At 43.0% G+C, this 72,089-nt stretch overlaps 1 protein-coding gene across 9 annotated transcripts; it reads right to left on the bottom strand.

Moving 5' to 3' along the window:
• Positions 1 to 13,143: 13,143 nt before the first annotated feature.
• RHOH (ras homolog family member H) lies at positions 13,144 to 67,181 on the bottom strand. Of its 9 annotated transcripts, XM_033214049.1 has the most exons (4): positions 60,952 to 61,505; positions 17,594 to 17,811; positions 14,875 to 14,996; positions 13,144 to 14,554 (listed from the first exon to the last, which is right to left on the bottom strand). In XM_033214049.1, exon 4 carries the CDS (start codon positions 14,343 to 14,345, stop codon positions 13,770 to 13,772), a length of 576 nt encoding a protein of 191 aa, XP_033069940.1. In that variant the 5' UTR covers positions 14,346 to 14,554; positions 14,875 to 14,996; positions 17,594 to 17,811; positions 60,952 to 61,505; the 3' UTR covers positions 13,144 to 13,769. The 9 variants fall into 9 exon arrangements, with proteins under 9 accessions (XP_033069940.1, XP_033069942.1, XP_033069939.1 ...); XM_033214051.1 differs by lacking the exons at positions 17,594 to 17,811; positions 60,952 to 61,505 and adding an exon at positions 66,859 to 67,181; XM_033214048.1 differs by lacking the exons at positions 17,594 to 17,811; positions 60,952 to 61,505 and adding an exon at positions 65,045 to 65,203.
• Between the last annotated feature and the right edge of the window lie 4,908 nt (positions 67,182 to 72,089).

Here is a 72,089-nt window from a genome sequence, read left to right as displayed (position 1 = left end):
GCCAGGCTTTGGTATCAGGATGATGTTGGCCTCATAAAAAGAGTTGGGGAGGATTCCTCTTTTTCTATTGATTGAAATAGTTTCAGAAGGAATGGTACCAGCTCCTCCTTGTACCTCTGGTAGAATTCAGCTGTGAATCCATCTGGTCCTGGACTTTTTTTGGTGGGTAGGCTATTAATTGTTGCCTCAATTTCAGAGCCTGCTATTGGTCTATTCAGGGATCAACTTCTTCCTGGTTTAGTCTGGGAGAGTGTAAGTGTCCAGGAAATATCCATTTCTTCTAGATTTTCTAGTTGATTTGCGTAGAGGCATTTATAGTATTCTCTGATGGTTGTTTGTATTTCTGTGGGGTCGGTGGTGATATCCCCTTTATCATTTTTTATTGCGACTATTTGATTCCTCTCTCTTTTCTTCTTTATTAGTCTTGCTAGCGGTCTGTCAATTTTGTTGATCTTTTCAAAAAACCAACTCCTGGATTCATTGATTTTTTGGAGGGTTTTTTGTGTCTCTATCTCCTTCAGTTCTGCTCTGATCTTAGTTATTTCTTGCCTTCTGCTAGCTTTTGAATGTGTTTGCTCTTGCCTCTCTAGTTCTTTTAATTGTGATGTTAGAGTGTCCATTTTAGATCTCTCCTGCTTTCTCTTGTGGGCATTTAGTGCTATAAATTTCCCTCTACACACTGCTTTAAATGTGTCCCAGAGATTCTGGTATGTTGTATCTTTGTTCTCATTGGTTTCGAAGAACATCTTTATTTCTGCTTTCATTTCGTTATGTACCCAGTAGTCATTCAGGAGCAGGTTGTTCAGTTTCCATGTAGTTGAGCGGTTTTGATTGAGTTTCTTAGTCCTGAGTTCCAGTTTGATTGCACTGTGGTCTGAGAGACAGTTTGTTATAATTTCTGTTCTTGTACATTTGCTGAGGAGTGCTTTACTTCCAATTATGTGGTCAATTTTGGAATAAGTGCGATGTGGTGCTGAGAAGAATGTATATTCTGTTGATTTGGGGTGGAGAGTTCTATGATGTCTATTAGGTCCGCTTGGTGCAGAGATGAGTTCAATTCCTGGATATCCTTGTTAACTTTCTGTCTCGTTGATCTGTCTAATATTGACAGTGGAGTGTTGAAGTCTCCCATTATTGTATGGGAGTCTAAGTCTCTTTGTAGGTCTCTAAGGACTTGCTTTATGAATCTGGGTGCTCCTGTATTGGGTGCATAGATATTTAGGAGAGTTAGCTCTTCCTGTTGAATTGATCCCTTTACCATTATGTAATGGCCTTCTTTGTCTCTTTTGATCTTTGATGGTTTAAAGTCTGTTTTATCAGAGACTAGGATTGCAACTCCTGCTTTTTTTGTTCTCCATTGCTTGGTAGATCTTCCTCCATCCCTTTATTTTGAGCCTATGTATGTCTCTGCATGTGAGATGGGTCTCCTGAATACAGCAGACTGATGGGTCTTGACTCTTTATCCAGTTTGCCAGTCTGTGTCTTTTAATTGGAGCATTTAGTCCATTTACATTTAAGGTTAATATTGTTATGTGTGAACTTGATCCTGTCATTATGATATTAACTGGTATTTTGCTCGTTAGTTGATGCAATTCTTCCTAGCCTCGATGTTCTTTACATTTTGGCATGTTTTTGCAATGGCTGGTACCGGTTGTTCCTTTCCATGTTTAGGGCTTCTTCAGGGTCTCTTGTAAGGCAGGCCTGGTGGTGACAAAATCTCTAAGCATTTGCTTATCTGTAAAGGATTTTATTTCTCCTTCACTGATGAAGCTTAGTTTGGCTGGATATGAAATTCTGGGTTGAAAATTCTTTTCTTTAAGAACGTTGAATATTGGCCCCCACTCTCTTCTGGCTTGTAGAGTTTCTGCTGAGAGGTCTGCTGTTATTCTGATGGGCTTCCCTTTGTGGGTAACCCGACCTTTCTCTCTGGCTGCCCTTAAGATTTTTTCCTTCATTTCAACTTTGGTGAATCTGGCAATTATGTGTCTTGGAGTTGCTCTTCTGGAGGAGTATCTTTGTGGCGTTCTCTGTATTTCCTGAATTTGAATGTTGGCCTGCCCTACTAGGTTGGGGAAGTTCTCCGGATGATATCCTGAAGAGTGTTTTCCAACTTGGTTCCATTTTCCCCCTCATTTTCAGGCACCCCAATCAGACGTAGATTTGGTCTTTTTACATAATCCCATACTTCTTGCAGGCTTTGTTCATTCTTTTCTTCTTTTTTCTTTTGGTTTTCTCTTCTCGCTTCATTTCATTCATTTGATCCTCAATCGCTGATACTCTTTCTTCCAGTTGATCGAGTCGGTTACTGAAGCTTGTGCATTGTCACGTATTTCTCGTGTCATGGTTTTCATCTCTGTCATTTCGTTTATGATCTTCTCTGCATTAATTAGTCTAGCTGTCAATTCTTCCACTTTTTTTTCAAGATTTTTAGTTTCTTTGCGCTGGGTACGTAATTCCTCCTTTAGCTCTGAGAGGTTTGATGGACTGAAGCCGTCTTCTCTCATCTCGTCAAAGTCATTCTCTGACCAGCTTTGATCCGTTGCTGGCGATGGGCTGCGCTCCTTTGCAGGAGGAGATGCGCTCTTATTTTTTGAATTTCCAGCTTTTCTGCCCTGCTTCTTCCCCGTCTTTGTGGTTTTATCTGTCTCTGGTCTTTGATGATGGTGACGTACTGATGGGGTTTTGGTATAGGTGTCCTTCCTGTTTGATAGTTTTCCTTCTGACAGTCAGAAGGACTGTCTGTTGGTCTGTTGGAGATTGCTTGAGGTCCACTCCAGACCCTGTTTGCCTGGGTGTCAGCAGCAGAGGTTGCCGAAGATAGAATATTGCTGAACAGCGAGTGTACCTGTCTGATTCTTTCTTTGGAAGTTTCCTCTCAGGGGTGACTCCACCCTGTGAGGTGTGGGGTGTCAGACTGCCCCTAGTGGGGGATGTCTCCCAGCTAGGCTACTCAGGGGTCAGGGACCCACCTGAGCAGGCAGTCTGTCCGTTCTCAGATCTCAACCTCCGCGTTAGGAGATCCTCGGCTCTCCCCAAAGCTGTCAGACAGAGTCGTTCGCGTCTGCCACGGCCCCGCTCTTTCCCCTAATGGACTGCAGCTGTGCGCTGTCCGCAGAGGTAGAGTCTACAGAAACAGGCAGGCTTCCTTGAGCTGCTGTGAGCTCCACCCAGTTCGAGCTTCCCAGCGTCTTTGTTTACCTACTTAAGCCTCAGCAATGGCGGGCGCCCCTCCCCCAGCCTCGCTGCTGCCTTGCGGATAGATCGCCGCAGACGGCTGTGTTAGCAGTGAGGGAGGCTCCGTGGGCGTGGGACCCTCCCGGCCAGGTATGGGATATATTCTCCTGGTGTGCCTGTTTCCTTAAAGCGCAGTATTGGGGTGGGAGTTACCCGATTTTCCAGGTGTTGTGTGTCTCAGTTCCCCTCGCTAGGAAAAGGGATTTCCTTCCCCCTTGCGCTTCCAGGTGAGGCGATGCCTCGCCCTGCTTCAGCTCACGCTGGTCAGGCTGCAGCAGCTGACCAGCACCGATTGTCGGCACTCCCTAGAGAGATGACCCCAGTACCTCAGTTAAAAATGCAGAAATCACCGGTCTTCTGTGTCGCTCGCGCTGGGAGTTGAAGACTGGAGCTGTTCCTATTCGGCCATCTTGCTCCGCCCCCCCTAATTTATTTTCTTCACAGCACCCATCATCCATCTACATTGTTCATTGCTCTTTTTTTTTTTTTTTTTTTTTTTTGAGACAGAGTCTTGCTCTGTGGCCCAGGCTGGAGTACAGTGGCATGATCTCGGCTCACTGCAATCTCCACTTCCCGGGTTCAAGCAATTTTCCTGCCTCAGCCTCCTGAGTGGCTGGGACTACAGGCACCTGCCACCATGCCCAGCTAATTTTTTGTATTTTAGTAGAGACAGGTTTTCACCATGTAAGCCAGGATGATCTCGATCTCCTGACTTCATGATCTGCCCACCTTGGCCTACCAGAGTGCTGGGATTACAGGCGTAAGCCACCGCACCCAGCTACATTGATCTTATCTATTTATTTTATAACTACTGTTTGAACCCCTATCCCTAATAAAATCCTTAAACTCCATGAAAGCGGGAACTTTGGCTATTGCACAGCTTGACACTAAGGCCAAGGTGCAATGATAGAAATACAAGTAAATAGTTAGGAAACAATGCAGCAAGTCCAGCTATGGAGAGATGCTCTGTTAGTCATTGAGTCCTCCACTTTCCCCGAATCAACCCCGTAAAGAACCTAAAGAACTCAGTACATTCTGAATGAATAAACTGGTGAATGGAGATGTCTTCACATACAATAAGGGATTGAGCCTCCGTTGATCCCTTTTGTGAGATACTCAAAGGTGCCTATTTGTGCTAAACAATACTAGAAATAATTCAAGTACAGCAAACATGGATTGAAAGGCAAATATATGAAAAGTGAACAAGTAAAAACCCCAGGTTCCTCTCTTCTTAGGAAGTTTACAGAAAAGAAAAGCAAAGAGTAGGAAGAGTGAGGTGGTCTGGGTCTGCCACAAATTTGTGAGCTTAGGCAGGTCAGGTAATGGTCTCAATACCTGTGTCTTCATCCATAAACAGCAGAATCCTGCCAGCTCTGAGGTGTAAAACAATGGAATGGCATAGCTGCCATTTATTGTACTAGACATAGTGTAGCCTTTACCCACATTAGCTCCTTTAATGCTCACTGTATTATTTTCTCCATTTTACAGATGAGGAAACTGACACACAGAGAGGCTAGTTAACTTACACAAGGCTGCAGAGCTTGTGTAAGAGGTTAGTTAACTGATAGAAGGTGGCAGAGCTGAGATTCAAGTTCAGACAATTTTGCTTTAGAACTTGAACTTTAAATTTTTTTAAATTAATTATATCATGCACACAAAAGAATACATAAAATATATCTGGATATTTTGAAGAATAAATAATAGAAAAAAATTAATGAACACTCAAGTACCCGTGTCCCAAACTTAAAAATAGAACATTACCAATACCTGTGACACCCTTGTGGGCCCCTGATCACCTTTCTCCCCAGAAGAAGTAATCACTTACTTGAATGATGTGTTATGATTTCTGTACTTTTTTTTTTTTTTTTTGAGATGAAGTCTTGCTCTATCACCAGGCTGGAGTGCAGTGCCACCATCTCAGCTCACTGCAACCTCCCCCTCCCCAGTTCAAGCAATTCTTCTGCCTCAGCCTCCTGAGGAGCTGGGACTACAGGTGCATGCCATCATGCCCAGCAAATTTTTGTGTTTTTAGTAGAGACAGGGTTTTACCATGTTGGCCAGGATAGTCTCGATCTCTTGACTTAGTGATCTGCTCCCCTCAGCCTCCCAAAGTGCTGGGTTTACAGGCGTGAGCCACCACACTCGGAGGAAAACAATTTTTAACCCTAATACTATTATGTTTTGCTTGCATTTGATCTTCATAGAACTGAAATCATGCTCCATATATTATTTTACTACTTGCTTTTTTCCTTCGACATTGTCTATGTTCATTCGTATTGATATGTATATCTAAAATTTATTCTTTTTTTATTGCTGCATAGTATTCCGTGTGTGAATACACCATTTTTTAGCCATTCTCTATTGATGCCATTGGGTCATTTCTAGTTTTTGCTATTACCTACAATGCTACTAATAACATTTTCATATATGTCTCCCAGAAAATCTATGCCAACATATCCCTAGAGCATGACATTTCTGGGTTAAGAGTATAGGATATTCAACACTACTGGGTAATGCCAAAATTTTATACCAATTTACACTCCCGCAAGCAGCATCTGAGTTCCTATTGTTTCATTTCCTTATTAATGCTCAATAGTGTCATGCCTTTCCCCTTCCTTTTTTTTTTTTTTTTTGAGACAGTCTTGCTCTGTTGCCCAGGATGGAGTGCAATGATGTGGTCTTAGCTCACTGCAATCTCTGCCTCCCAGGTTCAAGTGACTCTTCTGCCTCAGCCTCCGCAGTAGCTAGGACTACGGGCACATGCCACCACACTGGCTATTTTTTTTTTTTGAGACAGAGTCTTGCTCTGTAACCCAGGCTGGAGGGTAGTGGTGCAGTCTCGGCTCACTGCAACCTCTGCCTCCCAGGTTCAAGCAATTCTCCTACCTCAGCCTCTCGAGTAGCTGGGATTACACGCATGCATGCGCCACCATGCCAGGCTAATTTTGTATTTTTAGTAGAGATGGGGTTTCACCATGTTGGGCAGTCTCAGCTTCCCAAAGTGCTGGGATTATAGGCATGAGCCACCATGCCCAGCCAATGTCATATTTTTTAATTCTCTTTCCAATATGGTGGTTTGAAAATGATATTTTATGGGTGGGTTTTGTTTTCATTCCCCTGAGTACATGTGAAATGAAGCATCTTTTCTAGTGTTTATTGGTCATGTATATTTTTTCTTCTGGGAAGTATCTGGCTTAAAACTGGGCTGTTTTTCTTATTGATTTGTGGTTATTCTTTATATATTATGGATAATAGCAGAGCTTCTTGAATATAAATATATTGTTAGAACATCCACAATTTTTGAATGCTGCTATCCCAGAACTATTCTTTTGTTCATTCAAATTAGAATTAACCAACCTCCTCCTTTCTCTTCCAAGCAAATAGATACTGAGTTGTATTTCCTAGGTTTTGAGGCTCAGGAAAAGGCAATTGCCCAGACCTCCAACTCATATCTTTCAGTAGGGATTTGAGTAATCATTTAATGACAGACTATGTAGATAACTAATGAGTGCATCACTCAGAGTTCTACAGGAAATGAAATTTATTCCAGGTAGTTCGAATGAAGAGACTTGAATGAAATCACTACTTAGGTCAGGGTCAAGGGACCACATCAAGGATGCTGCTGCATCCAAAGACGAGGACCAGCAGGAAGCCATTACCCCGCGTAGGGCTGAAGGCGAGGAGAGGAAGTACCGCCCTAGGGCCCAGTGGAAGCTGGAGCCATGGAAGAGAAGCTTCCCAGTAGGAGCTGGAGCCACGGAGGGACTCATGACTATTGCCAAATAAGTAGCACCAAAGCCGGAAATGTATAGTGATAAAACACCCAGCTGTTCTCCCCTACTACCCTCTGATTTCCTGCCAGTGTCCTACTGGTTGAACTCAAGTGGAAGACAGGCAGGAAGAGATCCAGGTGATTCAGTCCACAGGCTTAGCCTCCCAGGCCCAGAGGAGGGCAGGGAAAAGTGGAAGATGGAAATGGGGAAGTGGGGGCAGCAAGCAGAGAGCAGCCAGGACAGTGGGATGTGAATTACCTGAGACTTTATTATGGGAAGAATGACAAAAGGAAGCTCCTGTAGGAAGACTGCCAAGCTCGCATCATCACCGTTTCCCCACAGTGTGTAACAAGGATCGTTGTCACCATCTTAAATTAGCAAGTGTAATGAACACTTAATATAATTATAGATATAATTTTTAGCTGGTCAAGTTTAATTATGCCAAAATTACATGGTAAAACTGGAACATTTTGTGTTTTGTTTTGTTTTGTTTTGTTTTTTGTTTTCGAGACATAGTCTTGCTCTATCCCCTAGGTTGGAGTGCAGTGTGCAATCTTGGCTCACTGCAATCTCTGCCTCCCGGGTTTAAGTGATTCTCCTGCCTTGGCCTCCAGAGTAGCTGGGTTTACAGACATCTGAAATCACACCTGGCTAACTTTTGTATTTTTAGTAGAGACAGGATTTTGCCATGTTGGTCAAGCTTGTCTCAAACTCCTGGCCAAAACTGGGGCATTTTGAAAAGTAACTGTAAAGGGGAAATATCTCTATATATCTGTCTCTCTCTCTCTCTCTCTCTCTCTTTTTTTTTCTTTTTTTTGAGACAGTTTTGCTCTTGTCACCTAGGCTGGAATGCAATGGCACGATCTCAGCTCACTGCAGTCTCTGCCTCCCAGGTTCAAGTGATTCTCCTACTTCAGCCTCCTGAGTAGTTGGGATAACAGGTGCCCACCACCATGGCTGGCTAATTTTGTTTGTTTGTTTGTTTGTTTTGAGACGTAGTCTTGCTCTGTCGCCAGGCTAGAGTGCAGTGGCACAATCTTGGCTCACTGCAACCTCCACCTCCTCGGTTCAAGTGATTCTCCTGCCTCAGCCTCCCAAGTAACCAGGACTACAGGCGCCCGCCAGCTCGCCCGGCTAATTTTTGTATTTTTACAGAGATGGAGTTTCACCATGTTGGCCAGGATGGTCTCTATCTCTTGACCTCGTGATCCACCCGCCTCAGCCTCCCAAAATCCCGGGATTACAGCTGTGAGCCACTGCACCCAGCCCAATTTTTGTATTTTTAATAGAAATGGGGTTTCACCATGTTATCCAGGCTGGTCCTGAACTCCTGGCCTCAAGTGATCCACCTGCCTCGGCCTCCCAACGTGCTGGGATTACAGGTGTGAGCCACCGAGCCTGGTCCACAATCATTATTGTACCAATATTTATAGAGTATCCTAGGAATTCGTATCTCTGCTTTAAGAGAGGGACACTAAGGCTGAAAGACACATAAGGCTGAAAACCCGGATTTTCTGACCCCAAAATACATCACAATTGTATGGTCTCTCCACTCCCTCACCATGGCTTTCTATCCACCATTAATATTGAGTTCTAGGTCAGGATGCATTTTAGAATCTATCAAAAAGTTAATGTAGAGACTTTAGGTTTAATCAATAACTTTTTATGAACTTACAGCACAAATAATTTTTGAGCTTATCATTTCCTGTGAAAACCTGCTTGACATCTTTGCCATTGATTATGTTTCTTTGCTTTATCCAGACAGATACAGTCTCAGGAAAAGTAGGTTCCTACTATTGAGTTGTACTGATCCCACTCACCTTGTAAGCATTGCTTTCTCGCACTGGGGCTGAGCACTCACAGAGCCCCGTCCCCTCTGTCATGTCACTCTACAGATGTGCCAAAGTGAGTCCTTCCATCACATCTCATTCTGGGTAAAGGGCCCCTCCTAAGTACCAAATCCTTGAAAGAAAAGAGACAGACTCTCCTCTCCCCTGTCACTCCTTTATTCAAAGGAAATACCTGAAACCTGAGGGGTGGAAAAGTGAGATAAGAAAAAGAGAACATTGGCCAGGCACGGTGGCTCATGCCTGTAATCTCAACACTTTGGGAGGCCGAGGTGGGTGGATCACCTGAGGTCAGGAGTTCAAGACCAGCCTGGCCAACATGGTGAAACTCCGTTTCTACTAAAAATACAAAATTAGCCAGGCATGGTGGAACATGCCTGTAATCTCAGCTACTTGGGAAGCTGAGGCAGAAGAATCACTTGAACCCAGGAGGCAGAGGTTGCAGTGAGTCGAGATTGCACCATTGCACTCCAGCCTGGGCAAAAAGAGCAAAACTCCACCTCAAAAAAACAAAAACACCAACCAACCAACCAACCAACAAAAAAACGAAGAGAAAGAGAATACTGGCTGGGCACAGTGGCTCACACCTGTAATCTTAGCACTCTGGGAGGCCAAGTTGAGAAGATCGCTTGAGCCCAGGAGTTCAAGACCAGTCTGGGCAACATAGCAAGACCCCGTCTCTACAATAAATTTTAAAATTAGCCAAGTGTGGTGGCGTGCACCCATGGTCCCAGTTGCTTGGGAGGCTGAGGTGGGAGGATCGCTTGAGCTCTAGAAGTTGAGGCTGCAGTGAGCCATGATCACACCACTACACTCCATTGTGGGTGTCAGAGCAAAACCCAATCTCAAAAAAAGTTTTTTAATAAAAAAAGAGAAAGAGAATATTTCCCAAGCTTTTTATAACATTAAATCGTAGTGTATTTCATCTCTGCCAATTTACATCCAATCAGCCTTTGGAATCATGCTTTAAATACCAAGGGTTGGAATGGAGACCTTTGCAAATGATGGTGTTGTGTGATATAGGTGGGTCCCATTCTCATTGCCAGAAAGAAAAGGGGAGGACAAAGGTCAGACTTGGAATATTTTATTTAAAAATATATTTTTTAAAATACAGGCTACTTGACTGACGGGGGCGGGGCCGCAAGCTACATGAGGTCGGATGTGGCGAAGCCATTCAGTCAAGCTGCTGTGGGAGGAAGTGGGGCAGGTGGTTTTGAGCAGAGCTACTTGAGTCACACAGACCTACTTGAGACTCCTGGGGCAGCCACTCACCTGCTGCATGGGCTCGGTCTTGTCACATCAACATGCTGAGCCTCAGTTTCCTCATGTAAGATGGGACTCAGTATAATGTGGGCCTACACACATGTAGCAAAAGAGTGCTTCACACAGTGGCTGGCACAGCACATCTGAAGCACTGAACAAACTTAATCAGGATGCTTCTAGATTTCTTGTTACCACACTGGATTCTGCTGCTCAGTTAACTAGTCAGTGTAAAGTTAGACAGAATAGAATTGCTATGGATGGAATGTTTGTGTCCCCACAAATCTCGAAATGTTGAGGCCTAATCCCCAGTGTGATGGCATTTGAAGGTGAGGACTTTGGGAAGTATTAGTTCATGAGGGTTGAGCCCTCATGAATGGGATTAGTGTCCTTAGAAGATGAAACACCAGAAAGATGATCTCTTGCTCTACCATGTGAGAACACAGCAAGAAGACAGCCATTGCAAACCCGGCAGAGGGATCTCACCAGAACCCAACCATGCTGTCCCTGGCCTTGGACTCCCCAGCCTCCAGAACTGTGAGAGAGAAATTTCTGTTGTTGAAGCCCCCTAGTCTATGGTTTTCCACTATAGCAGCCCAGACTGACAGAGGCAAGAATGAATTACCCGACCATGAAAATTAACTCTTTAATGTCATCAAGAACATATTTAATGTTGCTACTTGGAATAGTTAAGAATCGATATGCAATAGTTTACAGAAAGGTACCACAAATTTTGAAGTATAAGAAACCTGTGTGTGCATCTAGGCAGGCAAAAGTAAGTATGTGCTCATGTAGAACACACAACACATGGATTCTACCCAGATGACCTGTTTTTCTTCTTACCCCTGCAAGGCTAGTGAGGGTCTGCTTCCTTTCGATAACCACTGTGCGGCACAGAAGCCCAATTACTGTCTTTCTTTCCAGTTTAGTTCAACACAACTTTAGCTCCATTGCCTTCCCTGTGCTGAGCCCTGGGGACACTGAGGACACCAGGAGCCAGTGCTGCCTTCAAGAACAGCAGTCTAGCAGGAAGAAAGACACTTATTGGCTCCATTTCTGCCAGCTTCCGCCACTGGAAAGGGTTTACACATAGATTCCTGGTCTCAGGTGTGAGGCTTCCCAGAGGGAGCTGTTAAGTTTGGCTCCTGCCAACAGGTGGAGGTCTCACCTGTGTGTCCTTGGCCAGGTGACAGCAAAGCCATTTGACTGTGCCGTCTCTGGTCTTCACTTCCTGCTGTGCTGCCACCGTGGAACCACCTCCTTTTCCCTTACTTAGGATCATGTATGGTGGCCCTTCCCACTTTCAGATACCCACCCCTGTCTCTCTTCAACAAGAGAGAAAGAAAAGCCTTGGGGACAGCCCACTGCAGTGAATAGAAATTCCTTCCCACTGACATGTTAAATACCTCTCACCACAAAGGCTGGCCCTGAACACCTGCATTTCGTGATTTAAGACTGTGTGTTGAGAGAGAAGAAGAGAATCCCAGGGATATCAGAGGATATGAGATCCCTTCCCCTCCCCTGCTCAGTCATCTTTCAAGCTCCCGCCCCGTCATCTTTCAAGCCCCCCCTCCCCACCCTGGGCTGAGAACTAGAGACAGGGCTCTTGAATCAAGGGAGGCAGGTGACTCAGAGGTGAGTACAAGCCTGGAGTGCTGAGAAGTCTGGGTGAAGGCAACTGTGTCAGCCCCAGGGAACCGAGGCAATCCTCCCACCGGAGATTAAGACCCCAGTCCCAGGCCTTTTACTGGCTGTGGATAGGAGGAGAGAGAGAAGGAGAAAGCAATGTGTGAATGAGCACACATTTGGTTTTTGATACTGATTATAGCTGTAAGGAATTGACCACACAAGGGAACAGAGAAACTGGTTTGGCTATGTCAACATAACTCTAATCAAAGTCATTTATGCCAGCCACCTTACCTTTTGTGTGTAATAGTCACATTAACCCATAACAATGATGTACCTTCATAAAGGTGGTTCAGAGTGTTTCTAAGTTTTGATTAGAGCGGTAATTGATTGATCTATCTAGGCGCCAGCCTTTGCAATTTCTTTCTTTCTTTCTTTCTTTTTTTTCTTTGAGATGGAGTCTCCCTCTGTTGCCCAGGCTGGAGTGTAGTGGCACAATCTTGGCTCACTGCAACCTCCTCCTCCGGGTTCAGGCAATTCTTCTGCCTCAGTCTCCCAGGTAGCTAGAACTACAAGCATGTGCCACCACACCCAGCTAATTTTTGTATATTTAGTAGAGACGGAGTTTCACCATGCTGGCCAGGCTGGTCTCGAACTCCTGACCTCATGATCCACCCACCTCAGCCTCCCAAAGTGCTGGGATTATAGGCATGAGCCACCGCACCCAGCCCAGCCTTTGCAATTTCTACCTTAAGTTATGTAGTCCTCTATTCTCAACTTTAACAGATGAGCAACACCATTGCTTTGAAACTATTCGATAGAATGGGGTTTGAGTTGTGTGTGTGAGAGCAGGTTGCGTGTGAGTATGTGTGTATCTATTTATTCAGTATTTCCCCTGATAACTTCCTGTTATCTGAGCAGTTGCTATCGAGCTTTCTTTTTCCTGGGTTTGGAATTTGATTTTTCTTTTTTGAAGGCTGTCAATTCTACCTTTTCCCTTACATACACATATATATGTAGATACCGTCCCAATAATCCTAACTAGATCCTACAATTCATAAATTATGTTGCCACAACAGCTCAGTTTAGACAAATTTATAAGAAATTTGTCAAGTTAACAGAACTTTGAGCCCACTGTCTTTCACAGGACCTGCAATCACCTGGGAACCACCCTACCAGACTTGAAAATGACACTCTCTCGCTTCTGTTTCAAGTTCTGTTGTTATTGCTTGGAGCAGTCTGATTCTCTACCTGAAAGATGGTGTTTCAATCAGTCATGGTGAATGAGAGGAGAATATTTAGTGCATAACTGGAGCTGAGTGAAAGACAATATTGTAAATAAATGAATGATGTTTTATCATTTCAGGAAAATACAGTGATAACTTTAAAATTATTAGGCAGTATTAGGATATCCTATGGAACTGTATTTTATATCCAACTCTGAATAACAGGTAGGTAGAAAACAAATTGCAAAGATTCATTTATGGTCATTTTTAAATTTGATTACCCATTTAAATCCAGCAGCCAAGTGGCTTCAACAGACTTTCTACTTGAGGTGAAAATAATAACACCACAAACATATGGCAGAGCTCCGTACAGGTATTTCACTCACACAGGAGGTTATGTTTTCGAGGATGTAGGAGAAGATTTTCCGAGTGTGAAAACTAAATATATACAAAAGCAATCCATTTTGTTATTAAATAAAATGTGTCTTTAAATATGGAATTCTTTGAAAAACTCACTTCATCGTCCAAAATTATGGAGACTATTTCACTATTTTAATCAAAAATGGAATAGTCATTACAGTTCCCCAAGGGATTTTCTGACCGGCCCAGGCAAGGAGTTCACTTGTAGAGTGTAGTTAGTGAAAACATCCAGTGGCCAAGCCTCATCAATAACTGTATCCAAAAGGAGACACTGCTTGGGGAGTACCCAGAGAAAACACCAAGCTTTCCTGGCTTCCCAGCCCTCCCTCTCCCCATTAGTCTTTGGGGTGCATACATAAGTGTTGTGTGAAGTCTCTTGGGGTTTAGAAGATCTTGCACTCATTGATGGAGAAGAGTCTCCTTCTGTTTCGTCTCCTGGCCTGGTTGACGGCAGTTCGGACTGCGCACTCGAACACCTGCTGTACCCCCCGGTTGCTAAGGGCTGAGCACTCCAGGTAACCCTTGGCTCTGACATCCTGGGCCAGTTTCTTCCCTTCCATGGCATTGATGCAGGAGGCCCTGTGGGGCCCCATCTCCCGCTGGTCAGTCTGGGTGGCCACCACCAGCACAGGGGTACAGGGCAAGTTGCTCCTGATTTCACCAATCCACTTGTTCTTCAAGTTCAGGAATGAGTTATGGTTGGCCACAGAGTAGCACATCAGCACCACGTCTGCCTGCTGGTAGGACAGGGGCCGGATGCTTCTGAAGGCGTCATTGCCGGCTGTGTCCCAGAGGCCCAGGCTGATCTGGATGCCATCCATGAAGACGTCCACCCCCGTGTTCTCGTACACTGTGGGCTTGTAGGCCTCCGGGAAGGTCTCAGAGGTGAAGCGCACCAACAGAGAGGTTTTCCCCACAGCAGAGTCGCCCACCAACACGCACTTGATGGAACTCAGCATCTTCCCAGCCTGCTGTCCTACTCGCAAGTCCAGAATCCCAGGGAAAAGAGCCCTCAGTGGGCGGCTGCAGCACACGCCATTCAGCAAGGGGAAGGCAAGCCAGGTAGGTCTGTGTCCTCAGGACCTCTGACGGCGATTTGCAGAATGTTACTTCTCCCTGCCCATCCAAGCACTGTCTACTTTGAAAACCTCCAAAGCCCAGTCTTCAACTGGAACAGAAAGAGAAGGGGGAAAATGAAGTCTTTCTTTCTTGCCTTTTTTGAAGATAAGGGGCTTCCTCATTGGCAAACAGATTAAATGTGGGGCAATCTCTGTATAGCCAACCAACCCCACTTGTGCAATCTACTCTTCCCCTCTCAGGGAGAGCTTAGATCTGTCTTCGCCCAACACACACACACACACACACACACACACACACAACGCCTCCCGGTCAAGAAGCAGAAGCTGACTTTATCTCTAAAATCATTCAAGCCCTAAAAAACACAAGCAACTGTTCTGATTGCAACATGAAAAAGACCTCGGTAGCAACCTGGTGTGTGAAGGAGACGTTTCCAAACAGGTCTCTGTCGGCTTCTACTCCAAGAAGTGGCAAAGGCCCCTGAGAGCGTTCTCCGCGGCTTCAGTTTCTGATGGATCTAGCCACCTTGGAAACTGCAAGAAACAAGAATGTTATGAGTGACAGATACTTTATGCATTTCTTTTTGTTTATTGACTAATCACACAGTCCTTGGTTTATGGGAATACGTGTTGTAATAGGGGAAAAGAAATTACTAGAACTCTAAAAATTTGCTGTGGTTTTTCCCTTGAGGTTTTTCCAAAAACTGGTAAGAGATGCAGCAGACTGGCCTTAGAGTTATCTGCATCTGAAATCAGGTACTGTCACCTACACATGGCTTTGAGCACACTGCTTGAACTCCACGCCTCAGCTTACACATCTGCAAGATTGTGATAAATTTAGGAACCACTTAGAGATGCTGTGAGGATCAAGTTATTTCTTTCTTTTAACATTTTTGGATGGCCATCTGTGTATCCCGAACTCTGCTAGGCCCCTAGTCAAACAAAATAACTTGCCTGAAAGCAGCCATATTCAGTGCATGTCACTTAAACAGGACTGCATAAATGGAACAATCTGAATTTCGTGAAAGGCCAAATAAATTCTCGTTCAGTGCAGTGGGAAAACTCCAGGCAATGAGCTCTGCCTTGGAGACACTGTCAGGTCTGCTGCGGCACGATATCACAAAGCCAGCCCAGCTCCAGACGAAGGAAAAGTCTTTCAGACCAAAATTCAGAGTAAAGGTTATTACTGCGATCTGGGCTTATAAACTCCCCTCCTTGTTGATCTTCCTGACATGTGTCATGTAAGACAATACAAAGCAAACCTACAAGTCTGATGTAAGACATAATTTTTAAGTCACTTCTCTAAATCCTGGCATTCCTTTCCAAAACATTTTTTTTTCCTTTTCTTTTTCTTTTTTCGGAGACAGGATCTCACTCTGTCGCCCAGGCTGGAGTGCAGTGGTGTCATCACGGCTCACTGCAGCCTGGACCTCCTGGGCCCAGGTGATCCTCCCACCTTAGCCTCCCAAGTAGCTGGGACTACATGTGTGTGCCACCACACCTGGCTAATTTCTTGCTTTCTTTGTAGAGATACAGTCTCACTATGTTGCTCAGGCTGGTCGTGAACTCCTGGCCTCAAAGATCCTCCTGTCAGCCTCCCAAAGTGTTGGGATTACAGGCGTGAGCTACTACGCCCGGCAGCCAAGACATTTTTATCCTTGTCAACCCACGGTCTCTGTTGTTTAATTATACCTAATAGCCTTTGCAAATGAGTTAGCCAAATAAATAATTCACATGATATTCACATATTCATGTTTTTAATGAATATGTGAATATATTCATTAAAATATATTTTAAATATATTTTATTTAAACATTCACATGTAAGCCAAATGACGTTGGCCAAATTACTTAACTTCTCTGAACCTTGATTTTGTCATAGAAATGAAAATAAGAAAAGGACTTTCTTCATGTGATCATTGTAAGGATTCAGAATGTGAAGAGTCTGATTTAGCACAAAGCCTGGCATCTGGGAATTACAGGAAGCCATCGAGTTATCCACTTCACTACTATCTGAAACACCAAATACTGAATGTCCATAGTGGAGGGACCACTTTGCCAAATGTTTACCTGGACTCTTTCTCCAGGCTGACACCAGGTTACTGTCACACACCATGGTCATGGACCCCATTTGAGACTAGACCTTTGAGGAAGGACTCCTTGAGGGCTCCATAGGCTTTAGTTAGACATTAGATCCTTAGACCAAGTGGCAACTTAAATATATGCATTTGTGACTTAGTCCAGAGCCAAGAACTCTTAAGATATTTTTACGTTTTTTTAATTTAATTTAATTATCTTATTTTTTATAAATGGAGTTGGGAGTCTCATTATATTGCTCAGGCTAGTCTCAAACTCCGGAGTTCAAGTGATCCTCCCACCTCAGCCTCCCAAAGTGCTGGGATTACAGGCATGAGCCACCACGCCTGGCCTTAAGTTTTTTGGGTTTTTTTGGAGCACAATTATTGCATTGTGTGTTTTAATATTTCATTTTTGAGAATTTAAACGAGCATTTAAATATCAAATATTGTGCTATTATTTATTATTATTATTATTGCCTATTTCCTCCATATTTTATTTATTTATTTATTTATTTGGCCTTAAGTTTTATTTGACCCCAGTGTAGCAGGGCCAGAATTAGGAAAAATGTACACACTTCAGGCCTTTATTTATTTATTTATCTTAATTTTATTTTTTTGAAATGGAGTTTTGCTCTGTTGCCCAGGCTAGAGTGCCATGGCTCGATCTCAGTTCACTGCAACCCCCGCCTCTCAGGTTCAAGCAATTCTTATGCCTCAGTCTCCTGAGTAGCTGGGACTATAGGCATGCACCATCACACCCAGCTAATTTTTGTATTTTTAGTACAGATGGGGTTTTACCATGTTGCCAAGGTTGGTCTTGAACTCCTGACCTCAAATGATCCACCCGCCTAGGCCTCCCAAAGTGCTGGGATTACAGGCGTGAGTCACCGCACCCAACCACTGGCCACCTTTATTTATTTTTTGAGACAGAGTCTTGCTCTATCTCCCATGCTGGAGACAGAGTACGATGGTGGCTCACTGCAGCCTCCACCTCCCAGGCTCAAGTGATCTTCCCAGCTCAGCCTCCCAAGTAGCTGGGACTACGAGCACTCACCACTGTGATCGGCTACGTTTGTTTAGTTTGTATAGAGACAAGGTCTCACTATGTTGCTGAGGCTAGTCCCGAACTCCTGGGCTCAAGTGATCCTCTCGCCTCAGCCTCCCAAAGTGTTGGAATTATAGGCATGAATCACCACACCCAGTCCTTTCAGTTATTTAAATAAACTCTCCAATAAACTGACTGAGCTAAAGCCAAATTTTCTGAGTGAATATCTGCAAAAGGAAATTAATAAGGCATAATTGTTAAGGTCATGGGCTTTAAAGTCAGGTAAACCTGGCATTGAATCCGAGCTGCCCAACCGACTACCTATGTGACGAACTTGGAAGATTTTCTAACCTCCTTAAGCCTCAGTTTCCTCCTCTGTAAAATCAGTGTAATAATATTATATCTGCATCACAGGTTGTTGAGAGTATTTAAGTGTGCTTAAAGCTTAAAGCTTAGAGCACAAAATTCTTTCTTTTTTTTTTTTTTTTGAGACTTGAGTCTCGCTCTGTCGCTCAGGCTGGCGTGCAGTGGTGTGATCTCGGCTCACTGCAACCTCTGCCTCCCAGGTTCAAGTGATTCTGCTGCCTCAACCTCCTGAGTAGCTGTGATTACAGGCGCCCACTACCATGCCTGGCTAATTTTTGTATTTTTAGTGGAGACGGGGTTTCACCATGTTGGCCAGGCTGCTCTCAAACTCCTGGGCTCAAGTGATCTGCCTGCCTCAGCCTCCCAAAGTGCTGGGATTACAGGCATGAGCCACTGCGCCTGGCCTAGAGTGCAAAATTCTTAGCAGGTGCGTAATATAAACATACTGTATGTACATAGTAAACATACAGTAAGTAGTCCCTATTAATAATATTCTGAAATAACAATTACTAAATATAATGATAAACAGTTATTAACGCTAAGTAGGGAATTTAAAGTAGCACAAAAGAGGTTTCTCCAACAAAGGGTGTTCTGTGTGTATCACACCCAGACATGGCTACAAAAAGAGAGAAAGAGAAAGAGAGAGACTCCTGTCTAAGCTTTGCTACCCAGCGAGTCAGAAAGATGAAAACATCTCTGTTCTATCAAGTGACCCTCATGTGCCAGCCAGTTCTGACCCCAAGTGGCTCATCAAGTCAGCTTTCAGGGCCTCAGTTTCATAAACTGTAAAGTAGTTCTTGACAGTTTTATTAAAACTGAAGCCAAAGTACCTGCTGCTGTGAATACAAAACATAAACCACTGCATTACCGTGTGGCAGTAAAGATGGATGATAAGCCTTGAGGACAGGAGGAGCCTTGGAAGATGCCTAAATATGGAGCTGGGAGAGGAGGGGAAGTAGGGGAGGAGCTGCGGTCCGAGGCAGAGCCATACCCTATATGGACATGACAGATAATCTTCAGAATGGGTCACATGTGTCCAGGAGTGAGCTGCCTCAAGTTACATCATCAGCATGTGAGTCTGATGGGCTTGATTTCAGCGAATTTCTCCTAAAGAAATTCTCCCTAGAAGGGCTTCTGGGTGAAAAAAGTGAGTCTTCCATGGTATTTCCCAAGTGGCTAACTGGCAAGAGTGGTCCAAGTATGTCTCTTCGTACGGAAGAGTTACGAGAGCGTCATGGGTGACGACACTGAGTGGCTCTCCAGGCTGTTCTTCTCAGGCCTTGAATCAGATAGAATCAATGAGCCTTTACCTCCAGAGCCTCCGGGGTCTCTGTAATTTGATGCTCTTGCCCTTTTTCTCTTTCTACCATTTTCACAGAAAAGGGTCCCTCAACAGGCCTCCAGGGTTCACACACACAGAGACAGAGGAGGGAAGGGAGGCTTCATGTTGCAAAAGCAACAGGGTTGGGCCTTTCTGCCCACTCTGGCAAAGAGACCAAGATACACACAAGTGAGGGATTAGGGGAAGAGACATCCTAACCCATTTCCTCCTCCGGAGAGCTGAGGGCTGTCCAGTAGGAAATCCTGGTTTCCTTTTGGACTCAATTCTAACGGCCGTGCTAACAGACACTCATTCTCCACCTGACGCCCTCCACAGGCTCGCTCCGTGCCATCCTACTGGCTGGAAAGACCTGCTCTTCACTCAGCCCCCAACTCCCACTCCTTCTGGAAAGCCTTCCTTGACCACCAGCGCTCCCCAGCCCCTGCCAGATCAGATGCCCCCTGCTGTGTTCCCAAAATACCTCTACGTACATCTGACACAGAAACTACCACTCTGCCGAAATGGCTCATCTTCTCAGTTGAAAAATGGAATGAGATCTGCCCTGCCTTCTTCACTGGGAGCTCATAAGGATTAGGTGGAAATGGTAACAATACGGAAATAATTTCGGTTTGTACTTTTACAATACTTTGTATGTTTGGAAATGTTCTCTTGTTGGTTTTGCGAGAAAGTCTTTTTATAACAATACAGCATAATATAGAGCTAAAGTGAAATTATGACTACTATTAACGGATTGTTATTATTGCAGGTTTGAAGTTAGCTGGGCTTTGGTGGAGGTAGCTCACTTCAAAATGCTGATGGAATCCTCAGCTGTCTTTTTAAAAAATATGAGTCCATCACCAGTTGGGGGTGACCTATCAATTACAGACAATATATCTAAATGTCATCCTCCTCAAGGAGCTTTGGACAAAGGACCTGTGCTGGTAGCAGCCGATTCGTTCATTAAGGAAATGGATTCCACTATGAATCTAACACAATTAAATGGCCAGGAAGTCACCACGCTCCTCAGCAACCTCTAGCAATCTCTAGCCAGCACCTTCAATAGCCCCTTCCTAGCCTAGCAGGGACATCACAGCAAAAGCCAGCCTTTCTCAGGATGGGTGAGCCCATGCAGGGGGCTCCCCAACTGGGAAGTGGGGCTGAGTGCTTTATTCCTTTACGGAGTCTCACTGTGTCCCCCAGGCTTGTATGCAGTGGCATGATATTGGCTCACTGCCGCCTCCGCCTCCTGGGTTCAAGTGATTCTCCTGCCTCAGTCTCTTGAGTAGCTGAGATTACAGGCATCCATCACCATGCGCAGCTAGTTTTTTGTATTTGTAGTAGAGAAGGGGTTTCGCCATGTTGGCCAGGCTGGTCTCAAACGCCTGACCTCAGGTGATCCACCCACCTCGGCCTCCCAAAGTGCTGGGATTACAGGCGTGAGGCACCATGCCCAGCCAGTGCTTTGTTCTTGTGGGGGAAGGGAAGCAATTCCAAAAATCTTAAGCAACTTTAGAAAAAAGCAGTGTAACCATCTCTAAACTTTTTCACTCCAAAATCTTACCGGTTTTCACTATCTAACAAATAGACACTTGTATGTATCTTCTAAATAGTTTTCAGATTTAAGCTTTTTTAAATTTCAACATTGTCTACACACTTGCTAGATTTCAGCTAAATAGATTTCCACTGTTTCAACAATTCCTAACTGCATAGCTATTCCTCATTGTCTTTGGGTTAGTTCCGTATTTCACCATAATTAGCTACATATATGTACATATGTGTATGTGTAGAGATATAACTTTATATATGTAAGGTATAGGTAAGTAACTTTTTTTTTTTTTGAGATGGAGTCTCACTCTGTCATCAGACTGGAGTGCAGCGGCGCGATCTCGGCTCACTGCAACCTCCACCTCCCGGGTTCAAGCAATTCTGCCTCAGCCTCCCAAGTAGCTGGAACTACAGGCGCCCACCACCACGCCTGGCTAATTTTTTGTATTTTCAGTAGAGACAGGGTTTCACTGTTAGCCAGGATGGTCTCGATCTCCTGACCTCGTGATCCACCTGCCTCAGCCTCCCAAAGTGCTGGGATTACAGGCATGAGCCACCGCTCCAAGTTGTAACCAGCTCTTCAGATCAGGTCTCCACTCCTCTTCCTACAAATAAACCAGTTCTTGATTTTTTTTTTCTTTTTTTTTTTTTGAGATGAAGTTGCACTTTTTTTGCCCAGGCTGGAATGCAATGGCGCGATCTCAGCTCACTGCAACTTCACCTCCCGGATTCAAGCGATTCTCCTGCCTCAGCCTCCCGAGTAGCTGAGATTACAAGGTGCATGCCACCAAGCCCATCTAATTTTGTATTTTTAGTAGAGACAGGGTTTCATCATGTTGGTCAGGCTGGTCTCAAACTCCTGACCTCAGGTGACTCGCCCACCTTGGCCTCCCAAAGTCCTCGGATTACAGGTGTGAGCCACCATGCCCGGCTCAGTGCTTTATGTTTTAAAGGACATCTGTTGCTTCCTGATCTGGATGCTGGTTTCACAAGTGTGTGCAGTTTGTGAAAATCCACCAAGCTGTATACCCATGAGGTGTTCACTTAGACAAAACTTCAATTAAAAAACATTTTTAAAAATAAGGTTACCACCTTTGCGGTGAACATCTTCTCAAGTGGTATTTTATAAGTTCTACTTGCAAGAGTTTATTTCACTAATCTGAATCCCATCTGAATAATTCCCCCTACTGTGTTGCTAATTGCTACAAATAATCACTAAATTTTCTCTCAAAATCACAAAAAGAAATCATTTTTAAGTCAGTGTATTTTCATACATAGATCATCTCTGTTTGAAACAGATTTTGTTCTGAAAGTTTGTTTGCAAGATGCTGGTTTGCTTGGCCAGGCACAGTGTCTCACGCTTGTAATCCCAGTGCTTTGGGAGGCTGATGTAGAAGGATCACTTGAGGCCAGGAATTCAATACCAGCCCAGGCAACATAGCAAGACCCTGTTTCTATTAAAAAAAAAAAAAAAAAAAAAATGCTGGTTTGCAACTTTTAACATAAGTTCACCAGAATAAAAAATGTTAAGCAGTATTTATATTCCTAAGCCTGAAGCATATTAAACCCCTTTATAGTTGAATTCAAACAAAACATTGCCAAGTCCTGAAGCCTTTTATTAGTTCAACATATTAAACTCTGAGACCTCTCTGAGCCGTGTGTCCTGCCCTCTGACTCCCAACCACGCCAGGACCGTGGTCCCCTTCCCCTCCTCTGGTCCAGCAACTCTGCCCTGACTGGTCTCTTCCACTCCAGGAGCACGATCAAGGAATCATTGCCTGAGGTCTAGAGTTCTTAGCCTGGTTCAATTTCAGAGTCAAATACAAGACTAGCCAGCTAGACAACTGCCCAGAGCACCCTTACAACCTCATCTCAAAACTAAAGTGATGGGGAAATGCATTTCCTACTACTTTTCTCAAAATAATTGGAATACCCTGAAAAACTGCTTGGAGTTGAGGGTGCAACCCCAGGAGGTACGCTCAGGGAAGGACACGTGGTCTCTGAACTTCTTTTAGGGAATGTGGATCTTGTTTACCAAAGGACTCGTGTTTTCTCAGTTGGGTATCCATTTTTGGGGCCTGAGCTGAATATTCTAGGAAAAAGAGAGCAAAAAGGCAAATCATGCCTATCTAATCATTCTATAACGTCACGATGCTATAAATTAAGGTTGTCAAACTATGGTTCATCCATGGCTGAACCCAGCCCGCCACCTGTTTTTGTATGGGCCATAAATTGAGAATGGTTTTTACATTTTGTTTTATTTTATTTTATTTGAGAGGGAGTTTGACTCTGTCGCCCAAGCTGGAGTGCAGTAGCATGATCTCAGCTCACTGCAACCTCCGCCTCCCAGGTTCAAGCGATTCTCCTGCCTCAGCCTCCCAAGTAGCTGGGATTACAGGGAGTTTTTACATTTTTTAATGGTTGAAAAAAATCCAAAGGAGGAAAATATTTTATGACATGTGAAAATTACATGAAATTCAAATTTCAGGGTTCATAAATAGCATTTTATTGGAACACGGTCATGCCCATTCATTGACATGTTGCCTATGACTGCTTTCTTGCTGCAACATAAAGTTGCAATCAAGTCTAAAATATTTTCAATTTGGTCTTTACACAAAAAAGTTTGCCAACTCCTACTAGACAGAAAGGTAGTTCAGAGTAAGAAGGGGCACATAGACCTGGGGTCTGGCAGGCTTGGTTTGGCTCTAATGTCTGCCACTTAAATGCATGACCTTGGGGCAATTCCTTAACTTCTCTGAGCTTCGGTTCCTTTGACAACAAAGTCAATTATGCATAATGTCCACAGCATGACTGACTCCGGAGCCATACTGCCTTTCAGCCCCACTGGCTCTGTGATCTCATGAAGGTCACTTAACTTCTCTAAGCTCCTCTTCCCTAATTGTAAATAGGCAATAAGAATGGTACCTACCTGGTGTGAGTTGGTTGATGGTATTATTTTTAATAATAAAAATAAAAATAAAATAATGGTACCTACCTTACAAGGTGGTTGTACAGAATTAAAAGGGTAGTGCACGTAAACCACATTGCATAGTGCCTGGCACAGAGTGAGTACTGTAGAAGTATTTACCATTATTATCATTTACCTTGAGGGGTTGTCGTAAGATGGCTCTGAGCTAGTGTATGTCATGAGCCGAAAACAGTGCCTGGAACAAAACAGGCACTAGCAAATAGTAGCTGCTATGATGATGATGATATGAACCAGTACTATAGACACACAGGAGAGGGAGCATTAATTCTCGAGATGGGAGAAAGGAGTGGTGATTAGGGAGCCCTGCGTTTGAAAGGTGACAGCTGATCTGTAGGATGAGTAAGATTTTGATAAGCAAAAGAGAAGAAAGCCTTTGTGGGTGGGGAGAAGCCTGCGCAAAGGCTCAGGGGCATGAAAATGCATGTTGGATTTGGGGAAGTAGAAGAAGTTCAGGGAGGTTGCACTGTGGGCTGCTCAGTGGCGAGCAGGACATGGCGGGTAGAGGGATTATGGGAGATGAGCCTGTAATTCAACACAATCCAAGGTTGCCCTCTGCTCATCAGCAGCCACAGCACACTATTAGCTCCAACTGACTCCAATTAAAATTGGTTAACAGCCAATTAAAATCTCTGGGTCTTTGGCACATAAAACTGTTACTAGCCAGGCACAGTGGCTCCTGCCTATAATCCCAGCACTTTGGGAAGCCAAGGCAGGAGGATCACCTGAACCCAGGAGTTCAAGACCAGCCTGGGCAACATGGTGAGACCCACCCCCGCCAAGTCTACATTAAAAAAAAAAATTAGCTAGGCATGGTGGAGCACGCCTGTAGTCCCAGCTACTTGGGAGGCTGAGGCAGGAGGATTACTTGAGCCCGGGAAGCTGAAGCTGCAGTGAGCCATTATCATGCCACTGCACTCCAGCCTGGCCAACAAAGCGAGACCCTGTCTCAAAAAACAAAAAAACTGTTACCAATCCACTCTCTTTTAACTTAAATGTTACTAGCCTCTTTGAGCACCTACTCTGTGTCAGGCATTGAAGTCAAGTTAAAGAAGACACAGTTTCTGCCTTCAAAAAACTTATAGTCTAATGGCAACACTAGACATCAACTTCAGCAAGGATCTAAGGTAGGAACAAATAAAGTGCCAACAAAGGGAAAAAGTGCTACTTGCAACTAGCAGGAATCAAGAAAGGCTTTGTGGAGGCCATGATATTAGAACATGACCCTTAAAACTACTGAGCTTGAGATGCACAGAGAAGAAAGAGAAACATGAGCAATGAAGGAAAAATCTGGGGCACCTAGAAGGGTGAAAGGCAGCTCAGTTGGGCTAAAAGGCAGAGCCCAAAATGGGAGATCAAGCTGGGCTGTAGGAAACTCATTCTTGTGGCAGGGTAGGCTGGACTGCAGGCGGGAAAGACCAAAGAGGCAAGTGGGAGGCTCCTGCCGTTGGGATCAAGGATGGCTTTATCCAGAGCAGATGCTGTGAGACAAGAAACGGGGAGAGGGGCCCCAGCAACATCCACAAGGTGGAACTGACGTGCAGGCCTGAAACAAGGTGATTCCGAGGCTGTATAGGCCTGGGCGCCTGGGAGAAGCTGCTGGCAAACCCAGGCAGCACCAGAGGAGAAAGCCGGACCTGTGACATCCGTGAAGAGGTGGGTGTTTCCCACTGGGCGCCTGCTGAAGAGACAGCGCGCTTTCAGCAGCGCCACCGGGCTGCCGCCAATGACAAGGCTATCATTTACCGAATAAAGGGGAAGAGAAGTGGGGCAGCCAGGGTCGTCTTCCTCTCCCATGAGCTTTGACATGGAATCTTTAGCTAGAAACATGTTCTCCTCTATGTTATGTACAGCCAAAAAAAAAAAAAAAAATCACCTAAGAATAGGTGGGTCTTGCACAAGCCAGTTTGTTCCTATATTGAAACCATTAACATAACAGTGTACAAGTCTATTCACGGACACAGGAAAAGGCTTCCTAAGCTAAATGAGTGGAAAGCAGATTTCTTTTTTTTTTTTTTTTTTTTTTTGTGAGGCGGAGTCTCGCTCTGTAGCCCAGGCTGGAGTGCAGTGGCCGGATCTCAGCTCACTGCAAGCTCCGCCTCCCGGGCCCACGCCATTCTCCTGCCTCAGCCTCCGGAGTAGCTGGGACTACAGGCGCCCGCCACCTCGCCCGGCTAGTTTTTTTGTATTTTTAGTAGAGACGGGGTTTCACCATGTTAGCCAGGATGGTCTCAATCTCCTGACCTTGTGATCCGCCCACCTCAGCCTCCCAAAGTGCTGGGATTACAGGCGTGAGCCGCCGCGCCCGGCTGAAAGCAGATTTCAAAATTTTCTGTACAGGAGATTCCAGAGCTGTGAAAACATCTAGAGTGTTGCCTACCTCCGTGTGAAGCTGGCTTGTCTCTGGGTCCTGGGGTTGTATGTGATTCCCATTTTCTTCTCCTTGCTCACATGCATTTAAAAATGTGTCCACGATATGCATGTGCTATTTGTGCCGTTTTGAAGAAGTGCTTCCTGTATGTTGTTTTGTCTTTTTAATGTTGGCTTAGAAGGGAACGAAAAGGCTGGGCTGGTGCCTTGAAGCTACAGAAAATTTCTGGGAATCTCTATCAGTGACTCTGAAAATTTTTCTAGGTCTACACTGCTGAATTCGTTTACAATTCCTAGAAGCACTAACTCCAACTTCTGATTCCCTTTTAAAGGTCTGTTTCATTCTCTCCTCCTTGCAAAAGAGATTAGCAAAGCTGAATAATTCTGCCTCCTGAATCACAGCTGTCCATAGCTATCCTCAGCCCCAAGCCATCTCTTCTTTCTTCTTACTCATAAGAGTTTTGAAAGTCCAGGCTGAGAGCCAGGCGTGGTGGCTCACATCTGTAATCCCAGCACTTTGGGAGGCTAAGTGGGGGTGGATCACTTGAGATCAGGAGTTCAAGACTAGCCTGGCCAACATGGCGAAACCCCAGCTCTACTAAAAACACACACACACAAAATTAGCTGGGCCTGGGGGCAGGTGCCTGTAATCCCAGCTATTCGGGAGGCTGAAGCAGGAAAATTGCTTGAACCTGGGAGGCAGAGGGTGCAGTGAGCCGAGATCACACTACCGCACTCCAGCCTGGACAACAGAGGGAGGCTTCGACTCAAAAAAAGTCCAGGCTGGGTGCCGTGACTCACGCCTGTAATCACAGCACTCTGGAAGGCCAAAGCTGGTGGATCACTTGAGGTCAGGAATTCTAGACCAGCCTGGCCAACATGGCGAAACCCCATTTCTACTAAAAATACAAAAATTAGCCTGTCATGGTGGCTAATAATCCCAGCTACTCAGGAGGCTGTGGCAGGAGAATCACTTGAACCTAGGAGGCTGAGGGTGCAGTGAGGGGGGATCGTGCCAGCTGCACTCCAGCCTGGATGACAGAGTGAGACTCCGTCTCAAAAAAAAAAAAAAAGTCCTTTTTATATTCTTTTAGATATTCAAATAAATTTGAATACAGCCTGGGTATTGGATGGCATTAAAGAACTATTGCTAATTTTGTTAGGTGATAACTGTATTGTCAGGCCCTTATTTATTAATTTGTCAATATTTTAAGGCCCTTATCTGATAGAGATGTTGATGTATTGATAGGAAAATAAATAAGATGTCAGGGATTTATTTTATATTATTCCAGAAAACAACAAGTAAAAACGATGGATAAAATAAGATTGGAAAAGTGTTAAGAACTATTGAGGTTGAGTGGCGGGTACACGGAGTATATTAGCCTATTCCCTCTTCTTTGGTGTAGCTTCAAAACTTTTTGTGTTAAAAGTTTTAAAGCGTGGGGGCTTTTGTTTTCTTTCTTTCTTTCTTTCTTTCTTTTTTTTTTTTTTTTTTGAGATGGAGTTTCAGTCTTGTTGCCCAGGCTGGAGTGCAATGGCAAGGTCTCGACTCACTGCAACCTCCACCTCCCGGGTTCAAGCGATTCTCTTGCCTCAGCCTCCCAAGTAGCTGGGACTACAAGCATGTGCCACCACGCCAGCTAATTTTGTATTTTTAGTACAGACAAGGTTTCTCCATGTTGGTCAGGCTGTTCTCAAACTCCCAACCTCAGGTGATCCACCCTCCTTGGCCTCCCAAAGTCCTGGAATTACAGGTGTGAGCCACCGTGCCAAGTCCCAAGCTGTGGTTTTATTCTTACTCTCTGGTTATAGAGAAAATAGAGAAAAGCATCACCAAAAAAGAAAAGTATACTTTACGCTATAGTGACTTTTTCAAGTATTTGAAGGCATGTGCGTGGAAGTGGCAAAAGGATGACAGCCCAGAAGCCTAGAGCCTGCCTCCTGGTGGAGGGATATGGAAGAGGAAAGCCACAGTCCTGGGTAAGGATTCCCAGACAAGTCAGGGAAGAAAATCTCACACTTCAATACAGACTCTACCTGCAACTCAGTAAGACATCACTATCTATTCTGAGGAAGTAAGGGCCATCTCTAGAATATATTCCAACCAAAGGAGGCCCCTGAGATGACCCAAACTCAACTTTCTAACTGGTATCATTACCTTCAATAATTTCCCTTGGCCCTCCCTGGATAGAATTCTGCAGAATCAGCTCTTTGCAAAAGAACAAATGTCATAATGAAAATACCTTACAAAGAAAAGAAACTCAAGAGTGAAAATGCATTACCCACATGAAACCAGATGAGAAGTCAAAGTAACTCTGAGAGTGGGGAAGACCCTCTGCCCTGGGGGTTCTTGTTGTCTGAAAAGGTGAGGGGGCTTTGGGAGTTTTCTATCTTAGTATTTTGTGTTTTCCTCTTAGACATAAACGTAGCCTTTGTCTGTGAAAATATGAAATCTGCCTGATGTCTGGATAGACCTCCACCAAGTCCAAGATACTCCCTAGCTGTAAAGCGCCATCTGTGACTAAGAAAACCATCACATCTCAGGGTTTCCCCCATCCCTAACCCCAGAACCACCAACCACCACCACCATCCAACACACAGATTCAAGCCATTGGTCGTGGACAGCATTTCCTGCTTTTACTTGCTGGTCCAAACAGACTGAAGATGACCTCCCTATTCTGGCTAAATTCTCTCCTCATTTTTTCCAGACCATTTCTATATATCCTATTTTCTGATTATAAAAGTAGTACATACACATTATAGAACATTTCAAAAACACTAATCCAAAGAAGACGAAAATCAGTTACCACCTAGAATCAAAAGCTATAAAATATTAGCGTACATTTTTCTGGGGTTTTTTTTCAGTGCATCATTTTTTTCCAAAACCAAGAATACCATACTTTATATGTGGTTTGGCATCTTGTTTTTCTTAATTTAACATTTAGGTCTTAATTTAACATTCTATGTCAAGATTCTTGACATAGAAAATGGCTGCATAAAATTTGATTATATAAACATAGCATCATTTATTTAACCAATTGCCTACTGTTGGATAGTTTAATAATTCCTCATTTTCACTACAATAACATTGAGTGAGTATTTTTAATATAAATATATGATTATTTCTTTAGGATAAATAGATATGAGAGCAACTGCTGGAACAGAAGAGATAAAAAATTGAACCAAGTTATATTCTATGTATGGGCCTATCATCTCATCACTATCAACTCTCACTGGGTATAATATTTGCAAGTTTGATTTGTTTTCATTTGCATTTCATTTACAACTAGTGAAGATTAAAATTTGCTCATCTGTTTTTTGACAACATATATTTTTTCTTTTGTAAGTCATCGGTTTTACCTACTTTTCCAGCAAGATGGTTATGGTTTCTTAATGACTTTTAAAATCCTTTTAGAGATTAAGGATTCAACGTGTGGCAAATATTTTATATATATACATATATATATATTTTGTGTGTGTGTGTGTGCCCATGTATTCTGGAAATTTCCCAAATTCCTGGTACTCCCCCTTCACTCAGCAAGCCCTAACCGAATGTAAAGTAGCATGTTCCCTGCTGCGGAAAAAACTCAGCATGATGAGATGGCTTGAAAGGTCATCTAATTCAACATACTCATTTCCCCCATGAGGAAACCAAGGACTTGAGAGAAGTGGTTAAGCTGCTGGGGGCCCACACGAGGCCCAGAAACTGAGCCAGCTGAGTCAGCACACTTTCCATCTACACAGGATTTTTTTCAGATACACATTATGTCTACATCGTATAGCCCATACTTAATTTCCTTAATATTTTAAGCACAATGCTCATATAGCTAGATAGATATGCCAAATTATTCATACAGTAGCAACCTTTATTTCTTTGCCTTTTTCCCAGAGATTTTATTGTGTACTGATGGGTTTTTACTCAAAAGGTAGCTCCCAATGCTTTTTTTGTTTGTTTTTGTTTTTGTTTTTTGTTTGCTTGTTTTCAGACAGAGTCTGTCACCCAGGCTGGAGTGCAGTGGCCAGATTGGCTCATTGCAACCTCCACCTCTCAGGTTCAAGTGATTCTTGTGTCTCAGCCTCCTGAGTAGCTGGAATTACAGGCATACACCACCACACCCAGCTAATTTTTATCTTTTTAGTAGAAATGGAATTTCGCCATGTTGGCCAGGCTGGTCTCAAACTCCTAACCTCAAGTGATCTGCCTGCGTCAGCCTCCCAAAGTGCTGAGATTACAGGTGTGAGCCACCACACCCGGCCACAGCTCCCAGTTTTTTTTTTTTTTTTTTTTTTTTGAGGCGGAGTCTCGCTCTGTCGCCCAGACTGGAGTGCAGTGGCCAGATCTCAGCTCACTGCAAGCTCCGCCTCCCGGGTTTCCGCCATTCTCCTGCCTCAGCCTCCCGAGTAGCTGGGACTACAGGCGCCCGCCACCTCGCCCAGCTAGTTTTTGTATTTTTAGTAGAGACGGGGTTTCACCGTATTAGCCAGGATGGTCTCGATCTCCTGACCTCGTGATCCGCCCGTCTCGGCCTCCCAAAGTGCTGGGATTACAGGCTTGAGCCACCGCGCCCGGCCAACACAGCTCCCAGTTTTAATATAAAAATACTTTTCAAACATCTGTTCCCTTTCTCATCCACTTCCTTCGAGATGGACCATCTCTCTTTAGGAGAAATCATTAGGCTTTCCAGCATTCTCTAGAAGTAGGATAAACCCTTAACTTGCAGATTGCTTAAGCTATAAAAGAAGTTGAGGCATTTAATATTTTGTTCTGGATATGCAGCCCAGAGCACTGGAAGGAGTGAGGTGTTTTAGTTTTAGTTTCAATGTGTAAGACTGCAGATATGCAATCATTTGCAAAAAGCCCACATTGTGGAGTTGACAGTCATGGTTAGATTTTTCTTTTTTCTTTTTGAGATGGAGTTTCACTTTTGTTACCCAGGCTGGAGTGCAGTGGTGTGATCTCAGCTCACCACAACCTCTGCCTCCCAGGTTCAAGCGATTCTCCTCTCTTAGCCTCCCAAGTAGCTGGGATTACAGGCATGCACCACCACGCGTGGCTAATTCTGTATTTTTAGTGGAGATGGGGTTTCTCCATGTTGGTCAGGCTGGTCTTGAACTCCCAACCTCAGGCGATCCACCCGCCTCGGCCTCCCAAAGTGCTGGGATTATAGGCGTGAGCCACCGCGCCTGGCCAGTCACGGTTAGATTTTCATCTCCCTCACTGAGCAGCAGTATAACCTTGGGCAAGTCACATAACTACAACTGCAAAATGTGAATAATCATGCATCGTTTGTAGGATTTTTTTTAAGGCAACTGAAAAGAATCTATTTCCCATGCCTAGATGAATGCCTGACCCTTAGCGGATAAGGATAACAATAAACACACACATTTGCCAGACGTTGTTTTAAGTGCTTTATAAAAATTACCTCCTTTAATCATTACAATAAGACTGCATGTGGTCAATACCATTTTTGTCTCATTTTACAGCTGGGGGAACTAGGGCACAGAGAAGTAATGTACCTTGCCCAAGATGACAAGCTAGTGAGAAGAGATGCTGGGGTTCAGGCTCTGGCAGTCCAGCCTCTGAGCCTACTCATAGGTCTCTACCTCCCCTCTCCCTACCTCTCTCTTGGCGGGAGCCTGCCTATCCTTGAAACCTTGATGAAACTAAGCAATCCTAAAGCAATGGCAGAGGGTGAGGAAGAAAGGCTGGAAATACATTTTTCTGCTGGCGGGTGATTTCCTTCTTACTATAAGCCTGATTTCTTACAGCATTTTAAAGAATCAGACACTCACACACCATTTGATAAGCACAAGACCACCATCTTTGTAGAGGGCAATTGAACAGAATCCAGCAGCATCCTTAGTGTATTTGACACCCACAACTGATCATCTATCAACCTCTCTCCTCTAGGTGACAAAATTATTTTCCTAGTAATGTGTAAGAATCAGGAACAGTCTTTTTATTTTTTTATTCATTCTTTAGCTTTAAAACGAACAAGTTCCTTTTTTTTTTTAATTGAACTTTAAAAAAATCATTCAGGTCAGGTGTATTGGCCGACATCTATAATCCCAGAATTTTGGAAGGCCGAGGCAGGAGAATTGCTCGAGGCCAGGAGTTTGAGACCAGCCTGGGAAATATAGCAAGATTAGCCAGGTGTGGTGGTGCATGCCTGTAATTCCAGCTACTTGGGAGGCTGAGACGTGAGAATCACTTGAACCTGGGAGATGGAGGTTGCAGTGAGCCGATCTCACCGGTGCACTCCAGCCTGGGTGACAAAGTGAGACTCTGTCTGAAAACAAACAAACAAAAAACAAAAACAGACGAACATCTCTACCAAAAAGTTTTCTTAATTAGTTGGGCATGGTAGCATGTACCTGTAGCCTTAGCTACTCAGGAGGCTGAGACAGGGGACGGCTTGAGCCCAGGAGATCAAGGCTGCAGTGAGTCATGATCACAACACTGCACTCCAGCCTGGGTGACAGAGTGAGACCCTGTCTCTAAAAAATGATAACAATAATTCAGTAAAATATTTCATGTATGAATTAAAATTTGTACTTACCAATCAAAATTAATTATACTCTGTAGTTTGCATTCTGCTTTGTTATTTTAAATTTAAATACAAAACTCTGAGAGAATAACAGAATTGAAGTAACTCGAGTTCTGTTCCGGGGTTTCTGCAATCACTGTGCTATCATTGTTTATGTCTAATCTGCAGCTTAAACTCAGGACTGTGCTGTGCCACAGGAGCTGAAGATGCAGCTTGGCCCCAAAGCTCTAGTGAAAGCTGTACACACCATTAAGAACTTACTCTGACTTTATCACTGCCAGCGCATGGTGATAATAAAAACAGACCCACACTGGTTTTATTACTGTTTTAAAATTCTACATAAATGATACACCCCCTCACTTCCTGTACTTAGGGGGGACCCCTTGCACCACTCCATCCTTTAAATCCTTGCCAGTGTCTATTACACTTTTAAATGCATAGACCTTTTAATCTAGCAATTCTAATTCTTTGAACACATTGTAGTGATGTGTCTGCACAAGTAGGCAAGATATGCAAGAATTTCCATTGCTACATTATTCATGACAGCAAAAAAAGAACTGGAAAGAACTGAAAGGTCCATTAAGAAGCAGGGGTTAAATTAATTATGCCATATCTATTCCAGATAATCCACTCAGCGTTAGAAAGAATTAGGTCAGCCTCTTTGTATTGCACAGAGAAGGTATGATGTACAGAATATCTCCGAGACATCGCAGGTCCAGTTCCAGACCACTGCCATAAAGTGAATCTTGCAGTAAAGTGAGTCACACAAATTTTTTTGTTTCCTAGTGCACATAAAAGTTATGTTGGCCAGACGCAGTGGCTCATGCCTGTAATGCCAGCACTTTAGGAGGCCGAGGCGGGCGGATCACCTGAGATTGGGTGTTTGAGACCAGCCTGATCAACATGGAGAAATCCTGTGTCTACCAAAAATACAAAATTGGCCGGGCACGGTGGCTCAAGCCTGTAATCCCAGCACTTTGGGAGGCCGAGACGGGAGGATCACGAGGTCAGCAGATCGAGACCATCCTGGCTAACACGGTGAAACCCCGTCTCTACTAAAAAATACAAAAAACTAGCCGGGCGAGGTGGCAGGCGCCTGTAGTCCCAGCTACTCGGGAGGCTGAGGCAGAAAAATGGTGTAAACCCGGGAGGCGGAGCTTGCAGTGAGCTGAGATCTGGCCACTGCACTCCAGCCTGGGCCACAGAGCGAGACTCCGTCTCAAAAAAAAAAAAATACAAAATTAGCCAGGCATGGTGGTGCATGCCTGTAATCCCAGGTACTTGGGAGGCTTAGGCAGGAGAATCACTTGAATCAAAGAGGCAGAAGTTGCAGTGAGCCAAGATCGTGCCATTGCACTCCAGCCTGGCCAACAAGAGCAAAACTCCGTCTCAAAAAAAAAAAAAAAAGTTATGTTTACACTATACATGATGCCTAAAAGTCTACATGGCTTAATTTTAAAATACTTTATTGCTTAAAAATGCTAACAATACAGCCTGGGCAACACAGTGGGACTCTGTCTAGATAAAAATTTTTTAAAAATTAGCCAGCTGTGGTAGTGCACCCTTGTAATCCCAGCTACTCAGGAGGCTGAAGTGGGAGGATCACTTGACTCCGGGAGGCTACAGTGACCTATGATTGCACCACTGCACTCCAGCCTGGGCAACAGAGCAAGGCCCTCTCTTTAAAAAAAAAAAAAAAAAAAAGTTAACAATAATCTGAGCCTTCAGCAAGTCCTAATCTTTTTGCCTCAATATTGATGGCTGCCAGTTGCTCAGGGTGGTGGTTGCTGCAGGTTGGAGTGGCTGTGGCTATTTCTTAAAACAAGACAACAATGAACTTTGCCACACTGATTGATTCTTCCTTTCGTGAAGGATTTCTCTGTAGCATGAAATGCATTTTATCCACAGCAGAACTTCTTGCAAATTGGAGCTAATCCTCTCAAACCCTGCCACTGTTTTATCAACAAAGTTTATGTAATATTCTAAATCTTTTGTTGCCGTTTCAATGGTTTTCACAGTATATTCACCAGAAGTAGATTCCATCTCAAGAAATTACTTTCTTGGCTCATCCATAAGAAGCAACTCCTTATGCATTAAATTTTGTCGTGAGATTGCAGACATTCAGCCCCACCTTCAGTCTCCACTTCTAATTATAGCTCTCTTGCTCCTTCTACTACATCTGCAGTTACTTCCTCCACTAACATCTTAAATCCCTCAAGTCATTCATGAGGCTTGGAATCAACTTCCTCCAAACTCCAGTTAATGTTGATATTTTTACCTTCTTCCATGAATCATAAATGGCATCTAAAATGGTAGATCCTTTCAGAAGATTTTAAATTTACTTTGCCTAGATCCATCAAAGGAATCATTATCTATGGCAGCTATAGACTTACAAAATGTATTTTTAAATAATAAGATTTGAAAGTTGAAATGACTCCTTGATCCATGGGTTGCAGAATAGATATTGTGTTAACAGGCATGAAAACAGCATTAATCTCCTTGTACATCTCCATCAGAGCTCTTGGGTGACTAGGTGCATTGTCCAAGAGCTGTAATATTTTGAAAGGAATCTTTTTTCTGAGCAGTAGGTCTCAACAGTGGGCTTAAATTATTCAATAGACATTGCTGTAAACAGATGTGCTGTCATTCAGGCTTTAGTTGTTCCATTTACAGAGCACAGGCAGAGTAGATTTAGCATAATTCTTAAGGCCCTAGGATCTGTTGGAATGGTAAATGAGCACTGGCTTTATCTTAAAGCCACCAGCTGCATTAACCCCTAACAAGCGAGTCAGCCTATTGAAGCTTCGAAGCCAGGTGTTGACCTCTCACTAGCTGTGAAAGTCCTAGATGGCATCTTCTTCCAACAGAAGGCTGTTTTGTTTCCACTGAAAATTCTATTGTATACTGTAGCCACCTTCATCAATGACCGTAGCTAGATCTTCTAGATAACTTGCTATAGTTTATTCATCAGAACCTGCTGCTTCTCTTTACACTTTGGTGTTATGGAGATGGCTTCTTTCCTTAAACCTAGTGAACCAACCTCTGCTATCTTCACACTTTTCTTCTGCAGCTTCTTCACCTCCCTCAGCCTTCATAGAATTGAAGCAAGTTAGGGCCTTGTTCTGGATTAGTCTTTGGCTTAAAGAAATTGGTTTGCTCTTCTATCCAGACCACTAAAGCTTTGTCCAAGCAATAAGGCTGTTTTGCTTCCTTATCATTCATGTATTCCCGGGAGTTGAACTTTTCATTTCCTTCAGTACATTTTCCTTTGCATTGACAACCTGGCTAACTGGCATGAGAGACCTAGTTTTCGGCCTCTCTCAGCTTTCAACATGCCTTCCTCATTAAACTTAATGATTTCTAGCTTTTGATTTAAAGTGAGAGACACATAACTCTTCCTTTCACTTAAACATTGAGAGGTCATTATAGGTTTATTAATTGGCCTAATTTCAATATCGCTGTGTTTCAGGGAATAGGGAGGCCCCAAGAGAGGAAGAGAGGTGGGGGATAGCCGGAGCAGTCAGGACACATACAGCATTTATCCATTAAGCTTGCTATCTTATATGGGAATGATTCACCGTGCCCCAAAGCAACTGCAATAGTAACGTCAAAGATCACTGATCACAGATCACCATAACAGATACGATAATAATGGAAACATTTCAATTATTTTGAGAATTACCAAAATATGACAGAGACATGAAGTGAGCATATGCTGTTAGGAAAATGGTGCTGATAGACTTGCTCAACACAGAGTTGCCGCAAACCTTCGGTTTGTAAAAAAATGCAATATCTGTGGAGTGCAATCAAATGAGGTATTCCTGTACTAGTAACTGAAAAAAAGCAACCAGTCGAACCATCTGGGAAGGGTTTTCCATTTATGTAAGAAAGATAAATGTGCAAACTTAGTCTAGTGAGATCTATCTTCCCTTGCTAAGAAGGACATTGGCCCAGGCAGAGGAAAAGTCTCTGCAATGATGGGCAAATCGAGGTTTACTGGGAATTCTCAGCTCACCTGTCACATGTCCCTCTCTAGAATAAATTGTACTAGGAACACAGCAGTTACTCCCTCAATTGCCTAAGGGAGAAGAGGAACAAAGAGGAATAATCTAAGAACACAAGTTTATTCAGATTTTCTTAGATTTTTTCAATCTTCTTTTGAAATACAGACATAGGTACTTTTTATACAGATAATATTGTAGATACAGAGCAATAGGATAAAACATTTCAAGAAACTGAACAAAACAAATACATAATGACCCTGAAACTACCAGGATATTCCAGAGTAAAATTCTTTTTTAATGGTTCAGTTCATTGCTTACGCATATATAGTGTTCTATTAACATGACATTTCAAATCCACAGAAGTCTATAAAAAAGTGACACAATATCTGCCTTTAATTGTCTTTAAACTAGGCCTACTTTTAAGGAGCCTAATGGGACAGAAGATAATAAAGAAAATGTTAATATAGTTTAGACTAGGCCCAAAGGTTTAAATTTTTTTTTTTTTTTTTTTACTTAGTTGATAATGTCTCTGGCCCTCACTTTTTTTTCTCTATAGAAGAAATTATTTCATTTGGAGAGGTCATGCAATGGCCACACAAAGGCAGAATGGTGTGGCTGTACTTCATCACCATAAAGTACCATATAGCTAGGACCTCAGAGAATAAAATGCTAAATTAGAGAGAGGAGACGCAATGTTCTGCATATAAATGACCTCACTCTGGTTCATCCTGCAAAAAATTAAAATTTAAACAGCCAAGTTCTATAATAAAGGTAAATGCAAAATGCCAAGAGAACACTAAGGACAGAGTGTTAAAATCTTCCAGGGTTGTGGGGTGGGGAGGGGGAGAGGAGGAACATTTGAACCTGGTCTTGGAGGAGAGAAAGAAAATAGGACTGGTGGACCGCATGCAGGCAGAGGAAGTGGCTGGTGCCCAGGTGTGCACGTGGGTATTTGGAGAATAGACGGGGGGCTATGATGGCTGAAGCACAGGTGGAAGATGATGTTAGAAAGGGACAGTAGGACCAATTTGTAAAAGGCCCTTTATGCCATATTAAGTATAAAATAACCTGCATCCAGCCGAGTTCTCTCTCCTTACTTTTCTCCTCAGCTCTGTCCCTGCTTTACCTAGCCAACACAGTTTCTCATGCATTTTTCTGAAGCTATTACATTATTACATAAATTCACATACCTGTAAGTATGAATGCATATAATGATTACACACACATTTTTATATACAAACAGCAGCATACTACTCTGCTGCAATTTCTCCAGACTATGCAACATCGCTGATACTCTCCCTTGGCCTTTTCTGCTTTGACAGCTTTAATCCTGCTGTCGTAGGCTTTCCTGCCCCGGCTCTTCCTGGTGAACTTCTACCCATCCCAGAGCCCAGCTCAGATGCTACCTCTTGCATGAGGCCTTCTCAATAAGCAATATATTTCTCCCTTATTTGAGCTCACATGTCATCTTTAAATGTTTTACATTTTTGAATAGTGATTACATGCCTATAGTAACATTTTAAAAGTATAAAAGTGAAAAAATATACCTCCCTTCTATGGTGCCCAGGCCATTTTCCCAGAGGCAACCATCGGACTAAGTTTCTCATGCACTTTTGCAAAGCTATTACTTTATTACATGAATTCACATGCACATATGTATGAATGTATGTGTGTAATTATCACACACACACTTTTTTTGTTTTTTTGAGATGGAGTCTCACTCTGTTGCCTAGACTGGAGTGCAATGGTACAATCTCGGCTCACTGCAACCTCTGCCTCCTGGGTTCAAGTGATTCTCCTGCCTCAGCCTCCCATGTAGCTGGGACTTCAGGCATGTGCCACCACGCCCAGCTAATTTTTGTATTTTTAGTAGAGACGGGGTTTCACCATGTTGGTCAGGCTGGTCTCGAACTCTTGACTTCAAGTGATCCACCTGCCTTGGCCTCCCAAAGTGCTGGAATTATAGGCATGAGCCACTGCACCCGGCCAACACACATTTTTATATACAAACTACAGCATACTATATACTATACTCCGTGATGCCTTTCTCACTTAGTAATAGATTGTAAATCTTTTTCCTTATCAGTAGATTGAGTCACCCAACTCTTTCTAAATTCCTTTAGTACAAGACTAAACAATTCCTTCCATTATGGATCAATCTTAAAATACAAATATAATACTAAATATAAATGAAAAGTCAATGTGAAAAGGCTGAGACTTTCTCACTATACTCTATATAGAGGCAGCTTGTGGTGATCAGAGCCCTGGACTGACTGTCAGGCTTGAATCCCAGCTCTACCACTAGTTATATGACCTGGTTCACGCCATTTAGCCTCTCCAAACCTGTTTTCTCATCTGCAAAATGAGGCATTGAACTAGACGGGCTCTCAGGGCCCCTCCAAGGCTGGTAGTTCACGTTTCTGTGAACCATCGATATCATATACTGCCTTGAGAGCAGATTTGAATAGAGAAAAGGGTGAAGGAGCATAGAGCCTAAAGCTCCTGCCACCAGATGACCTTTTCCGGCTCCCAGGCTGTTCCTCATGCCTTCCTTGACTTCCCTAGCCTTCCCTCTCCACCCCCAGCCGCGGCCCAGAGGCATGCCTGCAAAAAAGCCCTCAGCCTGGGTTCATCAGCCAAGCTAAGCACAAGGGGCCCTAGCAGGTGCCTGATTTCCTGTGTTCAGTAGCCCCTATCTTAGATTTACACAAGGTAGACCAGAATTTGGGCATGTTTTCCTGGGAACATGTGCCAGCCCAGTTTAGAGTCCACTGGCCTCATTCTAGAGCGAATGTGCATATAATAAATGCCTTAGAGAGCTCTCGGAAGCTTGGAGAAACCACCAGCTCATCTGCAGACTCTCAGTAGCAGAACAACCATGTGGCCAAGGAGGCTGAGAGGCCCAGAGGTGAGTATCATTTGGGCTTGATGAAATCCTTCTGTTCTTCAAAGCATCCTTATGCTTTGCCGGACAAAAAGGCAGCCATGGTCATATCACTCATTTGCCTCCCAAATGTTCACACCAAGGACAGAAGTTTTGGACCTTGTACAAAGCATTCCACACCTTAAAACAGTCAAATATCACGGACCAGATGTCCATCAGGAGAGTAACTGGTATATGCCCTAAACTGGAAAGGTGCTCACTAACCACCTGCTCTTAGAACGATGATTTGTGGCTCTCATTAGATTACCCACAGCTCCAATATGGAGTTGGACATCCATCTTTGACGCCAACTCGAGTAGCCCACACAGCTACTGTCGGCATATTTGAAATCAGGAGGCATAATCCTAACTCCGTTTCTAGCAGCAGGGACTTTCAGAAAACATACTCCTTGTGGGATTAATTTGCCATTTCCATTCATTTTTGCCTTAATTTGTCTCTACTTCTAAAATACAAGTCAAGCTGCCACACAAAGTAACTTTTATAAGGTGGGGGGAAGACAATACGCCTCTTTTATCATTGAATTCCTTACTATTGTAGAAAAAATATTTAATAATGTGGGGGAAAGTATGTGACAACATTGTTACATAGATAAAAGAAAAGCAAGGCCAAATTGGTATGTGCAACATAATCCTGATTTCTTAGTAAAAATAGAGGAAAAAAGTCAGAAACTAAACCAAGATTTTAACAATGCTCATATACTGGTACAATTACAAACTGTGTGTGTGCTTATCTGTGTTTTCTGAGTTTCCTTCATAGACATACATCTCTTCTATAACAAAAAAAGTAAAAATAAAATCTCATGACCCTTTGTAAAAGAAAATATAAACACATCCTGTAATTTCTTCCTGGGAAGAGGTAACATTTGCTAGTGTCACTGGATAGTCACTTTAAGAAAGTACGGCCAGCAGGACTGGGTCCTGGATCAGGATTGGCCCCTAACTGATGAAATTACTTGAACAACTCCGAGGCCCCGACCCTCCTGCCACATGTGACAGAGGAGCAAGTCTCAGTAGGTCTGTAAGTTCCCTTCTCACTCATTCTGGAACTCCTCAGAGCGGGGCTCTTTCACACACCACTCAAAAAATTTTTTTAATTTGTAACATTCCAGTGATTTGGATTGTGTCCAGCCCATCCTGCTCAGCATGCTAGAAAGATTTCTAGGAGAACTAAGATCCTAGGAATATTGGTTTCTTGGATAATATGATTGGGTTCCACTGTAATGACATGGGAACTTATTTCCTTTTGTCATTGAGACCAGAATCGTCAAGTTGGTCGAAATCTGAAAGATCATCTTCTAATCCTGCCCCCAAATTTCAGTCATCTGATAACCATATTTGAACTATTATTTATTTGATGTGTTTTAAAAATCAACTCTAAATGAACTCACATGGCCTTGTCCTAAGCAATTCAATAGATGAAATCATAGATTCGATTGTCACTTATAATTTTTTCTGAAAACATTCAAAGAAACATATACCTATTAAAAACATTTTTTAAATGCTTGCCCTAAAAAGATCTTGTTTCCCACCACTGGTACCCACATTGTGCTTGGGGAAATTTATATCCAATCCAATCCTCAAAGTTTTCAGAGAAACTGACACTTAGAGAAATAAACCTCTTGCCTAAAGACTCATATTTTTGTGAAAAGTCCTTATGTTTTATTATTATTATTATTACTATTATTGAGATGGAGTCTCACTGTGTCACCCAGGCTGGAGTGCAGTGGTGCGATCTCGGCTCACTGCAACCTTCACCTCCTGGGTTCAAGTGGTTCTCCTGCCTCAGCCTCTGGAGTAGCTTGGACTACAGAGGTGCCCGCCACCATGCCCAGCTAATTTCTGTATTTTTAATAGAGACGGGGTTTCGCCATGTTGGCCAGGCTGGTCTCAAACTCCTGGGTTCAAGCAATTCACCCACCTCGGCCTCCCAAAGTGCTGGGATTACAGGCATAAGCCACTGCACACGGCCTAAAAACCATTTTCGTAAAAGTATCAAAGAGCTAAAAAAAAAAAAAAAACAGTAACTGTCAGGCCAAAGTCTAGGAATAAAGGAGAAGCCAGTGAGGTAAACAGCATTTGTCAGCTGAAAGAAATGGAGATGAAAAAGCGGAAAACGAGCTGCAGTTCCAATGGCCTCATGGGGCAAGGATGACAGAAGTCAAAGGTCAGAGTCCACCCAGGGTGGAAAAACTAATGGACCCCAATATATATATTTTACTTATTTGTTTGGTTGTTGATACAATCTCGCCCTGTCACCCAGGCTGGACTGCAGTGGCATGATTTTGGCTCACAACAACCTCCACCTCCCAGGTTCAAGTGATTCTCATGCCTCAGCCTCCTGAGTAGTCGGGATTACAGGCATGCACCACCACGCCAGGCTAATTGTTATATTTTTAGTAGAGACTGGTGTTGGCCAGGCTGGTCTTGAACTCTTGACCTCAGGTGATCCACCTGCCTTAGCCTCCCAAAGTGCTGGGATTACAGGCGTAACCACTGCGTCCGGCTTCCCAATATATATATTTTAGCCAGAACCCCAAAGGGTACACCATAAGGGTAAGTGTGAGTCAGAAGTAATTCCACCCCCTTCCCTATCCCAAGAAACTGGAAAGGGACATTACCTTAGGCTCTGCTTAGAGAAGGAAGGAAAGGAAGGAGGGAGAGAAGGAGGACCATGAAAGACATACAATGCTTGAAAGACTAGAGTCCACCCGGGTAACTAGCATAAGTTTTCAAAACCCTCCCTGAAGAAATATTTTTATCCTAGGCCTTGGGAAACTCATACCAATCACTTTTCTATGGCAATGAAGAGCCCACAAAGACAGACCTTTTATTATCTTAAGGCATGCATTACTACCTAAAGTAAGAGGGACAAAAGGAGAAGAGAAATTGCTGTGGTGTTCACAACTCATGGTCTCCTCTTTCCCTCATTCTCTGGACTCCAGCTTGGCACCCACTCCTGATACTCCTGATGTCTCATGAGAGAAACCTCACTGGACATATGGTGTTGCAGTTTGAAAGAAAATGAGCAGCTTTACCAGGTAGTTTTTATCAAGATAATGAATTTGCCATGGTTCTTGGCTTTACCTCTTACCCTCAGAAATCTGATTCCCTCAACTAACAAGAAAGTATCTCACTTTACAGAGTGAAACTCACTTTAACCAAGGTCACAAGATTTGCTTATATATCGGGATGCCAATTCATTTGCTGATCATGAGAAACGCAGCTCTCATGAGGACTAGAATACCATCTACACGGCCTCTGTATTCTTTCCCCATGGAGAGAGCTATCAGAAAGACAAGCTCTGACACCAAGATGTTCCCTGGTCAACAGGGACCCAGAGTGAAAGGAGGTGACTGAATGATCCAAGAACATGCTTTAGCCTAAGCCTTACCTCTCCCCCACGGTCTTATCCATGGGATCATAACTGGGGAAGTCCATTAGCCAAGGTCCTCTCTCCACTGACAATGCATGGATGGGCACGGCCAGAATATGATTCTCAAACATGCCTGTTTTCCATGGATGACTAACTCCCAACTTTCTGATTAGTATCTCTTCATACAAATCCAACTTCTCCGGAGGACTCTAATCCTCTTCATGTACCAGGCTTCCCTAGGCTTGCCTTGGTAGCCCCAAGCCTACCTGAAATTACTTTCAAGAGACAATTGTAACGCAGAGGCTGAGGTGGGAGGATCACTTGAGGCCAGGAGTTTGAGACCAGCCTGGGCAATATAGTAAAACTCTGTCTCTAAAAAATAAAAATAAAAAAGAGACAACAAAGAAATGAAAAAGAGCCCACTCCAGGACATGAGCATTCGCTAACCTTCTGAAATCTCATAACCCCAAAGTGAATTGAAATGTACCAGAGGGTAATCCTCAAACACCATCCACCTTTCTCCAGCCCTCTCACCACCTGTGCATGATGCCCATATCTTGTAACATTCTCGTGTAGCGTGCAAACATTCATCAGAAAGCTTCCTTCTGCCCCGCCATCCCCAAAGTGCCACCTGTACCACCACCCGCCAACCAAATAGCAAAGGAAGAGATTAAGGAACCCGCATTACATCAAGCAAGTCTTCACAACACTGTACGCTTCGTGCATTTAAGCTTTTAAAACAAAGGAACTAGGCCAGGCACAATGGCTCACACCTGTAAGGGAAGCTGAGGCGGGCAGATCACTGGAGCCCAGGAGTTTGAGAGAAGCCCAGCCAACATGGTGAAACCCCATCTCCACTAAAAATACAAAAATTAGCCGGGCATGGTGGCACACGCCTGTAATCCCAGCTACTCGGGAGGCTGAGCAGGAGAATCACTTAAACCTGGGAGGCAGAAGTTGCAGTGAGTGGGGATCGTGCCACTGCACTCCAGCCCGGGTGACAGAGCAAGACTCTACCTTAACAAAATAGAAAAAATGTTTAAAAGAAACTAGAAGAAGGAAAATTACAATGGAGAGGCTCAGGCACAGCGGTCTAGGGCAGCTGTCCTAGGGTGACCTAGCTGAGTGCAATCACTACCCGGGTACCATCTGGAATTTTTGCCTCCACACCTCTCTCACCAGAGCGATTCTTTGGTAACTAGGAACTATGGCCTCACATCTGTTGATATTAGTTGTCTTAACCAGACCCTAACAAGGATTTCTTTTTAGAGATTTTTTGTTTTGTTTTATATTTTAAAATCTTACTAAAATTAAATTTTAAAACCTCCCAGTGGACTCTTCCGTGTTCCGTTTCCCATGAGGCTTTACGAACCTGGCCCAAGATGGGTGTGTGTGTGTGAGAGAGAGAGAAACAGAGAAATGAGAGAGAGAGAGAGAGGAATCAGGAACTAGAAGAGTGAGGCCCACACTTGCCATTTTTCTAAAACAAGGTTCAAGGCAACTTTCACTATCATAGTTAGTTACCGGTGGGTAAACTGTGCCCCTCTTACATGCACCTTTGTTCACATAATGATACAGAGGGGTGTGTTTCTCTACCACACAAAAAGTCTGTTTTCCCTTCTCCCTCCTTTAATGATATTCTTCTGGCTGAATTCTAGTGTCTTCCTAACCATGAGTCATCACTGCTATTCCTGCATAAAATAGAGTGTTCTGGGCCTCTCACTTCTAAGAAGGACTATAGTTTAGAAAAATCTGATAAGATGATAAGATCCCTACAGCACGTGTCTTGCTCTGAGATTATTAGAGACCCAGTTTAGGGGAACCCTCCCTACAGGGAGATGGCAAAGGAAGCAGTTCCCCGATCTATCAGCAGTGGCTGCCACCCCCATGATAAGGATCCCATGCAAGGAAGTCTAACTCTCGGGATTTCAGCCAGCTGGCACGGCCAGCATCCAACAAGTCCCCATCAGGGAGCATCTTACCAGAAGGTCCCTGCCTACATGGAGTGAATCAAGGGTGATAAAAAGTCCTCTCCCTACCAAATATATCTTCCATCCTTGGAGCAGCCCTTTCTCCTGAGGTTTGGTACTTTGTTGAAATGTAAATATCGTTGGAAGGTAAAGACCTTTTTTTTTACCATTAGCACGTTTACACAAATGTGCATCCAGTCCCATTCTTTCCTCAAAGCCAGTTTTGATTGGAGGAGAAGGAAGTTTTTTTTAAAAAAAAATCACCTATATACAAAAGAGAGGTGAGGATCAGAAGATACACCTTACTGGGCGTTGATCCTATTCTCTGGCCCATTCCCAGATAAGTGTAAGCCCTCAATGACTTCAAGCAGCACTGGTAGCCCACCAGTTTGCCATGTCATCTGTGGATTATCTGAAGTGACATGAATCTGAACTCTCAACAACTAGCAATCATGCAATCATTCCTCAAACATGTGTTGCACTCTGATGACAGGCTGGGGAATATTCTAGATTTAGCACACAGGACGAAGTAAACTGAGGAACTCTAATCCATCCCAAGGTCAAGTGTCCAATGTATGGATGAAAATTGCCTAGGTTCGTAATATTCATCGTAACGAAGATGTTAAGGAAGGATTTGGCAGTTAATTTGCTTCATTTGCTATCCACCCCACAGTCCTGGGAAGTATCTCTGTCATAATTTATACAGCAGTCGAGGCCCAGGGTAGTGAAGTCAGGGCAGCCTCCAAATTTAATCATCTAAATCATTATATGCCCTGGGAGTTGTTTACAATGTTTTCCTGGGAAGCTGTATTTTTAAAGCATCGGATGACTCAGAAGCACAGTCCAGCTGGAGGAACACTGTTAGACAGCTCAGGGCAGCTTTCTCAGACAGCTTTTCATTTGACCATCACAATCGAGAAGGAAGGACTGTGACATTATAATTCCCATTTCACAATTGAAGCAGCTTAGGCACAGAAAAAACAATCCGGCTAAAAAGTAAAACAAAACAAAACAAATCTGCTCTCTTTTTCCATTTTATTTCCTTTTCATCTCTTACAAACAAACTAACGGAACTATCAGAACAAATTATCTCATGAACAATCATTTATGACTCCACTGTTTGCAAAACCTCTTTCGGTCTTTGTACCATCCACATAAGAGCAATCAAACAGCTCGCTAAAAACCCAATGAAACTACCCCCAAGACATCACCTATGACACTTAAATGTCTTCCTGCATCACTTCATTTTTGCCATTAAAAATAATCAACATTACACTTTGGGAGGCCGAGGCAGACAGATCACTTGAGGCCGGGAGTTCAAGACCAGCCTGGCCAACTTAGGGAAAGCTCATCTCTACTAAAAATACAAAAAAAATTAGCCAGGCATGGTGGTGCACATCTGTAATCCCAGCTACTTGTGAGGCTGAGGCACGAGAATCGCTTGAGCCCAGGAGGCAGAGGTTGCAGTGAGCAGAGATTGCACCAACTGCACTCTGGGATGGGTGACAAAGCGAAAGGCTGTCTCAAAATAAATAAAATGTTTTTAAAAAAATAGAAATAGGCCGGGCGCGGTGGCTCAAGCCTGTAATCCCAGCACTTTGGGAGGCCGAGACGGGCGGATCACGAGGTCAGGAGATCGAGACCATCCTGGCTAACACGGTGAAACCCCGTCTCTACTAAAAATACAAAAAACTAGCCGGGCGAGGTGGCGGGCGCCTGTAGTCCTAGCTATTCGGGAGGCTGAGGCAGGAGAATGGCGTAGACCCGGGAGGCGGAGCTTGCAGTGAGCTGAGATCCGGCCACTGCACTCCAGCCCGGGAGACAGAGCGAGACTCCGTCTCAAAAAAAAAAAAATAAAAATAAAAATAAAAATAAAAAAAAAATAAAAAAAATAAAAAAAATAAAAAAATAGAAATAAAATATATGTTAAATAAAATGTTATTTGTTCCACTCAACTTACAAAACATACCTCTTGAAGGACTAGTGTGCTAATATACAAAGATATACATCCAAATAAGACACAGTTCCTACTTTTAAGATGTTTACAGTACAATGAGAGAAGACCAACAATGACAACATAAAGTAAGCTGTTCATTAATTTATGACATTCTCCGTAGCAGGCATTGTTAGTTTTCTGCTCCATACCTGTGCCTCTCTTTGTCATCAGTCATAGATAATATGCAAGCTTCGGGCAGTGGATCATGTTTGGTCTAGCCCAGCATTTCTCAACTTTTTTTTCAACATCATCTCCTTAAGAGCATTTTTAGACGCTTTTTTCCTAATTACCCCTTCCATGAAATTTTAATACCATAGATAAATTATATGTCTGTATATATGCTGTATGTATGACTGTGCTTTATACATATAAAGAGTGAGATATTTTTCCTGCCTTTTCCCTCCCACAAAAGCAATATCCTTCCCATAGGGGATGATATCAACAGCACCACCCTATCCACACCCTAGCCCAACACTCACGCTGTTCTCCACCATGCTTCCCACACCCATCCACTCTCTCTTTTAGCAATGTGTGGTCTAAGGGAGTTGTTAATAATAAGCCTATTTCCTGTTTCCCACCTTCATGGGAGCTGGGGTGGCTGTGTAACCTTGTTCTACCAATGACACGGAAGCTGGTATCTGTTTGGGAGGTCTCCGGGAACATTCTTGGTTTCCTGGAAAATCAAACAGCCACTGCCAACTCATCTTCCTTTCCACTCCAACCTTCCCATGCATCTTGAATGGAGCACAGAGCTAGAAGCTGCGGCAGTCATCGTGCAGCTATGACGAAAGACAACAGAATGGTAGGCAGTCTCACTGAGCCATTAGCCCAGGGCCGGAAACACAGACCTCCGACCTTCCTGTTACGTGGAGAAATGAATCCTGGTTGCTTTAAGCTCCCCCGTTGGTAGGTATTGTATCACTTTCAATTATACAATCGTTATACAAAGCATGTTAATTGATCAGCTGGGTGCCTTACAAGCAAGAGCTGTCCTCTTAGGATCATGAGTCATTGGTAAACCAAGCTGGAAAGAAGCACACACACACCCACACACACACACATGTAATCAGGAATATGACACAAATCAGACACGAGATTTCACTCCCATTTCAGAGGAAAAGTATTTTTCACTAAACAAATCAACATTTCAAAGAGTTATATGGTATTCCAACTAATATTTGGCATTTGGAATTAACAAACTTTTAGATATTTGGTATTACTGTGTAGAAAAATGGTCATGAAAAGATACAAGATAATTTTCCTTTATTTTCCTACTTTACACAAAATGGATATATTTATGATTTACCTAGGAGATATGTCTTTCAAAATATTTGAAAGTCAATTCTTTTCTAACTGAATATTTAAGATGCATAAGGAAAATGTGCTTCTTAAAGGATCTCTTAACTGGACGCCATGTCTCAGGCCTGTAATCCCAGCACTTTGGGAGGCCAAGATGGGTGAATTTGCTTGAGGAGTTCAAGACCAGTCTGGGCAACATAGTGAAACCCCATCTCTACAAAAAAATACAAAACTTAGCCGGCATGGTGGTGCATTCCTGTAGTCCCAGCTCCTCGGGAGGCTGAGGTGGGAAAATCACCTGAGCCCAAGAGGTGGAGGTTGCAGTGAGCCATGATCGTGCCACTGCACGCTAGCCTGGGCCACAGAGTGAGATCCTGTCTCACTAAAAGAAAAAAGAAAAAAAAAATCTCTTTGGGAACCTTTTTACAGGTTAAAATGGAGAAATAATCATCTGTATTCATCACTTGAATATTTTATATTTTGCTTAAATTATGATACTAGCTAATGCTAATTATCTCATATTTTAAAAATAGAAACCACTCACAAACTTAACTGATAATTCCAACATCTCTCACTAAAAGTGGTTTTCTATGCTTTGAGAAACTCAAAACCCCTCTAAATCTAAAGAGCCTCTAAATTTTATTAGATACAATTTAATTATAGACTTAGGGCTTTCAAAGCATTAGGTTTCTTTTAAAATGTCAAAAAAAAAAGTATCATGCCAGAATCATTTTAATTAATTTCATTATTAACTTCACACTGAAAACTGACATTCTTTTAATAAAGATTATTGGCCTTTTTTTAAATATACAAACAATATATGCTACTTATAGAAAAGACAGGAAAAAATGAAAAACATTTTAAATCATGTAATCTTATCACACACTAGATAATTTCTAACATATTTATTTACCTCCATATTCTGAATATGTATAAGTATACGTATAAGAATACGTATATAGTATAAGAATATACGTATCAGAATAAGATACGTATATTATAAGATACGTATCTAATATATACGTATTACGTATATACGTATCTAATATATACGTATATATACGTATATACGTATATAATAAGATAGTATAAGAATACGTATCAAGTATAAGAATACGTATATAGGCCTTTTTATATTATAAATACAAATATTATATATATATATATTTTGAGACAGGGTCTCACTTTGTCACCTTTATCACCTCATACATTTCTGTTGGGCATTTTAAGTTGTTTCTTGGTTTCTCTATTATTAGCAGACACCATTTTGTTGAGAAGTCTTGCTTTTATAATAAAACACCTTGCATTGTTTTCTTAGGAATAATTCTTAAATGTGGTAAAAGACCATTAACAACTTAAAGCTGACCATTCATGTTGTTGCCTAACAACTCACAATTTTTCTGAAAAGAGGCCTTTCTAAAGTCTCCTAAAACAATTCCAAATAATAATTTAGAATAGAGCATATTAAGTGGAGAGAAGAAGGGATTATTTGGCTCGTTTTCCTGACTGGCTGATGATATTGTTCATAAATTGTTCTTTGGCCAATATTTTGTAGGAAAAGAAAAAACTTGATTATAATTTAAAAGTTTCTAAGCAAACCTTAAAGACTATAAAGGCAACTGAACTTGTTATTTATTCTGCATTTTACATTGGTTACTAGTTTGTTAATGAAATAGTTCTTAAGAGTTGTTAAGCAATCCCAAAATTGGCAAAGGAAACAAAAAGTAACTATAATTAATGGATAAAATAATGAGCTATGTACCTGCTGAGAAATAAAACCAATCACGACAAAATTTATAAAGGAAGGAGCACTAACATTTAAATTCCAAATAGTCCGAGTGAGTGTAGGGAAATAAACAGAGTATGACCATTTCAGTCCTCCAAAGAAAGGACAAGTAAATCAGAGGAAGCTAGAGGATAATATAACTTTATAAGGTTGGTTTGTCACAGGTCCAAAAAAAAGTAGATAGAAACATAGGCTGAAAACACTGGTGATTTTTTAAAAAACACAATTGTACCATCTAGTTTTTTTGTTTTTAATATTTTTTGAGACCAAGTCTCACTCTGTTGCCCAGTCTGGAGTGCAGTGGCATGATCTCAGCCCATTGCAACCTCTGCCTCCTGGGTTCAAGCAATTCTGTGCCTCAGTCTCCCAGGTAGCTGGGATTACAGGCGTGAGCAACCATGCCCGGCTAATTTTTGTATTTTTAGTAGAGACCAGGTTTCACCATGTTGGCCAGGCTGGTCTCAAACTCCTGACCTCAGATAATCCACTCGCCTCGACCTCCCACAGTGCTGAGATTACAGGCGTGAGCCACAGTGCCCGGCCACCATCTAGTTTTTAAACAGAAGCCACAAGCATCTAGCCCCTGCTGGAGGAGAAACTTTAATTTTTCCTTCCATATATGTGTGTGATGGGTCTTTCCTGGTGACATATTAAGTGGGTAGTACTTGGGGAAATCCAAAACTATTAGTTTGGGGTTTGAACTCTGGACCCAAGTTTTACGTAGAACCCTCCTGTTGCATCCTGAAAACTATCCATGTGTTTTCATAGCTCTAGAATGTAATAGAAACACTGCCACAATCTACATTTCAATTGCTTTTCCTGAAATGTAGAGGATGAAAAAAGAAAAGCCAACCTCAGGACTCAGATAAAATACTCAGAGTTGCCTTTTGTTACTTCAAATGATCCTTTAAGTTATTAGCTGTATTTCTATCACATTAGGAAGCAATGTCAATGTTTAAGCTTCTTTCTGTAGATTTTGCACATCTTGGAGGGAAAACACTGGGATGATAACTTTCTTTTTTTTTTTTTGAGACGGAGTCTCACTCTGTTGCCTGGGCTAGAGTGCAGTGGCGCAATCTCTGCTCACTGCAACCTCTGCCTCCCAGGTTCAAGCAATTCCCTGCCTCAGCCTCCCAAGTAGCTGGGATTACAGGTGCCTGCCACCACGCCTGGCTCATTTTTGTATTGTTAGTGGAGATGGGGTTTTACCATCTTGGCCAGGCTGGTCTTGAACTCCTGACCTCATGATCCACCCGCCTCAGCCTCCCAAAGTGCTGGGATTACGGGCATGAGCCACCGCGCCCGGCCTGATGGCAATTTTAATACATAAACACTTAAAGACTCACAAATAAGATGTATACAAGTATATTTAACCTAAAAGTCATATGCTTTATTTGCTACAACAAATATCCATTGCTATTATATTTTTAAAGTAGATATTATTATAGATATTTCTCTGATATTGACAGATATTCTGTGTTTAGGAATATATGACAATATTGTTTTGGCACATATAGGAAATTGTGGTATTGTCAATAAGTAAGGGTTTTTCTGGCTTTTCCCCTCCTATTTCCTGTATGTGCCTCCAACCCTCTCTCCTACTTCCTTATCACGTGAAGAAGACAGAGAAAGACTGTTATTGATATAAATTTCAGCAAGTTACTGCCCAAATAGTAGAACTTGAGGAAAATCAGGTTTTATCAAGAAAAAGTATACCAAAGGGGATTTTTAGGTCCCTTAAAGGTTTTTGTAGTTGATTTTACGTCATTTAAATTTGACTCTAAATATATTGAGTTTCCTTTTCCTTGTTAGAAGGAATAATTACAGGCATTCTTATGCTTCTCAACCACAGTTGGGATCATTTTCAGCTCAAAACTGGAACAAAGACCAGGAGAATTTTTTGTGGCAACTGAGAAAAAAAATGCGAAAAAGGGAGAAAAAGGTTCATAGTAAGGGTTGTATGTTTAGAGGCTCTCAAGAAGGTGACAGCTGGACCTGGAGGGAAGACAAATGAAAAGTAGGGGTCCTGCCTGAAAGAAAGGAAAAGAGCCAAGGAAAAGATGTGTGCCAGTCCATTCTCTGCATTAGGTTGCTAGACATAATGACCTGGCAGAGGAAAATAATCTCCAGGAGGTAAGAGGAGTAGAGACTTTGCTACCAAACTTTGGTGTACATGGCATATTTGCGTTTTGAGGGCTGTGACTGTATGATGCAATATTATTATTAAAATAGATATTGAAACTTGCAAGAAACCTAGTCATGGATGTGCAATAATTAAAATGGTTATAGAAGTTAAGGCACACTGATTACAGGAACATATCTGTTATCGATTTTCCCTTTCTATCTCAAAGACAGATTTCCAATTTTTATGCTATCTCACACCAAGAGAACCTTGACTCACAATGTAATTAGTCAATTTCACATTCTTTTTCTCTGGAGGGATGGAGATGGGAGTGCGTTTCTCTTTCTCATCCTGTGTCAATCCACTGTATGACCGTGACATGAGAATGTGGCTTCATCTTACCGCTTCCAGCAGGGTTGGCTAATTTAAACAGACGGGTTTGGGGTAAGTCTCCATACCGTGCCTGATACTACAGTCTGGGAGGACAGGAAATGAACAAAGCTTTCAGCTGAAAACACTCAGTTCCCCAAATTGCAGGTCAGATACCCACTAATGGAAGATGACCAACTGGGCTTCTGTGATCAAAAGGAAAAGAACTATCTTCAAAGTTATCAAAGCCCAACCAGATGTTCAGCTTCAGATAGGACAACTACCTCTTACACTCAGAAGCAAGCATGTTACCCACTGGCTAATGCTAATGCCTTTCACCCTAAAAGCAGCCGGGCTGGTATCCAGTATGTTGCTTAGGGGCATCAGGTGACCCCACACTACTCACTACACTCTAGAGTTGGCCAAACCAGTGTTTACAACCTGCCTGCATTTCTTTTTCTTGTAAACTGAGTCTCGCTTTGTTGTCCAGACTGCAGTGCAGTGACACTATCTCGGCTCACTGCAACCTCTGTCTCCTGGGTTCAAGCAATTCTCCTGCCTCAGCCTCCGGAGTAGCTAGGATTACAGGCACATGTGCCACCACGCCCAGCTAATTTTGTAATTTTAGTAGAGACGGGGCTTCACCATGTTGGCCAGGCTGATTTTGAACTCCTGATCTCAGGTGATCTGCCTGCCTCGGCCTCTCAAAGTGCTGGGATTACAGGCATGAGCCACTTCACCTGGCGCTGCCTGCATTTCTTGTGCCACCCAAGGCATCACGAGCTGATAAGTAAGACATTAAAGTGGCATCTTGAGAGACTGCTTTCCCAAATGGGAACCAACCCTGGCTTCACTTGAGAGAATTCAAAACTAACAATTTAGAGCATTAATCATGTTATCTGAAGGGAACCAACTCTAGCCCCACATGCTACTCATTTTAAGGATCTGATGCTATAAATCTACACATGTATCTGCCATCTTACCCTCATTTCAGCCATCAGTTGGAGAAGCAGCATTTCAGCCATCAGTTGGAGAAGCAGCATTTCAGTCTTTATGAGCTTAATCTGATGTCAGTAATAACCAGAACTTCCTCTGCAATAATCCCTCTGCTGAGGCCAGAGCTCCTCACATGAGGCCTCTGGATCCCTGAGAGTCCGTGAATGGGTTTTAGAGGGTCCTTATATCCCCTCAGCCTCTGCGGCAAATGTTCATGTCCCTGTATGAGAAAGTCTTTGGCTCTCATTACATCGTCAAACGAATCCGTGGCCAAAAATAGTGATTAGGAAACATTGCTCCAAAGCATAAGCCAATCAGTCCATAAAAAACCCTGTTAGATGGGGAATAGAATAGTTAGCGCGTGCTTGTAGAAAGAGGTCTGATTTCAGGCGTTAGACTCTTGCACATCCAACAGACCCCGTGAGTTGCACCTCCAGTGTTAAGATGGGTCGTTAACTTATCCTTGATTTACCACACCATGTCTCGAGAGATTAGAGGCCCTGATGATGCGGAATGTGATTAAAGTAAAAGAATCATCTCCATCGTAAGAAAAGCACAAGACATTGAAGGCTATTTGAAAGCTATTACAATCACTAAATTTCCAAAGCCAGGTGAAGCAGATAATCTCAGAACCGTGGCTACTGCGATGTCATTCACTTTCATATGTTTATTTTGTGATATAAGGTTGTTATGGCGTAAGTTTAATTGTTATGACTATTTTTAGTGCAGAGTTCTGTATATAAAGTACTACATTTCATCAAAAATATACTTTCTTTTCTTCTTTAACATAATGTTATCATACAGTAAGGTCCAGAGTGTTTTCTGTCCATAGCACTCCCATATTCTACTACGGGTTTAACAACCACCTCTCAATGGCCGGAAAGAGACTGTTTATGGGCCCCAGACTCTCCCCATGACCTTCTTTCTCTGTGCTCATAGTTCCCCTGGCCATAGCTACTTTTAATTTGTTCAGATGCCGGACAAAACTGTTTAAATATGCAAGATAATTTTGTGCCACAAACTATATTCCTTTAAGGAATATCATAAGTACAGCTTCCTGTTTTGTGCTGTTTGTTTCTATAACAAATAAATAACTTGTCCCTCTGGGCTTTCTCTGTTTTCATTCCCCTTTTATATTATAAGTCCTTCAATTCTGAGCCTTTAAGTAACCACTTCACCCACAATACACACACACACATTCACACACTCACAGATATACCTTCCCTGGACAAAACCAAACTGTTTACCTTTATTCCACTAGTGTTTCTCAAAGTGTAATCTTCAGGTAATTCACATCGCAGTCTTCACAGGGTGGGAGGATTTGTTAAAAATGCATATTCCTGCCAACGTCCAGACCAACCGCATCAGAATGCATGGAGATGGAACCTGGATGCTAAATTAGTTAACTCTTCCCGTACTCATCCAGGTGATTCTTAAACACACTAAAATGAACCGGCCAGGCGCGGTGGCTCACGCCTGTCTGTAATCCCAGCACTTTGGGAGGCCAAGGCGGGCGGATCACAAGGTCAGGAGATCAAGACCATCCTGGCTAACATTGTGAAACCCTGTCTCTACTAAAAATACAAAAAAACTAGCCGGGCGAGGTGGCGGGCGCCTGTAGTCCCAGCTACTCGGGAGGCTGAGGCAGGAGAATGGCGTGAACCCGGGAGGCGGAGCTTGCAGTGAGCTGAGATCTCGCCACTGCGCTCCAGCTTGGGCGACAGAGTGAGACTCCGTCTCAAAAAATAATAAATAAATAAATAAAACTTGAGAACCGTTGCTTTACAAAAATCATTTCTTCTCTGGTTTCAGCCCCTATTTTTTTCGGGTCAAAATGGAGCTATTTTCTTATCCATCTTGTTTACCTCTGAGATCAGCATCTCCTTGTCTCTTCCTAAGAAACCTTCTCTCCCCCGTCTCTCTGGCCTTTGATGGTAGCTTTTCTCTGGGCTATTTCTCAGGCCCTGCAGTCTACTTTAGCAAGTCCTCAGGACACAGTTACTTACTTCTTCCTCCTCCTTAAGCTGCTCTAAAGAAACCCCTTTAGCATCCACAGCTCACACTGCCCAGCTCCAAACTCCCTTTACAATACCCTGCCCAGGGATTCACAGTAATATTTATTGGTTAAAGGTAAGCCCCATGTGGTTCACAAAACTCATAGCCTTCCTCCTAAATATTACAACTACTCAAGATCACTTATTAACGGGGGTTCTCCAAATTTCTTAAATGCACACACCACGACCACAATAAACGAAATAAAAACAAGTTCTCCTATTTCACCATTCTAACATACCAAATGCTGCCATTTTTTTACAGCTCACATTTAATTCTTATTCATAACAAAATCAGAATGTAATTAAAAATTTTAATTCTGCTTTTCTAACCTAATATCATATCAAATATATTTTCATAACCATCATAACTATGATTTTTAATGACTTTAAAACAACCCACGGGCTGTGCTCAATGACGTGGCTGTAATCCTAGCACTTTGGGAGGCCGAGGCAGGAGGATCACTTGATCCCAGGAGATGGAGACCAGCCTGGGCAACAAAGTGAGACCCTGTCTCTACAAAAAATAAAAAGTTAGCCAAGTGTGGTGGCACACACCTGTGGTCCCAGCTACTTGGGAGGCTAAGGCAGGAGGATCAAATGAGCACAGGAGGTCAAGGCTGCAGTCAGCTGTGATTACACCACTGCACTCCAGCCTGGGTGACAAAACAAGACTGTGTCTTAAAAAAAAAAAAAAAAAATCTCATGGAGTTATTGTTGCCAGAACCCCTATTGCTTAGTGTTTTGGTTATTTTCAGATTTTGCTGCTATACATGATAATACGATGAATATGTTCATGCATATTATTTCTTTCTTCTTTGAATTATTTACTCAGAATAAATTTGCAGGAGTGGAATGAATGGATCAAAGTGTATGAACACTTTAATGGCTCTTGGTACATATTGTCAAATCGCCATATTTGTATTTTACACAGTTCCTCAGTAGTATGCTAGTAAATGTTTACAACATGCTTGCCCCCACACGCCCCGAAAAAAAAAAGTGGGGAGCCTGATTTACTGTGTTTGCTGATTTTCACAGTGTAAATACTTTTACCATAGCCAGTTTCAAGCCACCAACATGACATCGCTGAATACTAAATTGAAAAGAGATGCTCAGATAGCACATTATTATATAGCATTTCCATAATACAGATAAAGAGAAGTCAGTAACTTCAGTGGCTTGGAAAATTTCTGAAAATATGACAATCAGCACTTGTAAGCAAGCCTGTTCTAGAACACCACTGTAAACATCTCCCTTGATATTTTGCAAGAGCACATCTTTTTTTTTTTTTTAATTGAAATTTCACCCTGTTCCCATCTGTGTGACAAACAATGAGCATGCTTTTAGGTCCACAGATGATGCAAATAATAAACAAAATCTAATGCAAAAAAAGGGAGGATACAGTGAACATCTAACGCCTGTCTGGGTTGAATAATTCCGTCTACCCACCCTCAAGCATTCATTGTACGGTGTTTTTTCCGTGAGGTCATGTATACAAACGATTCGATCATTTATTTACTTAATGAGGCACTGAATGGATGACTATATGTAGTTCTCAGGCAAATGTGATGAGACCCGTATCTTCTGTTTCTTAACCACTCTCTTCCTTGGTTTTCTTTTCTACGAAATGAGGAAGAGGTCACTGTGACTTCAGTTTTACGAGAATCTGAGTGCAGAGATAAGAAAGGTTCAACTTATGCTCTAAGAAACACTTGAACATTTAGCAATGCTCTGGAAATTTCTTCCAAAAGCAATTCATTAGCATTCATTTTACCAGAAAAGAGTGTGATTTGGCACTTTCTCGCTTGAAAGCAGCTTCCCCTCTTTGGACTGCCCCAGAACAATATGTAGCTTCTGCATGTATACAACACTTTGGTTTTTAAATTAGTGGCGCCCTATGTTTGCACGTTAAAATGTAGGTATGACTGAGCTAAACATCCTCACACCCTTGACCCTGTCACCCTACTCCAGTAACTCATCCCAAGGAATAAACTCAAAACAAAGGAAAATACTTTCTGTGTAAAGATATTAATCACAATAGAGAATAGATCAATTTGCCTCATTTCAGCACTATTCAACTTACAGTTTCTGGGGCCCTGGTAGGAGAGTTCTGGATTCTTGTTTCCTAAATCCCCACCTGTAAAACGACCACTTTCCAAGTTGTTTTAGGGCTTGCATTTTTTAATCACACAGATTCCCGGATCTCATGTGAGGGTTGGGATATGAGACATGGAATTTCAGTTTCTTAAAAGCTCCCCAAGTGGTTTTGCTGTCCAGCCAGCTTTAGAAACCACTATTCCACACTGAAACACCAGAAACATGATCATTATCGCTGAACAACTGTCCACATCCGGGCAACAGCATGACAACCTCTTGTGCAAGTCATCAAAAGGTTGTTCAGGGCATTCAAGCAGTTGCTAGAGTCAAATGGCTACAGGGCCACGGAGGAGCCCTAAGTTTCTGGCACCCTACCACCCCGCTGGGGTCATCCTTTCCATCTCTGACACCCTCCTTGCTCTCACTGCCCACCCCAGCCTCCCACTCTGTCATGCTGCCTCCCAGCCTCCACCTGTGCACCCCATCCTGACCTGTGCCCATCCCTTTTCATACACAAAGCTCCAGAGCCTCCTCCCTTAGGACACCAGTGGGACTCTAGAAGGAACACTACCACCGTTTGACTCAAGTCATCTGCGCACATAATTAGGAATCCCCTGCACAATTAACACACCAGGTGGATTTCCATTTTTTATAGGAGGCTTTTAATCCAAAAAATATTTATAACCTAGAGAGTGGAATGGGGAAGCAGGATGCTTTTTAATCTTGGCTTTCACCCAGATCCAAGCATCCCGAACCCAAATAAGCACTTAATGCCACAATGATCCCCACTCCTAAGTAGAAATGGAATTTTAGTTGTGTGTTAGCACCAAAATTAACACATTGTAAGATAGAATAATTTAATTTAAACTGGGCAAGGAAGAAAGGTCGTGCTCTCTGCCTCTAATGAAAATCACCTCTAGAATTCCACTCAAACATTCAGAGAGCAACATCAAACAAGGAGGCCCACAAGTAATGCAGCAGCTACTCGGAGGACCTCTCTCATAAGCTAGAGAAACTGTTACAGAAAGGCTTGAAATAGCAGTTTCCAAGCTTGTTTTCCTTTCTTCATATGTATTCCCACTAGAAAAACATCCAACCCTGTGCTTTGTCCATATTTGGTGCTCAAAAAATGTTAATCCCCAGCCTCCACCTGTCACCCCCCACTTTCCCTGGAAAGGAATGTTGGGATTAGGGGAATGTTGGGATTTGCAGGCTTCTTGCTCTTAAGCCAGGGCTCATAACACCTTCATTTGTGTCAATAGCCAAGTCCTTAAGAAGAATCATAAGAGTTGTATCTATTGAGAGATTTTTTTAAATTAGGCACTAGGCTACATGCTTTACATGTTTTTATCTCATTTGATCTCTGCAACAACCCTGTGAGGTAGGTATTTTCAGTTATTATTCGTGTTATTAGAGTTATTTTGTGAATTTTTTAAAAAAATCTGAGCATTGAAGAAGTGAAGTAACTTGTCTGAGGTTCCCACAGCCAGAAATGATAGAATGGGGATTCGATGCAAAGCGATCTTGTTCAAAAGTTGGGTTCTTATTCACCATGCTGTATGTTTGTAATTATATGGGTTCAGATATTTTATGGTCCAGAAAAAAAGTGTCTGAATTATTACGATCTACTGACTCTCTAAACAACGTCCAGAAAAAGAACAGAAGCATACCCATGTCATCTCATTTAGACATGCAAAGAAAGTAACACATATTTCATGGAATTTGGGGACTGGCTTTTGAGGAATAGAGACTTGCTTATCATTCATCAACCAACTCGTCCTCCCAAGAGGAAGACCGCTTTAATTCTCGGATCATTGAAGGGCCTCCTTAAAATGTAGAAACCATAGGTGGAGGTCTTACCTGTACCCCGAGCCACACGAACCTTTCTCTGTGTAAATGATGTCCTAAGGGAAGACAGTAGACGGCAAATGGAGGCCCACAGTCAGGTGTACGGATGCAGAAAGCAGCCCCAGTGGGAAGAGGCTACACTCGACAAGCTTCCTCTCACATGGAATTCTGCTAGTGCCGTGAGAGCCGAGGAGGCGCAGCCCAGGGCAGAGGGAGACCAGTGACTATTGAATGGGGTCACTGCTCCCCAGTGCCTGCAAGGTCCTCCCTTTTGCATCCACACCCTAACCGTCTAATCTGATTTCCTGCAATGTGTAAAACAAACTATCTTCTCTTCTCCAGTGTCTCTTCAACTGGCCTTATCATCTCCACGTCAGCCTTGCCTTTGTGCCTTTGCCCACAAGGTCCTCCTAGTCTGAAATCACCTTCCCCTTCTTCTTCTATCAATACTTCGCATCCTTCCAAAGCCCAGATCTTCCCAACGACTCCAGTTTGCCCCCAGACCACCTGCATGGAATTCACAGAACTCTTCAAGCCTGTGATCCCCACTCATCACTGAATTCTCATCTTGCACTGCTTCCTAAATTTTACTTCTTATCACGACTACTAGATTATACAGCCCTTCAAAGTAGAGATTTTTAAAATATTTCTCTTATATACTCCACAGCACCAGCTTAGAACCAGTAAGGGATCACCAACTACTTGTTGCCTGCTTGAGTACTTCAATGGCACCTTTCATTTAGTAAAGCACCTAAAATCGGTGATTTCCCAAACTTTGTTTAGTTACAACTCAGGCTACTGACTGGTACCTCGTAGCATATCTCCATATCAAACCACCTCTGAAGAAAAATTAAATTTAATTAAAAACTACATGTGATACATCATAGAGCACTTTTGGGAAATGGGCATTAGCATTGGCGAGAGGCGAAAAACACAAGCTAGAAGTTCCAGATTGAAATCTACGTCATTTAGAATTTCCGTTCTGTTTCTTTTCTGAACTAGACAACTTTAAAGTTCAGATTTGCACAACTTAGTCTTTAGATTTACTTCATCAAACCTTGGGTAGTATTTAAACTACCCATACGGTTGAACCCAGCCACAGTCAGTCACAAGCATATGCATTTTCTAGACTATCTGGAAAATCAAAAAGCCAACGGTTGTAACTTTTAATGTTTCAAAAATCTTGTTAGGACTGTGGTGAGGGGCAGTGAATATCAAAGCAACACCCCCCCGGCCGTCCCACTATGAATTAGTTCTACACCTTATAGCAGGTAGATCAGAGTCATTACAATGTTTGGCCTAGAGTAAAACCTAAACAAAATTAGAAAAATTTCTTTTGACACCAAAGAAATACTTTTAAAGAAGCAAAATCCTTACCTGTTGCAGAATGCCGAAGGAATTTCTTGACAGTAAAATGACTGACTCTGGAAATCAAATTTGTTCAGCAAAAGGATGTGAAAACAAAAGCGGCCCAAGCCTTTTCACTGTGGTTGACTTCCTCCTAGGATCAACCGCTCCCTCGCTCCCGAGAACATTAACTGATTCACACTGGAAGAACTGAAAATACAAGAGTTGGGCTGGCAGGGAGTCCACCCCAAGATGGTTGGGTTTAGTGTGCGTGAGGCAGCAGGAGCAATCCGAATGTGACAAAAGAGATTAGCAAGTTCCTGTGCCTAAGTCAGTTTCCTGTAGCTGGCTTCTCCGCAGAGGGGGTTTCATTTGTGTGGGTTTAGGGGGGGTGTGTGCACGTGCGTTTCTCTCCATTAGAATATGAAACTTCCCCAGATCAGAGGCAGAATAAGGCCTTTGCTGCACCACTGGGTTTGCGTTGAATTTATCTCCCACCCCACTCCGAGACTGTATTTCTCTCCCGCTTCACCCGATTTTCCTCCAGCAAAGCCCTACGTAAAACTGAAGAATGGAAGACTGAAGAGTCCAAATGATTCCTCATGGAAGTAAAATTACCAAAAACAAAGAGTCCATGCCACTGATCTGTCTTGGTTAATCCGAGCTTAGGAAACAGCACCTTAGAACTTTCCTCACATCAGCTCGGGGAAAACAGGAGGTGGGTTGTCTGCCTTGCTTTGCTGCATTAAAAACTATCAAATAATATTTTGCAAAGAACAGACGCAGGCTTAGTGAGAGTTCAAGCAGCCCCTGCCGTGCGTTCACACCTGTGTGGATGGGCACCTGGGCTGGGAGGTACCTGGCGATGAGTTGCTTTTTCAGACTCCTCAGAGTTTCATTATTTGCCTAAAAACACAAGTTTACTTGTTTTGTCCTAATGGGCAATCCAGGTGTAGAGACCATCTGCAACTACTTAGGTTATGGCTAAACGCCTAACCCAACAAATGGAACTTTCGTGATGTGGTCACAACCCCCTGTGCTCCGAATCCCTGAGTAACTGTTGATGCTACCGCTCACGGTGATAGCTTGGTCAAAATACCTGCTGGCCATAAGGATAAAATCAACTCCATGCCTTTTATTTCATTTTATCAGTGCATCAGTCCCACACTCAAAGATTTGGGTTTAATTGGGCTGGGTGGGGACCGGACATCAATATTATTTTAAACCCCTCTGATTATTCTAAAGTGCTGCTGCCACTCTAATGGATGAGAAGGACGAAAAAACATTCCAAGCAGAGGCAAACAGTACATGCAAAGGCCCTGAGGTAGGAAAGAAGTTGGCATGTTCAAAGAAGTGAAAGCAGATGACTGTGCTTGCAGCATAGTTGTAGAGGGAATCAATGGCACAAGGTGAGCATTCTTATCAATAGACACACAATTACCAAGTTCACAAGACTTTCATATGAACCCAAGTGTCAATTTGTTGATGCATAGTAAGAACTCAATCTGCCAGCTGAGATCCTTGAGCCTTCTGAAGACCACATTATCTCCTAGAAAATCCTCTGTGGGAGGCCAGGTGCGGTGGTGGTGGCTCACACCTGTAATGCCAGCACTTTGGGAGGCTGAGGGGGGAGCATTGCTTGAACCTAGGAGTTCGAGACCAGCCTGGGCAACATAGTGAGATCCCATCTCTACAAAAATATAAAAATTAGCTGGGCAACCACACCTGTAGTCCCAGCTACTCAGGAGTCCAAGGCAGGATTGCTTGAACCCATGAGGTTGAGGTTGCAGTGACCTGCGATCCACCACCACACTCCAGCCTGGGGACACAGCAAGATTCTGTCTCAAAAAGAGAGAGAGAGAGAGACAGAAGAAGGGAAGGGAAGGGAGGGAAGGGAAGGAAGAAAGAAAAGAAAGAAAGGAAAGAAAGGGAAAATCCTCTGTGGAAAGCCAGATCACCATGGTGATGTTATCCGCTGAGCAGAACATAAGCTTGTGGATATTTTATTTACTTCTGGTTTTGTTCATCAAAGGATTTAGAGCATCTTGCAGAAATACTTACACCTTAGCAAAATGAAACAATTAAAAACAAGAAACATGAAAATAGGCCAAGAGAAGTGAAGACAAAAGCGACACTGAAACAGGGGGTAAGGTTAATTACAGCGAATGTGTGCCATGTGGCTCTACGCTCTTCAGCAACGGGTATGAAGCAGGAAACACCACCACAGAGAAAACTCTTTGCCCACGGGAGAAACATAAACAAAGAGCTCAGAACCATGAGGTCTCCCTGGCTCCCCAGTGCTGAGATTAAAGAGGAACTCTGCCCCCTGGATTCCCATAGAGAGACAACATGGCTGAAGTGAAACACTATGTTTAGACTCCACGCAGCCAGCCACAAGTCTGTGAGGTGGTTCCTTACACTTTTCCTCCATGTATGCTGATTGCATCTCACCAAATTGTTCACTAAAAGCAACTCCAGGGCATGCGGCGGGGAGAGTGCAGCAGGAGATTAACAGAGTGTGCCACCCCACAACACCGCTTTGATGTTCCAGTTTTATCCAGAGATGAAAAATGACTTCATGGGCCGGGCACAGTGGCTCACGCCTATAATCCCCACACTTTGGGAGGCCGAGGCAGGCGAAGTGTTTGAGCCAGGAGTCCAAGACCAGCCTGAGCAATATAGCGAGACCCAGTCTCTAAAATAATAATAATAATAATAGGCAGAGTGCGGTGGCTCACGCCTATAATCCCAAAACTTTGGGAGGCAGAGGAGGGCAGATCGCTTGAGGTCAGGATTTCGAGACCAGCCTGGTCAACATGGTGAAACTAAAAATACAAAAATTAGCTGGGCATGGTGGTGCATTCCTGTAATCCCAGCTACTCAAGAGGCTGAGGCAGGAAAATTGCTTGAACCCGGTAGGCAGAGGTTGCAGTGAGCCGAGATCACACCACTGCACCCCAGCCTGGGCAACAGAGTGAGACTTCAGCAATAATAATAATAATAATAATAATAATAATAATAAAGAAAAATGACTTCAGATATGCTTCAGAAAATTCAGGATAAAAAGTTTGTCTCATTCAAGTTTCTAAAAGATTTAAAGAGGCAAAGAGTTCAAAACTGGTTGCCCCTCCAACAAGAGATCCAGTGTCCTTTAAGGGGGACACTGTCTCCCCTTCAGAAAGCAGAGGAGTCACACAAGGACAGCTTCCTGTACGGACAGACCCCCTCCATCTCCTAAGTAGAAAGGGAGGTGAGGCTCTGCCCTTTGGGAAACAAAGCTAGAAACGCCACCAGCATGATTTATCATGAGCTCCGGGCCTCAGGTCTTGTACCATTTTCTGCACGAAAGTGGAGACATACTCCAGAGTCAGGATGGACTGGGTGTGTCCTCAGGCACAAGCACTCCCACCCCATCCTGGAAGGGACTAGGAAGGGCACTGTCATGCCTGGCTGCGAGACCCCTGTCCCTTTCACCCCATGGCTGACCACCTTTCTGCTTCTGAAGAACTGGCTTTCTGTGCCTGGAATTGCCAGTTTTAGATGATCTGGTACAGGCCAGCATTGGGCTTCCTCCTACTCCTGACTTACACGCCTCTAATCTTCACACAGTTTAATCTCAGAGAGGATTTTCTTAGACAGAGGGGACAGGGGGTCGCCATCTAATTTTCTTCCTTTCTTGAAAATGTCTTTTTGGTGTCTCTCTCTCTCCCCACTCCCCTCCTCCCCCACCCCGCCCCTCCTCTCCTCTCTCTCTCTCTCTTGTTCTCATTCTTTTAACAGACTTTTAACCGACAGGGGTAGTGGTGAGAGGAGGAAGCAAACGCTGAAAATACATGCACACATTCACAGACACACACGCACCCGCACCCAAGCCCCACAGCGTGTCCCTTCTGATGCTGTGTGGTCGGTCCTTGGGATGGGGTAGGGGGAAATCCTGGGGACTTCAGAGTGGCATGAGGAAGGAAACCGTGGGTCCGCAGTCCCTAACTGGGAATCAGAGGCCCCCGCTGAGCCATCTTCCAGGAAGCCATCTGTAGCCACCACCCACCTCCCCTGCAAGCCCAGTGAGGTGCCCTCCCAGGGGCTCCACAGCACGTTGTGTTAACACGGCTGGAGCACTCACCAAATGGCCCTGTGGTGTTCACTTCAGAGGTCCCAGGGCTCGGGGTCCAGCCTTGCTCACTCAGAAATCCCAGGCACCAAACAGTCATTCAACAACCGCTTTCTGACCAGTAGATTGATTCTCCCATCTCACAGCCTCACAGCTGCCCTTTACAGTAAACACTTTAAACCCTATTTTAACAGCCAAGGAAACAGAGACTTCAACGGGTTAAATGATTTGCATAAGACCCTATGGCCTACGAAAACCAGAACCCAGATTCACCCCATTCATCTGTCCTGGCTGTCACTCCCACTGCCTCCCCACAGAGAGAACTGAACCAGTGCGGGCAAGGAGGAGCAGCCAGAGCCCCGAGGCCCAAGGCCCATTTTCTTGGCCCTGAACATGCCCCCTCCAGGATTCCCTGTGCAAATGGTCCCAGTCAGGTCAAGGTGAAAAAGCAAAGACTTACTTTCTCAAAACCACCTGCATCAGAAATGTTCTCTGATATGGCAAAAGAACAGCTTACTTTTACTTTAATAGTCTCCTGTGAACAAAGACCTCTTTTACTGAGGTTTTTAAAATAATATGACAACTACCTGTGTACCCTGAACTCATGCATAAGCACTATGTTTGCTCATTGCAAAGCTGTTATGCCACTTACACCAGCGAAAACTCTTAATGACAACTGTAATTGTATGAATAGTAAATCTTAGAAATCTTGAGATGTGATTCATCTACTAAATTATTTCAACGCTGGGTTAGTAAGATGCCTTTCCCTACCCCTTGCTATTGGCATATTAACTGAAATGATTTAGATTCAGTGGGTAGCTTTTAATGTTTATACAGACCCTCCTTTATGCCACCTAATAAAATATTTCAGTGAGTTGTGAAGATAGGTAATATGTACTAAAACCTTGTCTGAAGGCTCTGAATTTCAAACCCAGGCCATTAGTCATATTGCAATTATTCTCACCCAGCTCCCCACTGGATGATGAACAACTGTATTAAAACAAAATATCCTTTCTTTCTGATTGAGAGATTTCATGATGGAAACTACAAAAGGTTAAGAGAATGATCTTAATTCTGATGTAACTTTTAGTGTAAACATACATTGATATAAAATACTTTCTAAATTCAGAATATTGAAATAGCTTCAAAATGCCACAGGCTAGAAATCTCATGGGTGATTTCCTCTTTATGCATTTTAATTCATTGTAAAAAAAAAAAAAAAAAAAACACCCTGCTTAACCAGATAATAGCATTTGAAACATCTTCTAGCTTCCCTCTTATTGCTATAACCATAAAAACATCATTTCCCCTGCTGTTATTCTCATCATTTATTTTCTCTTTAAATATGTTAATGTATCATAACATATTGCTTTTTGTTTCAGTGAATATTCGGTTCTCAGGATTCTCAACTGCTGTGTTTATTCTGGTTTGTTTGCCCTGGATAACTGTGTTGATCTAGCAAACATTCACATCCTGGTTCTTTTTATTGCAGAGCCATAATTCATAAGAAGACAGGGTCTTGTTGTGGAAGATGATAGCATCCGAAGTGATAATTCAAGCTGTGGCTCTAAAGTTATGATACACCTTTTTTTAAAAAAGCCTGTCAGAGCAGAGCAAATGTAGTCAAATGACCGTTTCCCTTCAAAGCAGTCCCTCGATAGTTGATGCACTTTTGCAACATTGCAGACATTAGTCAAAGTGCATTTAGACCCTTTTTACAATATCCTTGAGAGACAGCTTAATAAACTACAAAACAAAACCAGTATCTCTGCATTCTGTTCACAACTTGTTTTTGACTCAAAATAGTACCTGGCTTTTTAACCCACCTTATTCACTGGACGTAGCTCCGAATGGCTGTCTCCTAAAATCAAATCCACTCTAAAAGGAAAAAGATTTTGCCATCATTGCCAAGGTTTTTAAAGATTGTGCTGCAGGCTCTGGGAGTGAGTCCAGAGGAGGAGTTTAAAATGTAGTGTTAGTAAGAGCAGTATCTTTGGGTCAAGTGTTCGAGTTCCTAGGGAATGACTGCAAAGCACAGGACATGCACAGTGATGTAGAAATTCATCAGCGGGAGGAGTGAAAAAGAAGGTCATCACTGCTTCTTCTCAAACTCATGTCTTACTCATTGCATTGATAGGGATCTTCAGTTTGAGCACAAACATCACAGGGTAACTGCAACCCAGCACATCTGCTCACAGCGGGCGCTGCAAACATTTCAGTTGTGAGGCAGGGCAGACCGAGTGTTAACTTGCCATCTTTTCAAAATAACAGATCTCCTCTCTGTTCTGTAGGGAACAGGTTGAAGCTTACACTGAAAGGCAATCTGAAATTTTGGAGAAATACAAATTTGGATTCAGACAAAACAAGATGCGAATCCTGGCTCCACTTATTACTAAAGATGAGGCCCTGATCTGCCCATCTGCAAAACAGGTATAATATCTAACTTGGAAGAATTTTATTTAAAAAAAAAAAAAGCCGACTAGTGCTTGGAATACAGTAAATACTCAATACATAGTGGCTGTTATTAGCCACTCCTGTTTTGGACGTTTGCTTTCTGGAGTTTTTCCCCCTCCATCCCTACCCCCTCTTTAAATAGCAACTGTTGAATTGCAAAATTTGGAAAGCTTTGGCAGGGCCCAAATTCATGTGGAATAAAGTCATAGAAGCTCACACATCACTCAGAGGATTCTAATGTCATGTGTTTATTGTCGTGATGAGTTAAAAGGATACAGAAAATTTAAAACCAAATTGTTAACGATATTTTATTCCTTATGCATAATCTGAGCAACGCAGAATCTTCAGAGGTGCCTCCTGAAGCCATCTGGTTGCCCCACTACAAATGCCCTAAGCTAAATGAGAATTTTTCCTTTCATTCAACAAACATTTACTGAACACTTGCTATAATCCTGATTGAGCACTGGGCTAGGTGCTAGGGAGATAGCAGTGAACAACAAGAACAAAAACAGCCTGCTCGACGGAGTTTATATCTACATACTAGGAAGACAAGCAATGAACATGAAACTCTAGTAGTAGAATATGTTACAGGGAGCTAATTACTAAGAAGAAAAACAAAGTAAGGAAGGGCGATTGAAAACTTGGAGGGTGCATATTTAAAAAGGATGGTCAGGAAAGTCCTTGACAGAAAGATGAAAAATTTAGTCTTTTAAAAAATATCCAAAAGCCATTTTAATGTTCAATGGCCTATTGTGTGTGTGTGTGTGTGTGTGTGTGTGTGTGTTTGAGACAGACTCTCCCCGTTGCCCAGGCTAGAGTGCAGTGGCACAATCTCAGCTCACTACAACCTCCACCTCCCGGGTTCAAGCGATTCTCCTGCCTCAGCCTCCTAAGTAGCTGGGATTACAGGGGCCCACCACCACACCCAGCTAATTTTTGTATTTTTAGTAGAGATGGGATTTCACCATGTTGGCCAAACTGGTCTTAAACAAACTCCTGATCTTAGGTGATCTGCCCTCCTCGGCCTCCCAAAGTGCTGGGATCACAGGCATGAGCCACCACGCCTGGCCTACTTATGTTGTTTTGAGATGGAGTTTTTGCTCTGTTGCCCAGGCTGGAGTGCAGTGGTTCCATCTCAGCTCACTGCAACCCCCACCTCCCGGATTCAAGCGATACTCCTGCCTCAGCCTCCTGAGTAGCTGGGATTACAGGAGCCCACCACCACGCCAGACTAATTTTTCTATTTTTAGTAGACACAGGGTTTCACCCTGTTGGCCAGGCTAGTCTGGAACTCCTGACCTCAAGTGATCCGCCCCGCTTGCCCTCCCAAAGTGCTGGGATTACAGGTGTGAGCCAGCACTCCCCACCATAATGTCCAATGGTCTTTAACATTGGCATAAATTCGTAGGTTTAATGATCATCAGGTATCACCAAGTCCCAGCTCCTCCTTGCTGAAGCACAGTCCGCTTCCTGTTCTATCCATACCTGCCAGCGGGAGAAGCTGACCACGCAGCTTTACCCCGGGGCAAGTTGGTGCTCATCTCTCAGCCCCATTCCTCCACTTAACTGCTCAGTCCTCCACCTTTCTGAGTCCTTTCTGAGTCTCTTCTCTGAATCCTTGAAAGTCTTTTCCATTACAGACTGCCATGGAGAGAGAACTATAACCATAGCCAAGTACCTAGTGGAAAATTCCAGGGTTGTAGGAGATTTTTCAAAACGTAGCACCACCATGCTGCTTTCTTCTTCAGCTTGTGATTCTCTGCTCCCTTGATGGGTTGGTTTTTTTTTTTTTTTTTTTGGAGGGGGGACAGTCCCGCTCTGGCGCCAGGCTGGAGTGCAGTGGCGCGATCTTGGCTCACTGCAACCTTCGCCTCCCGGGTTCAAGCGATTCTCTTGCCTCAGCCTCCTGAGTAGCTGGAATAACAGGCACACATCACCATGCCCAGCTAATTTTTTGTATTTTTAGTAGAGACAGGGTTTTGCCATATTGGCCAGGCTGGTCTCAAACTCCTGACTTCAGGTGATCCACCAGCCTCAGCCTCCAAAAGTGCTGGGATTACAGGCGTGAGCCACTGCACCCAGCCTCCCTTGATCTTTGTAATCAGCGCATACTGATAATTTCATAATAATGGTCACACTGGCTTACCATTTATTAGGCACTACATTAGATTAGTCAGTTAAGCACTTTTTTTTTTTTCTGAGACAAAGTCTCACTCTGTCACCCAGGCAGATCTCAGTTCACTGCAATCTGCGCCTCCCAGGCTCTGGTGATCCCCCCAACCTCAGCCTCCTGAGTAGCTGGGACCACAGGCACACACCACCCCGCCCAGTTAATTTTTGTACTTTTTGTAGAGTCTGGTTTCGCTATGTTGCCCAGAATGGTTGGAAACTCATGGGCTCAAGGGATCCGCCTGCCTCAGCCTCTCAAAGTGCTGGCATTGCAGGCGTGAGCCACTGCATCCGGCCCAGTTAAGCATTTTATATGCATTTTCCCACTTAATCATCCCAATAATTATGATGTAGGTACCATTGTTATCTCCATTTGCAAAGGAGGAAACTGAGGCACAGAAAGATTAAGTATCTTGCTCGGGGCCACAGGGGCAATAAACAGCACAGCCTGATTCCATAGTTGACCTTTGCACACCTTTATGATGGTAGCCAGTTGACTTTTGCCAATATCTTTGGTATCCTTGACTTCAGGCTGCAGCTACATTATTTAAATATTACTTGTTAGGTCTCTCCACTAGGTGAGTACCCCAGCCTCTCAAGCTAGTTTGCCTGATCCTGAATTCCAAATGACTCATTGACAAAGATCAATTTTAAATTTCAAAGGCTACTCTTATTCTCATCCAAAAAAGAAGAAACATTTTATTTTGTTGTTTTGTGTTTCCTCCCCACTCCAGAAGAAACTTCTCCCTTGCCCTCTCTCTGTTCCTTCCACTTTTTTTTTTTTTGAGACGGAGTCTTGCTCTGCCACCCAGGCTGGAGTGCAGTGGCCGGATCTCAGCTCACTGCAAGCTCCGCCTCCCGGGTTTACGCCATTCTCCTGCCTCAGCCTCCCGAGTAGCTGGGACTACAGGCGCCCGCCTCGTCGCCCGGCTAGTTTTTTGTATTTTTAAGTAGAGACAGGGTTTCACCGTATTAGCCAGGATGGTCTCGATCTCCTGACCTCGTGATCCGCCCGTCTCGGCCTCCTTCCACTTTTAAAGAATAGTTCTTTGTCTCTTTTTGTCTTCTTATTCCTAAGATGTCTGTATTTTCCCGGGTTAGCACAAGTTTTAGGCATTCATTTTTAAATGCCATTTTAATTAGCTATCGCTATCGTACAACTAAACAAAAGGAATTCTACCCACCACTGCACAGTTTCTGCTGATAATGTGAATGACATGTGTGAGAATGGCTTTCATCTGCCCTCCTGAGTTGAGGACGATGTTACAGACATATGCTGATTTGTAGATGAAGTGTGTGATTGTCTTCTGACAGTCACTTAAAACTAGAATTGATATGACTTGTCAATTCATAATCTGAACAGTTTAGTTCTCTTAAGTGAGTAAAATGCATCTTAGCCTGGGCACAGTGGCTCACACTTGTAATCCTAGTGCTTTGGGAGGTGAAGATGGGAGGATCACTTGAGACCAGGAGTTTGAGATCAGCCTGGGCAACATAGCAAGACCCCATCTCTACAAAAAATAGAAAAAAATTAAAAATAAATAAATAACTGCATCTTATAGTGACATATAACCAACACAAGGAAGTCAGGGTATGTCCTGAGTTAGAAAGTAAATGACCAGTGTCATTTTAATTCCATGTAGCCTTTTAAATTTTTTTTGCACAAATGTCCAGACTGTGTACAGATTTTTGGCTTTGGATGAATGTAGATTTTGTTTGTTTGTTTTTAAAGATTCCATTTACAGTATTAAAAATGGTTGAGAAAATCAGCTCACCAGAACATAGAACACTCCTTAAGTTTTCTTTACTTCAAGAGAAATTTTGTATTTGACCTGTTGGCAAATCAGGAATAATTTGGCTAAAGCTTTGGGAAGCCAGATTCAGATTAGCATATCCCTTCTTCCTCACCAATTAATTTCTTGTCTTGGAAGTATTCCCTACTCAAGACAAATGATAAATGTTGAGTCAGTTAAGTAAAATTGTGAGTTTCATTCACTTTATTACTGATGCAATTATCATGAAAAGAACCAGCTTTAAAATATCTGTGTGAAAATACGTACTTATTTATAAATTGCAATTAGACCTGTAGATAAAAAAACAATAACAATGACAACAACAAAATATGTTATCCAGATGAGACTTGACACCAGTTGGCATGGCTTATCAGGAAATATAATCATGGGCTCAATGAAAGAGAGACAAGTATGGGCACCAGAGTCAACTATGTTCTTCTTGAAGGCAATGTTTCCTTTCTTTGCTCCTGGTGGCTCAGTCCTAGGAAGCAGACAATATCAGCTCACTGCAAATCAAAAAATCTTTAATGACATGGGAACATGCTCACAATACAGTATTAAGTGAAAAAAGCAGGTTACAAAACTAATTTGGATTCAACTTGTTGTATATACACATGCAAATGTTTATAGAGGCGACCGCT

The sequence above is a fragment of the Trachypithecus francoisi genome, unplaced genomic scaffold, assembly GCF_009764315.1.
Source record: "Trachypithecus francoisi isolate TF-2019V2 unplaced genomic scaffold, Tfra_2.0 Lachesis_group1, whole genome shotgun sequence".
NCBI lineage: Eukaryota > Metazoa > Chordata > Mammalia > Primates > Cercopithecidae > Trachypithecus > Trachypithecus francoisi.
This window is presented reverse-complemented; position numbering and strand designations above follow the sequence as displayed.

What these genes read in the sequence shown, in the direction of transcription:
- RHOH (XM_033214051.1), bottom strand. Translation starts at nt 14,345, where the DNA reads ATGCTGAGTTCCATCAAGTGCGTGTTGGTGGGCGACTCTGCTGTGGGG.